Source organism: Trachypithecus francoisi, unplaced genomic scaffold (assembly GCF_009764315.1).
Source record: "Trachypithecus francoisi isolate TF-2019V2 unplaced genomic scaffold, Tfra_2.0 Lachesis_group5, whole genome shotgun sequence".
NCBI lineage: Eukaryota > Metazoa > Chordata > Mammalia > Primates > Cercopithecidae > Trachypithecus > Trachypithecus francoisi.
The window spans coordinates 96,400,858-96,472,946 of NW_022681470.1; the positions used below are offsets into that span (position 1 = coordinate 96,400,858).

At 39.7% G+C, this 72,089-nt stretch overlaps 1 protein-coding gene and 1 long non-coding RNA gene across 2 annotated transcripts; one reads left to right on the top strand and one right to left on the bottom strand.

Annotated features, from left to right (window-relative positions):
• Positions 1–15,634: 15,634 nt before the first annotated feature.
• LOC117074829 lies at positions 15,635–33,739 on the bottom strand. Its single transcript, XR_004433728.1, has 3 exons — positions 33,692–33,739; positions 18,367–18,466; positions 15,635–15,798 (listed from the first exon to the last, which is right to left on the bottom strand). It is a non-coding gene; the product is annotated as an uncharacterized LOC117074829 (long non-coding RNA).
• On the top strand, positions 23,410–44,352 carry FLG (filaggrin). Its single transcript, XM_033196711.1, is given in 30 exon segments — positions 23,410–23,454; positions 33,171–33,329; positions 33,905–35,380; positions 35,382–35,418; positions 35,421–36,296; positions 36,299–36,388; positions 36,391–36,744; positions 36,747–36,849; positions 36,851–37,074; positions 37,077–37,232; positions 37,235–37,681; positions 37,684–37,704; positions 37,707–38,228; positions 38,231–38,513; positions 38,515–38,612; positions 38,615–39,096; positions 39,099–39,165; positions 39,168–39,197; positions 39,200–39,340; positions 39,343–39,615; positions 39,618–39,638; positions 39,641–39,745; positions 39,748–40,105; positions 40,107–40,175; positions 40,177–40,412; positions 40,415–40,969; positions 40,972–41,139; positions 41,142–41,558; positions 41,561–41,743; positions 41,746–44,352. Coding segments are annotated over 29 exon segments (10,158 nt in total). The 5' UTR covers positions 23,410–23,454; positions 33,171–33,191; the 3' UTR covers positions 43,974–44,352.
• The last annotated feature ends 27,737 nt before the right edge of the window (positions 44,353–72,089 follow it).

Sequence of the window (72,089 nt, forward strand, 5' to 3'; positions counted from 1 at the left end):
TTGCCAGGTTAGGAAACCCATGATATTCCCATTATATTTCATTTGAAAAAAAAGTGAATTCCAATGTCACACAATCAATAGATGTCAACTGTTTAATCAGAAAAACACTGCATACCATATCCCATTCTAGGGCTTTTCCTACCATCTCATGTTGTCTTTTGGAAATAGAAAGGGAAATAGGTTAGTGTAGGTGTAGCTGAAGTTAAAGGAGGACTTAATATGATAGCCCATCTTTTTAAGTGTTATCAATGTTTTTTCTTATTTTTTAATATAGATACATTACATAAACATGCACCAGGTATGGCGGCTCAGAGGCCATGGCAGCAAGATTGCTTGAGGGCAGGAGTTTGAGACCAGTCTGGGCAATGAAGTGAGAACCTATCTCACTTCATTAAAAAAAAAAAAAAAATCAAAAAATTAGCTGGGTTTGGTGGACTGCACCTGTTGTCCCAGCTACTTGGGAGGCTGAGGTGGGAGAATCACTGGAGCCCAGAAGTTGAAGGCTGCAGAGAGCTATGACTGTGCCACTGCAGGCCAGCTTGGGCAACAGAGAAGCAGTCTCTAAATACAAACAAACAGACATGGAAGCCTGCTAGTAAAATAAGCCAATATATTACTGTAAGTGAATAAAATTGACATCAAAACTGTTCTCCTATTAATTATATGCATAAAAATTACTGACCACATCATTATTAGTTCATACCATGCATTCTTTCAACAAAAACACATGGCAAATTAAAAACATTTTAAAAATTGATTTTAATTATGAAATGATACAGAAATACATTCTTCCTTTGAAAAATTAGAATATTTGTAGATATATGCTACAGCCTCCTCTGACCTTCATCCCAAATCCAATAACTTATTTTCCCTAGCCGGGAATAATCACTGAGGAATAGGGTTTGATTCCTTCCAGACAACTTAAAGATATTTTTATAGACATGTATTGTACACACAGAAAACACCTAACTTTTAGTGTACATTTTTTTTTTTTTTTTTCTTTTTTTATTTTTTATTTATACTTTAAGTTCTAGGGTACATGTGCATAACGTTTTATCATGTATACTCCCCAATGCAATCCCTCCCCCTCCCCCTCCCCATGATAGGCCCCAGTGTGTGATGTTCCCCTTCCCGAGTCCAAGTGATCTCATTGTTCAGTTCCCACCTATGAGTGAGAACATGCGGTGTTTGGTTTTCTCTTCTTGTGATAGTTTGCTAAGAATGATGGTTTCCAGCTGCATCCATGTCCCTACAAAGGACAAACTCATCCTTTTGATGGCTGCATAGTATTCCATGGTGTATATGTGCCACATTTTCTTAATCCAGTCTGTCACAGATGGACATTTGGGTTGATTCCAAGTCTTTGCTATTGTGAATAGTGCCGCAATAAACATACGTGTGCATGTGTCTTTGTAGTAGAGTAATTTATAATCCTTTGGGTATATACCCAGTAGTGGGATGGCTGGGTCATATGGTACATCTAGTTCTAGATCCTTGAGGAATCGCCATACTGTTTTCCATAATGGTTGAACTAGTTTACAATCCCACCAACAGTGTAAAAGTGTTCCTATTTCTCCACATCCTCTCCAACATCTATTGTTTCCTGACTTCTTAATGATTGCCATTCTAACTGGTGTGAGATGGTATCTCATTGTGGTTTTGATTTGCATTTCTCTGATGGCGAGTGATGACGAGCATTTTTCATGTGTCTGTTGGCTGTATGGATGTCTTCTTTTGAGAAATGTCTGTTCATATCCTTTCCCCACTTTTTGATGGGTTGTTTGTTTTTTTCTTGTATATTTGTTGAGTTCTTTGTAGATTCTGGATATTAGCCCTTTGTCAGATGAGTAGGTTGCAAAAATTTTCTCCCATTCTGTAGGTTGCCTGTTCACTCTGATGGTAGTTTTTTTGCTGTGCAAAAGCTCTTTAGTTTAATGAGATCCCATTTGTCATTTTGGCTTTTGCTGCCGTTGCTTTTGGTGTTTTAGACATGAAGTCCTTGCCCATGCCTATGTCCTGAATGGTACTACCTAGATTTTCTTCTAGGGTTTTTATGGTATTAGGTCTAACATTTAAGTCTCTAATCCATCTTGAATTAATTTTCGTATAAGGGGTAAGGAAAGGATCCAGTTTCAGCTTTCTACTTATGGCTAGCCAATTTTCCCAGCACCATTTATTAAATAGGGAATCCTTTCCCATTTCTTGTTTTGTCAGGTTTGTCAAAGATCAGATGGCTGTAGATGTGTGGTATTATTTCTGAGGACTCTGTTCTGTTCCACTGGTCTATTTCTCTGTTGTGGTACCAGTACCATGCTGTTTGGTTACTGTAGCCTTGTAGTATAGTTTGAAGTCAGGTAGCGTGACGCCTCCAGCTTTGTCCTTTTGACCTAGGATTGTCTTGGCAATGCGGGCTCTTTTTGGTTCCATATGAACTTTAAAGCAGTTTTTTCCAATTCTGTGAAGAAACTCATTGGTAGCTTGATGGGGATGGCATTGAATCTATAAATCACCTTGGGCAGTATGGCCATTTTCACGATATTGATTCTTCCTATCCATGAGCATGGTATGTTCTTCCATTTGTTTGTGTCCTCTTTGATTTCACTGAGCAGTGGTTTGTAGTTCTCCTTGAAGAGGTCCTTTACATCCCTTGTAAGCTGGATTCCTAGGTATTTTATTCTCTTTGAAGCAATTGTGAATGGAAGTTCATTCCTGACTTGGCTCTCTGCTTGTCTGTTACTGGTGTATAAGAATGCTTGTGATTTTTGCACATTAATTTGTATCCTGAGACTTTGCTGAAGTTGCTTATCAGCTTAAGGAGATTTTGGGCTGAGACGATGGGTTTTTCTAAATATACAATCATGTCATCTGCAAACAGGGACAATTTGACTTCTTCTTTTCCTAACTGGATACCCTTGATTTCTTTCTCTTGCCTGATTGCCCTAGCCAGAACTTCCAACACTATGTTGAATAGGAGTGGTGAGAGAGGGCATCCCTGTCTTGTGCCAGTTTTCAAAGGAATTTTTCCAGTTTTTGCCCATTCAGTATGATATTAGCTGTGGGTTTGTCAAATAGCTCTTATTATTTTGAGGTACGTTCCATCAATACCGAATTTATTGAGCGTTTTTAGCATAAAGGGCTGTTGAATTTTGTCAAAAGCCTTTTCTGCATCTATTGAGATAATCATGTGGTTCTTGTCTTTGGTTCTGTTTATATGCTGGATTACGTTTATTGATTTGCGAATGTTGAACCAGCCTTGCATCCCAGGGATGAAGCCCACTTGATCATGGTGGATAAGCTTTTTGATGTGCTGCTGAATCCGGTTTGCCAGTATTTTATTGAGAATTTTTGCATCGATGTTCATCAGGGATATTGGTCTAAAATTCTCTTTTTTGTTGTGTCTCTGCCAGGCTTGGTATCAGGATGATGTTGGCCTCATAAAATGAGTTAGGGAGGATTCCCTCTTTTCTATTGATTGGAATAGTTTCAGAAGGAATGGTACCAGCTCCTCCTTGTACCTCTGGTAGAATTCAGCTGTGAATCCATCTGGTCCTGGACTTTTTTCGTGGGTAGGCTATTAATTGTTGCCTCAATTTCAGAGCCTGTTATTGGTCTATTCAGGGATTCAACTTCTTCCTGGTTCAGTCTTGGAGAGTGTAAGTGTCCAGGAAATTATCCATTTCTTCTAGATTTTCTAGTCGATTTGCGTAGAGGCATTTATAGTATTCTCTGATGGTTGTTTGTATTTCTGTGGGGTCGGTGGTGATATCCCCTTTATCATTTTTATTGCGTCTATTTGATTCCTCTCTCTTTTCTTCTTTATTAGTCTTGCTAGCGGTCTGTCAATTTTGTTGATCTTTTCAAAAAACCAACTCCTGGATTCATTGATTTTTTGGAGGGTTTTTTGTGACTCTATCTCCTTCAGTTCTGCTCTGATCTTAGTTATTTCTTGCCTTCTGCTAGCTTTGAATGTGTTTGCTCTTGCCTCTCTAGTTCTTTAATTGTGATGTTAAAGTGTCAATTTTAGATCTTTCCTGCTTTCTCTTGTGGGCATTTAGTGCTATAAATTTCCTCTACACACTGCTTTAAATGTGTCCCAGAGATTCTGGTATGTTGTATCTTTGTTCTCATTGGTTTCAAAGAACATCTTTATTTCTGCTTTCATTTCGTTATGTACCCAGTAGTCATTCAGGAGCAGGTTATTCAGTTTCCATGTAGTTGAGCGGTTTTGATTGAGTTTCTTAGTCCTGAGTTCTAGTTTGATTGCACTGTGGTCTGAGAGACAGTTTGTTATAATTTCTGTTCTTGTACATTTGCTGAGGAGTGCTTTACTTCCAATTATGTGGTCAATTTTGGAATAAGTGCGATGTGGTGCTGAGAAGAATGTATATTCTGTTGATTTGGGGTGGAGAGTTCTATAGATGTCTATTAGGTCCGCTTGGTGCAGAGATGAGTTCAATTCCTGGATATCCTTGTTAACTTTCTGTCTCGTTGATCTGTCTAATGTTGACAGTGGAGTGTTGAAATCTCCTTATTATTGTATGGGAGTCTAAGTCTCTTTGTAGGTCTCTAAGGACTTGCTTTATGAATCTGGGTGCTCCTGTATTGGGTGCATATATATTTAGGAGAGTTAGCTCTTCCTGTTGAATTGATCCCTTACCATTATGTAATGGCCTTCTTTGTCTCTTTGATCTTTGATGGTTTAAGTCTGTTTTATCAGAGACTAGGATTGCAACCCCTGCTTTTTTTTGTTCTCCATTTGCTTGGTAGATCTTTCTCCATCCCTTTATTTTGAGCCTATGTATGTCTCTGCATGTGAGATGGGTCTCCTGAATACAGCAGACTGATGGGTCTTGACTCTTTATCCAGTTTGCCAGTCTGTGTCTTTTAATTGGAGCATTTAGTCCATTTACATTTAAGGTTAATATTGTTATGTGTGAACTTGATCCTGTCATTATGATATTAACTGGTTATTTTGCTCATTAGTTGATGCAGTTTCTTCCTAGCCTCGATGGTCTTTACATTTTGGCATGTTTTTGCAATGGCTGGTACCGGTTGTTCCTTTCCATGTTTAGGGCTTCCTTCAGGGTCTCTTGTAAGGCAGGCCTGGTGGTGACAAAATCTCTAAGCATTTGCTTATCTGTAAAGGATTTTATTTCTCTTCACTGATGAAACTTAGTTTGGCTGGATATGAAATTCTGGGTTGAAAATTCTTTTCTTTAAGAACGTTGAATATTGGCCCCCACTCTCTTCTGGCTTGTAGAGTTTCTGCCGAGAGATCTGCTGTTAGTCTGATGGGCTTCCCTTTGTGGGTAACCCGACCTTTCTCTCTGGCTGCCCTTAAGATTTTTCCTTCATTTCAACTTTGGTGAATCTGGCAATTATGTGTCTTGGAGTTGCTCTTCTGGAGGAGTATCTTTGTGGCGTTCTCTGTATTTCCTGAATTTGAATGTTGGCCTGCCCTACTAGGTTGGGGAAGTTCTCCTGGATGATATCCTGAAGAGTGTTTTCCAACTTGGTTCCATTTTCCCCCTCACTTTCAGGCACCCCAATCAGACGTAGATTTGGTCTTTTTACATAATCCCATACTTCTTGCAGGCTTTGTTCATTTCTTTTTCTTCTTTTTCTTTTGGTTTCTCTCTCGCTTCATTTCATTCATTTGATCCTCAATCGCTGATACTCTTTCTTCCAGTTGATCGAGTCGGTTACTGAAGCTTGTGCATTTGTCACGTATTTCTCGTGTCATGGTTTTCATCTCTGTCATTTCGTTTATGATCTTCTCTGCATTAATTAGTCTAGCTGTCAATTCTTCCACTTTTTTTCAAGATTTTTAGTTTCTTTGCGCTGGGTACGTAATTCCTCCTTTAGCTCTGAGAAGTTTGATGGACTGAAGCCTTCTTCTCTCATCTCGTCAAAGTCATTCTCTGACCAGCTTTGATCCGTTGCTGGCGATGGGCTGCGCTCCTTTGCAGGGGGAGATGCGCTCTTATTTTTTGAATTTCCAGCTTTTCTGCCCTGCTTTTTCCCCATCTTTGTGGTTTTATCTGTCTCTGGTCTTTGATGATGGTGACGTACTGATGGGGTTTTGGTATAGGTGTCCTTCCTGTTTGATAGTTTTCCGTCTGACAGTCAGAAGGACTGTCTGTTGGTCTGTTGGAGATTGCTTGAGGTCCACTCCAGACCCTGTTTGCCTGGGTATCAGCAGCAGAGGTTGCCAAAGATAGAATATTGCTGAGCAGCGAGTGTACCTGTCTGATTCTTCCTTTGGAAGTTCCTCTCAGGGATGACTCCACCCTGTGAGGTGTGGGGTGTCAGACTGCCCCTAGTGGGGGATGTCTCCCAGCTAGGCTACTCAGGGGTCAGGGACCCACTGAGCAGGCAGTCTGTCCGTTCTCGGATCTCAACCTCCGCGTTGGGAGATCCACGGCTCTCCCCAAAGCTGTCAGACAGAGTCGTTCGCCTCTGCACCGCCCCCGCTGCTTTCCCTATTGGACCTCAGCTGTGGGCTGTCCCCAGAGGTGGAGTCTACAGAGACAGGCAGGTTTCCTTGAGCTGCTGTGAGCTCCACCCAGTTCGAGCTTCCCAGCGGCTTTGTTTACCTACTAAGCCTCAGCAATGGCGGGCAGCCCTCCCCCCCCTCGCTGCTGCCTTGCGGATAGATCGCGCAGACGGCTGTGTTAGCAGTGAGGGAGGCTCCGTGGGCGTGGGACCCTCCCGGCCAGGTGTGGGATATATTCTCCTGGTGTGCCTGTTTCCTTAAAGCGCAGTATTGGGGTGGGAGTTACGCGATTTTCCAGGTGTTATGTGTCTCAGTTCCCCTGGCTAGGAAAACGGATTTCCTTCCCCTTGCGCTTCCAGGTGAGGCGATGCCTCGCCCTGCTTCAGCTCACGCTGGTCAGGCTGCAGCAGCTGACCAGCACCGATTGTCCGGCACTCCCTAGAGAGATGACCCCAGTACCTCAGTTGAAAATGCAGAAATCACCGGTCTTCTGTGTTACTCGCGCTGGGAGTTGGAGACTGGAGCTGTTCCTATTCGGCCATCTTGCTCCGCCCCTTAGTGTACATTTTTAAGTGGTATGTCTAAGTGGGAATGCAGATATCTCTTCAACACCAATTTTAATTCCTTTGGCTATGCACCCAGAAGTGAAGTTGATGGATCATATTGTAATTCCATTTTTTTTTAAAAGACCCCCATAGTATTTTCCAAACTGGCTCAGACAACTGCTCATCTTAACATGCTGTATTTCACAATTTATTCAGATTTTCTTTTATATCCTTTTGTAAGTTTTTTTTTTTTTCCCTGTAAAGGTATTTCACTTTTTCATTAGGTTTATTCGGGGATTTATTTTTGCTGTTAATACAAATAGAATTTTTCTATCATGTTTTTGAATTGGTGATTTCTATTGTATAGGAAGTTATGAACTTAATCATTCTGATTGTATATTTGACTATCTTGCTGCACTCTTATTATCTTCGAATGTTTGTCAATTAATTTTGGGGGGTCAATTTTGTCTGAAACTGATGAGCAAATTTTCTTTCAACATTGATTCCACATTTCTTAATTATTCATTGCAGTAAGATACACATAACATAAAATTTATCATTTTAATCATTTTTGGTGTACAATTAAGTAGCATTAGTACATACATATTATTGTGTAACAATCATCACTTTCCATCTCCAGAAATTTTACATCTTCCCAAGCTGAAACTCTGTACCCATTCAACAATAATCCTCCATTATCCCTTTCCATCAGCAGCCATCATTCTCTTTTCTGTCTCAACGAATTTGATTACTCTAGGTTCCTTATCTAAGTGCAATAATACAACATTTGTCCTTTTGTGTCTGGCTTCTTTCGCTTGGCATAATTTCTTCAAGACTCACCTGTGTTATAGCATGTATTGGAATGTCATTCCTTTTTAAGGTTGGATAATATTTCATTGTATGCAAATACCACATTTTGTTTATCCATTAACAAAATGAACATTTAGGTTATTTCCACCTTTTAGTTATTGTCGATAATGCTGCTATAAACGTGGGTCAAAAAGTATCTGTCCAAGTCCATGCTTTCAATCGTTTTGGATAACTACCCAGAAGTGGAATTGTTACCTCATTTCTTATTTATTAGGATTATGTAAATATTAGTACTCATAGTAGGCATCCTTGTCTTCTTTCGGACTTCAATGGCATTGTTCTAATGTTTCAGTATTTGAAGTACAGTATAATGTTTGCTATAGATTTCTGTTAGATAGCCAATATCAGATTAAGAAAGTTCCCTTCTATTCCTAGTTTGCTGAAAACTTCTAATACAAATGAGTTTAAAATTTTATCAAATGTCTTGTTCAATCTACTGAAAGGATTATATGTTTTTTCCATTTATTTTTAAATTATATTGTTTGATTTTCAAAAGTTAAACTGATCTTGCAATCTTTTGGTAAACTGTATTTGGGAAATAAATTTGGGACATTCCTGGAATTGATATGCTAATATTTTATTAAGATATTTGCATTCTGTGTTCATAGGTGAAATTAATCTATAGTTTTATGTTCTTGGGCTTTCACTATCTGATTTTTGTACCAGATTATACTAACTTGATAAAGTTGGTTGAAAAATTTTCATTCTTTTCTGTGTACTGGAATAGTTCATGCAAAATGTGGATTTCTTAAAGGTTTGGTATATCTAGCTAAAACTAGTGGGCCTCCTGACTTTGGAGTCTGAAACAGTCTTTCATGGTTGAAAATAGAAAATCAGATATAGATTCCTTGGCAACTGACACTTTCTTACTAACTTATCCATTTTGTGTTGATTTCAACCTTACTGATACTTAGTTGTTCATAATACTCAACTTTTTCAGCTTTTTAGAGGGATAATTGACAATAATATTCTATTTTTAAATCATTAGTTTATCTGTAGTTATTTTTGTTACTTTTTACTGCTCTTTAACCCTTTACAAAAGGTTGCAAAATACGTTATGCCTTTAATTACCAAAATGCTTTACCTTTAATTCTATTTTAATCTGCCGTTAACTGTATCAGTGTTTACCTGCCATATCTTTTACATCCCTCTCTTTTAATCTTTACTTCGTCATTTGTTTTAGGTATGTTTTTAATAAACAATATACAGTCAAATATGGGTTGTTTGTTTGTTTATTCAATTGGAGTTTATCTGTTAATAGAAAAAATTAGCCAATCATTTTATCTTTAAGAAATCAAACAACCTATAGAAAAGGCAAAGTATGAAATAAGATGGTAGAAATACTATGTTAGTTAAATGAACATAATTAAAATAACATAATTTCAAAAATGTAAATAGCCAAAACTAACTAATGAAATGACAGAGACATTTATAGTTGATAAAAACTACAAAAAAGATTCAACATGTTGTCTACAAAATAAATGCTTAATAATTATATGCATATTATATATAATTACATATATAATCATTATATATAATGATTAATTCAGATTGATAACAGGATGCAAAAATTATTAAAAATCACGTAATATATCTTTAAAATTTGTCACATTAATATACTAAAAAATTAAAATAACATGTTCATCTCAACTAATGCAGGAAATACATTTGACAAATCTCAATACATATAAAAGATAAAAACTCATACAAGAAATAAATGGACATTTATTAAATTGGTAAGTGTTATATATCAAAAAATACAGTATATCTCATAATAAATGAAGAAATCTTAGAGGCATTCCCTTCAGAAACAAAATCAGGAGCAATATAATTATTAGTGTTTAACATAGTGGGGTGCCCTGCCCAAAGCTATAAGGAAAGAAAGAGAAATAAATACATCGGTTGAAAGAAAAAAGAAACAAATGACATTATTTGCAAATAAGATAATATGAGTCTCTAGCTAGAAAAAAGCACCTAATCAACGAAGTATTACAACTAATAAGATAATTCAGCAAGTTTATCAGAAATGATCAACTTACAAAAATTAAAAGAGCTCTTCTCTCCAACAATAACCAATTAAAAAATGTATTTAAAAACAAGATATCATTCAGAACAGCAACAAAAAATGTAAAATCACTAGAAAATAATGACAACATATAATACTTCCATGGAGAAAATTTTTAAATCTAATAAATGACATAGAAAATCATCTGAATAAATGGAGTGACATTCCATATCTTGGGTGGGATGACTTAATATTATAAACATGTTAATTCAAATTAATCTATAAATTCAATACAATCACAAATACTTCAAAATATTGGTGTTGAATTTCTTGAGAAGTTCAATAACCTCAAGTTTTTATGGAAGAATAAACATCCACGAACAGGTAAGTCAACATTTCAAGAAAAAGGCAAAGAGTGGGTACTTGCCTTTCCAAGTGTTAAGACATACTACATAGTCAAGTAATAACAACAATGTGATATTATTGCTATGACAAGCAGATCAATGAAACATGATAAGGAGCTTAGAAATTAAGTATGTTTATATGGGAACTTAACATATAGTAAAGTGGGTACCATATATCAACGGGAAAAGGACAGATTAATAGAACGAGTTGCAAACCTGGCTCATGCCATAGATAAAAACCAAATTGGATCTTCACCTAAAATCACATAGAAAGGTAGACTGCAAATGAAATAAATATCTGAATATGAAGCTTAAAACAACGAAGAGAAGAAAATATGCGAAAACATCTTAGTAATCTCAGCACAGGAAAGAACATTGTAGACAGAACTTTACATGCACACATAATACAAAAATAGTGATGACTTTTATTACATTATAATTAAAGATTTCTGTTCAGTGAAAGACACTATGAACAAAGTTAACAGACAGTTGACACATTGAAATTATTTGCAGTGTCTAAAAATAACAACGTACTAGTATCTAGAACATACAATGAACTTCTTAAAGTAAAAAAAAATTAACAGAAAAATGGGCAAAGTATTTGAACAGGCAATGTATAGAATAGGGTAATCAAAATGACTTACAAATATACATAAAGATGTTCAAACTCATGAATACGGGAAATCAAAGTAACAGTGAAATGGGCTGGAAAAAGTTACGAAACTAGATATTGCTAGGTGCTGGCTGGGATGCGGGCTTAGGAAATCTCATGTACTACTGGTAAGAAAGTAAAGCTGTTCTGGAGAGTTATCTGACAGTATCTAGTCAATATCAAGTATACACATAGCCTATCACCCAGAAATTCTACTTCTGTGTTTATGATCCCCAAAAATATCTCCCAGAGATCCATAATGGACATATGTAAGAGGATGCTCATCACAACATTATTTTTAGTGCTGAGGAATTAATTAGAAGCAATTTGAGTGTTCATCACCAGGGAAGCGCAGAGGTATACTGAGTAGACGCAAAACAACAGCACCATTAGAAGCAATGGACTAGACATACATACTGCAACATGGATACTAAATGAAAAAAAGATGAGATCTAACAAAAAATAGCACTTACATAAAAGTAAAGCTCTATGAACATAAAAGTAACAATACATACTTTATAAGCACCTGTACAAATTAAGAGATATACAGTAAACTCATTAGAATAATTATCTGGTGAGGGAGGAGGAGAGGACTGGGAATAAAGAATGGGGATGAAAGTTAACCAACTCTTCCACAGAAGAATCTGCATAGCTCAATAATTATAATGTGCCATGAAATAAGGAATATGATTAACTCAAATCTCTATACTTAGGATTTAAAAAAAATTGATATCCTGAGTGCTGATGGTCTCAAGTCAGCAAAAAGTCTGGGGCCAAAGTCTATGAATGGTTAATTTTGCAAGCTCACATAACTGTCCGCAACAATAGAACATCCTTGGTGAAAGAATAGGAGAGAATAAAAGGGCTGAGACCTAAGAACAAACAGATTCTGGATTTCTGACTTCAGAAGACAAAAGAAAAGGAAGACAAGGAAAATTGAATCATTTTCTAGAGGGGTGTTAATTTAAAAATTACACAATTTATAAATTTCAAAAGGAGAGCTATATTTCTTATAAAGGGTTACAGTCGCAAAGGTGACAGGCAAATTCTGACAAGCCTCTGACATGGACTCTGGCTGATGCTAGAAAGGCAGGTATTTTGAAGGAGGAGGGATTGGGATAGGAGTTTTATGCTGAATAGGTTGACTAAACATATTCAATGGGTTGCAGAAGGAGCCATGAATATTCGTGGTCCTCCTAATGCACACATACTGAATAAATGTACATGTTACAGCTGATCAGTGTTCTCTTTGGGGTGGAGACTTAACATTTAAATATATTATAATTAGGCTTTATAAGGTCTTTTCAGGACATAAAGGTACTCATGTATACAGCCTTTGAAAACTGGCCAGAATCCGTCCATGGTCTGTGGTCTTCTTATCAGGAAAAAGTTATTGAAATAGCCTCTTGTCTAATCAAAGCTGTAGCTATAGTTTGTGGAACAGGGGATGGGGTCAGTGTCTGGCAGTGAATACGCTACAAATTGTTTTCATATTGCTTACCTGGAGGCCAGTGCTTGTTTAGTTGCTGAAGAAAAAGAGAAACCTTATGGCATTTAGAACATAGTTTAGGCCGGGCGCGGTGGCTCAAGCCTGTAATCCCAGCACTTTGGGAGGCCGAGACGGGCGGATCACGAGGTCAGGAGATCGAGACCATCCTGGCTAACACGGTGAAACCCCGTCTCTACTAAAAAAAAAAAAAAAAAAAACTAGCCGGGCGAGGTGGCGGGCGCCTGTAGTCCCAGCTACTCGGGAGGCTGAGGCAGGAGAATGGCGTAAACCCGGGAGGCGGAGCTTGCAGTGAGCTGAGATCTGGCCACTGCACTCCAGCCTGGGCGACAGAGCGAGACTCCGTCTCAACAAAAAAAAAAAAAAAAAGAACATAGTTTATTCTTTAAGTGCAGAAGTGTGTGACTTAACTTTTGCCTGGCATGGTCTTAGCTCCTGTTTACAATTTGGTAACTTACTGCCACAAAGAGTCTGTTCTATCAGTCTTACGTTCTCTATTTTCACATCAATGCTGGCCAGTTGTGTCTAAACCTGCAAAAGGGAGGGGATATAAGAAGATATGTCTGACTTCCTGTTCCATCCTGGCTGGGAACTCAGTTTTTAAGATTTATCTAGAGTCCACTTGGCCAAGATTGGAGTGGGGAGGGTCTGTTCAGTCAGTTGAGGGCTTTAGGATTTATTTTTAGTTTACAGGAGGAACCATGCTCAGACTGTCAAGTAGTTTCCAATGCTGAGCAGGCCTAGGGTCACAGACACACACTCCTGTTTCCACAGAAATTCCTCAGGCAGGCCTCATGTACTTTTTTTTTTTTTTTTTTTTTTGAGACGGAGTCTCGCTCTGTCATCATGGCTGGAGTACAGCGGCGAGATATCAGCTCACTGCAAGCTCCGCCTCCCGGGTTCACGCCATTCTCCTGCCTCAGCCTCCTGAGTAGCTGGGACTACAGGCGCCCGCCACCACGCCCGGCTAATTTTTTGTATTTTTAGTAGAAACGGGGTTTCACCGTGTTAGCCAGAATGGTCTCCATCTCCTGACCTCGTGATCCACCCGCCTCGGCCTCCCAAAGTGCTGGGATTACAGGCGTGAGCCACCGCGCCTGGCCAGGCCTCATGTGCTTAACCAGGACCCTGCTCTTGCCCCCAAAAGAATTTATCCTTTTAAAAGTGTAATATTCCTCTTATCTGACTGTTCTACTACACAGTGGGGTAACCATAGTTAACAATATCATATACTATATTTCAAAATAGATATTTATAGAAGAGAGAATTTTGAATATTCTCACCATAAAGAAATGACAAATGTTTGAAGTGATTGATATGCTAATTACCCTGATTTGATCATTACATAATGTAAATATGTATAGAAACATCACTTAAATATGAACATGCACAATTATTACATGTTAATTAAAAACAAAATAAGACTTAGAAAGTATAATGTGATAATACTGGTTAAGGGATCTGATCTTTGATCTGAAGGAAAAGAGGAGACGTGAAAGAACTGAGGGGAGGGCTTGTTATTCCTCTTCCTCCCCTTTCTCTATTACCACCCTTTCATTAACATACCCCTGGTTATCTTGCTATGTTTTTTATATTTATTATGAATGCAGAACACAGCAAAAATTAAATAGTAATTATATCAGTTCTAATTCTGCTTGAAGTAATAGAACAACTCAAACCTTATTAAATGAAAGGGAGAATGTATTGGTTCATGTAACTGAAAAGTCTTGAAATGGGGATAGCAGGCTGTCCTCACTCCAAGGTTCAAAGGATATCATCAAGATTGGGTGAGTCTCTCAATCTCTCAGCCCTGCTTTTCTCTCTGTTTACTCCAATTTTGACACGTAGTCGTGAGATGGCTGTAGCAGCTCGGCCTACATTCTCCCCTGTTCAAATCTCAAGGTGCAGGGGCCAAGGGGTTGGGGGAAGAAGTGGAGGAGGAATGCTATCTCTTTACTGGTAGTTCCCACAATAGTCCTGAGATTCACCCTGCCTTAGACATCCCAGGTTACATGCTCACCCATCCCTGTCCACTAATATCCAAGCAACATTCTTCACCCTCGTAAGTCAAAGATAAACTCCTCCCTTCACCCTGACCACAAGGAGTAAGAATGGGCAATGGTTGGATTCCTAAATGAAAATCAGGGACTGTTGCCAGAAAAAAAAAAAAAAAAAGTGGAATGTATATAATGGAGGAAAACAATAAATGCACCTAGAGCAATTTTTGCTACTTTTCTGTAGTACTTGTATTCAACATTCAACATTCTCCTAAAGTTACTCTCCTAAAACAGATGAAAATCTTCTCCCCGATCTTCTAGAGTGAGTAAAGGAATCCAGATGATCACACTGAACCCTAAAGGACATTTCAAAACCTCCATAATCTCAGGGAGAGGGACTCAATTTTTAAAAAATCTTGGAAAAGAAAAAGGAAAAGTTGTATGTTTCTTGCTCTTCTCTCTTGATGGAAACAAATACACATGCAAAAATTCAATCACAATAAGTGTGTCACATATTTAGTTTACCAATTCTGTAAGACTTCATAGTTATATAAAACTAATAATTACCATATACTGAATACCTTGCTATCATGCTAGGCAAAGTGACATTGACATTTAATCTACTGAAGAACTATGAAAATGAGGTATTATTATCTTCACTTTGTAAATGGGGAAACAGACCCAGAAAGGTTAAGAAATTTGCTCAAAGTCACAGAGCTGGCAACTGGAGGAGCCAGTAGTCAAAGGCAAGTCTGTGAGGCATGTGAGATTGTGCTCTCAACACTATATCATGGATTTTGTGATCTTGGCTCTAATTAGGGAACCAATATGGTGGATATGGTGTTATTTGAATTTACACATTTTTTGTATCTTATATGAAAAGTTCCTAGAATTAAAACTTTCATGAAGAAAACAAAAAAATAGCTGAGGATTTCTAGATGCACACTGTAAAAAGAAATGCAAATATTAATAGTAATAGTGTTCTATGAATTAGTTTAAGCATATACATGAAATGGTGCTAGAGTACATGTTGCAAGAGTAACTAACTGATGGCCTGGTTAGAAAAATGATAGAATGAGGTAAAGAAAGAGGTAGATTCTGGGAAACATAGATTAAAATGATGACACAAAAAATGAGAACAAAAACTACCTTACCCTCTCAAGTATTGCCATAGAAGAGCAGCTAAGTCATCCCGAGCAAAGCTAAAGGCAAAAAACCTAGGCTCCAGACTAATACACTGGCTTGATAATCCACACTGTAAGATGTCACCAAAAGTTGTCTGATCCAACTGTGGGGACTTGGCTCCAAGTTGTCTGGATATCCTAAAATAACATAAATCACTCAAAACAAATGCTCTAAGAAATGGAGGAAGCCATACTTTAAGGAATGCTGATAAAATGAGTGGAAATGGTGGTGGTGTGCATCCACCTCTACCTCAACAAGGTCACCACTGATGTGAGAATCCATTAGGTTAACAAAAAAGAGCATCATTAGTCTCAAAAATTAACATTTGAGGGACTTTGGAGCCTTAGGTCTCAGTGATTCTTCTGGAAATACGGTAGTTTAGGGTCTTGAATAATTTTTTTACTTTTGTTATGAGCAAAAATTGTAAATAACATGTAAATACAACTCCAGAGTGGTTCTGATGTTCACCTTCTAAACTCATCTAGGTCTCAAACTACTTGATTATGCAACCCTTCTGCTCCTACAGTTAAACCACATATACTATTCTGGGCCCTCCCCTAACTACACCTGGGTAAGAGGAGTGTGGTGTAGTCTGGTGTTGTGCTTTACCAATAGTCATGGAGATTATCAATCAAACATCTGCCTAATCTACAGGGTGTAGGTGGTGAATTATGAAGAATGAGTAACCAGGAGACTTACAATGAGAGAATAAAGTCCAAGTTGATAAAAAGTTAGTGCTGGTAGACAGAGGGGTCTTGAGGTACTTGGTGAGGGTCCCCATCATCCATAAGTACTGATCTTCAGCAGGAGGAATTTAAGAATAGAAGTTACCTAAAGCTCACGAATTAGCATCAGTTCAACTATGCTGCTAATCTGATTTTGATCTTTCTCGGTTATGATAAAAGTCTCTGCCTGGTCATGATAGAAACCTTCTTTGTTCTTTAGTCTTCCTTACTTCCAAGTTTAAAGTCCTGGCCTAAAATATGAGCCTTAAGGTCCTGCTACCTAGTGACATGACATTGTTGATACCAACTCCCCATTATGCACTGCCCACTGAAATCTCCTATTCCTGCCTTCTCCATTATTGAGTTCAGTCCACCTGTCAGGCCCACTTCATTGGGTTGCCCTCCCTAACCTGCCCAACATCAGCTGCTTGCCGGGATGCTAATCTATTACCTCTTGTTCTTCACCTTCTCTCATCTTCTGCCTCCAATGCATCACCAAGATTTGCTTCTAAAACTTATCTTCTCTTCAATCCCACTGCCAATGCCTTAGTTTGAGACTTTACTATCTCTTTCTTCTTTTATATAAATTGCCTGTATCCAGCTTAATCCACCATCCATACTTCTAGTAGTTACATTTACTGAATGAAAATCTGCTCCTGGCAATTTTCCACTTAAAAACCCTTCCGTTGCCATCCAATATAAATAATATCTACATCACTTAGAAGCTTCCAAGCCTTCCAAGGCCTTTCCATATGATCTTTCAGGCCTGCCTCTCCCTGTTCTTTCCCATACAATCCAATAAATGCATTGTTTAAAGTTCAGCTCAAATAATACCTCCCCTTGACCTCTCTAAAAGAAAATAACTCGCTTCCTCAAGAAAAGCTATTTACTAATACCTAAGGTATTCCGAAAGGTATTTACAAATGCCTTTATTATAACACATATCATATTGTTTATATGTATGCTTTCTTTATTAGATTATAAACTCTTGGATGACAAGGAGCATGCCTTCTTCACTTACAGTTCTGTGACAAGCATGGTGACTGGCAAGTAGTCACTGGCAAGAAATGTTTCTTGAATGAATAAATGATCCCTAAATACTGTGACCTATCTCTTAGTCTGAATTTCCCTCAGTTACCTGCAGAAATTTTCCTTCTGTAATATTCTTGTCTATCTCTCTGTCTGTCTGTCTGTCTATCTATTCTATATATCTCTAATATCCCTATATACAAAGGAAACAGGTGAGAAGGGAGAGTAGAAACTTATTCCAAGTTCCGGTCCCTCCTGATCTACATTCTCCTGTAATTATTGGCCTATGTTAGACCATGTCTGAACAGAAAATCCTGGTGAAGCCCTTGGCATGAATAGCTATCATGTCTCTGTTCTGGCTTGCTCCTGGATTTTTTTTTCCAGTTTCATGATGCTGCATCACTCTGTCACCAGTCCTCACTGTTCGTTTCTATGGAACATGAAATGGTGAATGGTCTATCCTTCACTGCTGATACTAGTCATTGCTGAAATAGCCACCCTAAAGATCTCACCATCTCTCTGTTTATAACCATTTAAGAGTCAAGTCATGAAGGTTTTCTCCCTTAACTATATGGGATGATAAGTTGTTTTATTTATTATTTTTTGTTATTACTTTTGTCCTTAATTGTTAGAGAATACTTTCATACCACACAGTTACTACAGAAATGCCCCTCCCTTCACACCTTAGAATGCCTCTGGCCATCTCTGTAGTTGTACTTGAGAGGTTTAATAAAGCACTATAAGTTTGGGGAAAATTAGCTTTGATATAAGCACTTCCTGGAGAATATTTCTTCACTATACAAAAAACTCATATTTGATCGTTGTTTTCTCTATATCTGTCTATCTCTCTCACATACATTCTGAGTGTGTGTGTGTGTGACCAGTGACTTCTGCATCTGTAGTAGCTGGAATAACATGTGTCACATACACCTCCCCACCACACACACATACCTCTGTCACAGGCTTCCTTCAATTCTATTCTCAATATCCAACCTTGCCGGTCATCCTGATTTCCTCTTCTACAAATCTCAAAGAAACTGTTAATGAGTACCTGAGAATGAAAATGTTGGGCATATAAAAAAACAGAAAGACAATCCACATTGGCATAAAATGGCTTGCTTGTATCTGGAAAAGCCTTATTATCGCTCACACTCATTCCTTCTACATCCTTTATCTCCTTCTCTCTGTCTTTCTGTCTCTCTCTCATTCTGTCTCTAACACACACACACACACACACCACACACACACACACATACAGAGAGAGACAGAGAGAAAGAGAGGGAGAGACAGAAAGAGAGAGAGAGGCCGGGCGCGGTGGCTCAAGCCTGTAATCCTAGCACTTTGGGAGGCCGAGACGGGCGGATCACGAGGTCAGGAGATCGAGACCATCCTGACTAACACGGTGAAACCCCGTCTCTACTAAAAACTACAAAAAACTAGCCGGGCGAGGTGGCGGCGCCTGTAGTCCCAGCTACTCGGGAGGCTGAGGCAGGAAAATGGCGTGAACCGGGAGGCGGAGCTTGCAGTGAGCTGAGATCCGGCCACAGCACTCCAGCCTGGGTGACAGCGCGAGACTCCGTCTCAAAAAAAAAAAAAAAAAAAAAAGAAAGAGAGAGAGAGAGAGACTGGCTATAAAGAAAGCAGCGTCTGAGGGCATCAATGGTAATTTGAACATTTTGTTTGCTTGGGATCAAGATTCCTTTCCATCACCATTGTCCTGGTAAAAACAAGCTGCAAGTGGAAATGTTTTAGCCAGATACTGCTCCACCACTGTATGGCTAATGAAGCAGGAATATCAGCTTCAAGTATGCCACGGAATTCAAGAGAATATTCAACCTGGAAAAATTCTAAGCCCAAACAGCACCTCCCAAAAGATGACTACAGCTCCTGTAGGAAATCATTTAACCACAAATTCCAACTCCCCTTCACTCCTACAGCCTAAGTCACACATCTCAAAGGGCTGATCCTTGAATTGTGACAATCTGACCCACATCAGCAGCCCAGAGGCCAGATGGCAACACAATGCCTTTCCAGCCTACTGGGTAGGAAAAGGGAGGGACAACCAATTGAATGATTATAATTGAAATCCTGTAATTTATTATTTGTCAATAACTCCTGCCATGGGGGAGTTCTCTTCACTCCTTAGCAAATGCTGGCAGCCACAATATGTAACTACAGACACCTAAAACACCTCTGAAAGCATTTATGTGGCAACAATGATACGGATAATAAGATCTCTCTAGAGATACAGAAGACATGCCACATCACAGAGTTCACTATTCAACAACCAAGAATTTTAAAGACTTAGGGGGGAAAATTCCTGTGCGATTCTGAGGGTAAAAAGCTAGCATGCAAGTGGGATCAGGCAGACTGGCAGAAAGTGGGGCATGAAAACCCAAGAACTATCCTCCTGTTTGCAGCATAATGTGTAGTTCAAAATTCTGTTACCCCTGCAGTTATTAAACTGCCCAGATCAAATAACTATCTGAACTGAGCTGAACTGAGTCAAGCAAAGAAATTTACTTCAATCATAGAATAGTAGCTCTCAGGTTGAAAGGGGCATCTATCAGACATCTATCCAATGTTCCTCTACCTAACTCCCACCCCAATTATCCCTTTCTCATATTCATCTCCCTGTAATTGATGCACACTGGTGCAACCTGATGCAACATAAAGAGATTTTGGAGTGAAAAGCCCTGAGTTGGAGCCTGGGCCTTGACTTTTTAATTTACCAGCCGTGCAACATTGGATCTTCTAGTCTTCAGCTACAATGTGAGCAGATTAAACCAGTTGATGCCAAGATTCCATCCACTTCAAAATTCTCTAGGCAATAATAGGGAACTCACTATCTCCAAAAATAATTATTTGCATGTTTGAACAATTCTATTAAAAAGTCCTTACTTTATATAAAGCCAAAACATGGTTTCTTATAGTTTCTAAATATTTATCTGAGTTCTACCTGCCTTGAGATTCTATAGTCCAAGTATAATCCCTCTTCTGTACAACAGCCACTCATATAGTCAAAGGCGGATATTGCATCTTCCAGCCATCCATCCATCCATCCCACTGAGTTGTTTGCCACTCATCTAGACAATCATTCTATCTACTTTACTCAGAACACATAGCAATTTGTCCATATCCTTATTGAAAAATGGTCCTCAGAACTGAACAAAGAGCTACAGAAATAGTCTGATAAATGCTGAGCGAAGTGCATCACCACCTATTTTGTTCCAGCTAATGTGTTTCTTTTAATGCAGTCTAATATCGCATTACCTTTTTGGCTATGGCATCACTCTGCCACTGCCACAATACTGCTTCTTTTACTCATGTCTTCTACCCTATCCTTGTAAAGTGTAATTTGGAACTGGAGTCAGAATTTTACTTTTTCAATAATATTCATTTATCAGATTTCAGCCATTGGTGCAACACGGTAAAATATTCTTGAAACCTCAGTCTATCCTAAAAATATTTGCCATCTATCCAAATTTTCACCCAAGTTATTGATAAAATACAATGAGCATAACATGGTCAGGAAAAATGTCCTAGAGAAGACCACTAAACACTGCCCTCCATATTGACATAATTCTGCAAGATTTGGGGTCTTCTGGACATTAAAAGGTCATATCCAAGATTGTCTCATTCTTGACGCTCTCTCGACTCTACCTTCTTCACTCACTCATAGTCTGTGGTCTAGTCTTTCTGCTGTCCTGCAATGATTTCCACAGTTAAGTTTATCCAAGACGTGGGTACTATGAAAGAAATCACTGTTTAAAACATTAAAAATATAAATAAGGCTAACAAAAAAGGATAAAATTCACACCCAGAACAATATGCCATGGTGGAAATAATGTGGGAGTTGGAGTCTGAATAACCTCAGATTAAATCCTAGTTCTGTAACTTACTTGCTTGGTGACCTTGGGTGCCTTATCAGTATCAATTCCCTCATCTCTAAAATAGAGGAATAATAATGACCTCAAAGTGTTGTCCTGATGATTAAAATTAATACATGCAAAATCTTAGCACATTCCTAGCACATAATGAGTATACAATATAGATTACTATCATTATTACATCACGGTAGAGACAAAAATGCAACAACTACTGGCAAAAAAAAATTAAACCCAAGAAGAAAAAAGGAGAAAATGAATATCTGTGTTCTATAGGTGTTAACTGATACTCCACAAAAGAAAGAATCAATGGTCTAATAAAGTTAAGAATGAGGACATTAACAACAGTTTTAAAAACTCAGGCATATTTTTATCTCTTTGACTCTGAACAAGATAGGCACACCCTTGCATCTCTTATTTGATCATGTCCCAGGCATTGCTATAGGGCCCAAGGACACAAAGGATGACTCAGACCCAGTCAATGCTAGGGTGAGAAGAAACACAGGATTCAAGGCACCAGGGGGCAGGGGGCACATATATTAATAAGTAATTAATATACATATCACCAGTGCTATTGAGAGGTAAATACAGAGTATGTGAGGGAACGCTGATAAATCTGGAGATGTCAGGTAAGACTTTATGCAGGAGTTGGTAATTTTGAAGAATCTTAAAAGATAAAGAGAAGTTAAGGTTGAGGGTCTCTCAAGTTAAAGTAGTGGAGGATAGCATGCAAAGATTTTAAACAGTAGTGGACCAATAGGGATTCATCCAAGAAATATTGCTCACTCTAGAGTGACTTTTCCATGAGACACAGGTAATAAGAGGGACAACTGAAAAGAAAGATTCATGCCTATTGTAAAGGGGCATGTATGTCAAGTAAAGAAATTTGGAATTCTGCAGGCAGGAAGACACCAGCACAGCAAATGACATAAGATGGTAAGATGAATTAGCCAGCTTAACAGTAGAAAGAGAGGCTAGTTACGACACTTTTTTTTTTCTTTACCAATACCCAGTTGAAAGATGGTCAGGTCCAGAACTAAAATTATAGCACTGTAGGTGGAGAATAGGCCTACATAACAAAATATAAGTCTGAATAGAATTGATATGATGTGACATGGGCACGAGGGATTAAGGAAAAGGAGAAATGAAAATGACTGTGTCTAGCTTGAGACACCCAGTGTGTGGGGGCATCATTACCAATATATGAACTTCTGGAGGACAGTATATTTTGGTAGGAGGCAAAATGTAAGTTTAGTTTTCAACACTGGATTGAGATAACCATGGGACATCCATATGGAGATGCAATCTGCTCAACATAACAGTGTGTATATCATAAGACAGACCATGGATAGGAGTTCCCTGTATATTTGTGGCAATAAATGAGAAAATTCATTGTTTAAGTAGGAAGAGTATGTAGAACATGTTTCTGATGCCACGATGTAATAACCTTGAAAACAAAGTAAAATTACACTAATGAGTCTTGCCTAATAAACTCATGCTCCTAGTGATCACCACTTCTAACTCTATTGTTCATATTCTTGTTCTGCTTTGAAAAATTAAAATTAAATTTGCCTATCCTCTACTGAACATAATTTCTAGAAGATAGCATTCATCTCATGGCAAGTTCCTTCAGTACCCAAAGATGGAATTCATAGATTAAAAAAGAACATATATGTAGATGCTTGTGATGTTTTCCTATCACAAATTGAATTTCAAGTTCTTACAAATGTATTAATATGTCCTACTCTTCTAGAGACAAGGATCAGGAAATTTATTTATCAATAGATATTTGTCAAGCACCTGCCAAGCCAAAGTGGGGTTACAAAAAAGTAGGTGTGGGCCCTGCATACAAAAAACCTGTTTTGGCCAAAGGGACCCTTCCATAAAATTTCCAATATGTAAACCTAAATGTGGAACTTGCTAAAACAAGTACAGATGAGTACGTGAGGAAGCTGGGAAGTAAACACATGTTGCTGGAGAAATAGAGGTGGAGATATGGGTGGATCTAGATTTGGTTAGGAATGAATCAGACCTTCCCACAGAGGGTGGCTCCTCCCTGCATGCAGCCTGCTATAAAAGGGCCATTATCTCAGCCTTCAATACCCAGCAGGTTCCTTCAGGCTACATTCTATTTGGTCTTTTGGTGAACAAGGTAAGAAGGAATACATTTAATTTTGCCTACTTACTATTAACCAAGGCGGAAATCTGAATGTATGTGTACTGTAAGGCAAAAGGTTCTGGAAGTTTAGGGTTTTTCTCTTTCTTTTTAGTGGCACTGTCACTAAAAGCTTTATTTCTAGGTAGAAGGAAAACGAGGGCATAAATTTGCTTTCCGTGGAGCTACTCAATACTCTATATTGTTAGATTGTCCATTTATTCATTTATTTAACAAATATGTATTAACTACCTTCTATTTGGTCTTGGCTCTGACTATGCAGCAGTGAGCTACATAAACTTCCTAGCAGCTTACCTTTAGTAGGGGGAAACATTCAGTAAACAATAAATGAATAAGATAATTTCAAATAGTGATAAGAACAATGAAGAAAATAAGAGTGATGTAGTAGAGCAGGGGTGTCCCATCTTTTGGCTTCCCTGGGTCACACTGGAAGAAGAATTGTCTTGGGCCACACATAAAACACACTAACACTAATAATAGCTGATGAGCTTTAAAAAAAAACTCATAATGTTTTAAGAAGGTTTACAAATTTGTGTTGGGCCACATTCAAAGCTGTCCTGGGCCACAGATTGGACAAGCTTGTAGTAAAGTGATGGGTGGGAGGAGGAGAGTGCTTTAAATTAGATGGCCAGGGGAAGACTCTCCAGGGAGTTATCTTTGAGTTGAGATCTTAAACACAAAAGAAACTAGCCAAGGCAAAGGACAAGATTCTAGGCAAGAGTAAACTTGTTCCAAGGAGCAAAAAGAAGCTAGTGTGCCTTAGAGCATACATAATTAAAAAGAGGACCAGTGGTATATGGTGATGTCAGAGAGCTAGATAGGGGTAGGCCATGTAAAGAGGGGCACAGTAGAATTAAAACAGTACATATTAGATTTTAACATGTGCTTAAAGGGGTATTAAGCAGGAGGAGTAAGATAATCTATGTTTTTAAAAGACCACTCTGGGCTGCTATGTGGAAAACAAGATTATAGGAAGGCAAGAGCAGGAACAGGGAGAGACTGCTGTCTTTTATGTGAAAGATGATGGAAATAACAGAAATAACGAGAAATAACTGTTTGCTCATAGCAAAATCTAGAAGTTATCCACGATTCCTGTTTTCTCATCACACTGATTCATCACCACATCCAGTCAACTCTGCCTACAAACATGCCAAATCTATCCATTTATCCCCCCTCTGCCATTATCAACCTAGTTCAGGCTACCTTTATCTCCCAACACTGCCTATTATGTTATCTGAAAATACAACAATTTATTTATCCATTTTTCTATGGATAGATATTTGGGTCTCTTCCATTTTAAAGGGTATTATAAATAATAGGGCTATGCACTTTTGTGTGTATGCACTTTTGTGTATATTACTTTTGGTTACACATATGTACATATTTCAGTTGGGAATATTCCTAAGAGTAGATCACTAGGACTTAGATACTGTCAAACAATTTTCCAAAGTGTTTCTGTCAGCTTATGCTGCCTTTAGCAGTATATAAAAAAAAATCTCAATTCTCCACATTCTCACCAATATTTGGTATTGTCAAGGATTTTTTTCTGTCTGATCTTTTTAGTCACTTTGGTGGGTGTATTGTGGTCTCACACATTATTTCAATTTGCATTTCCTTGGTGCATAACAAGGTTGAGAACTTTTGATATGTTTATTGTCCATTTGGATATCCTTTTCTGTAAAGTTCCTAAGGTAGAGATTCATTTTTCCATTGGCTTAACTGTAATTTTTTCTATTGATTTATAGGAGCTATTTTTATATTCAGGACAGATTCCTTTATTGGTTAAATGTGTTTTGTGTATCCTCCCACTGTGTGGCTTGTCCTTCTCTCTTTTAATGGTATCTTTAAAAGAATAAACATTCCTACTTTCAATGCAGTACAATTTATCAGTCTTTTTCTTAGTAATTAGTACTTTTTGAATTTTATTTGAGTATTTCCCCACCCCAAGGTCCTGAAAATATTCTCCAATGTTATCTTCCCTTATCTCTTACATGTAAAATCTACCCGCAAACTAATTTTTTTCCCATTTGAAAATTCAATTAACACAGCACCATTTATTCAAAAGACTATTCTTTCTCTACTGACCTACACTACCATCTTTGCCATTAACCAAATGTCCAGAGTGATATAAGACTGACTTTGTGCTATTATCTTTTATCATTCCATTTGTTTAGCCTTGCACCATGCCATATTGTCTTCCTTTATAACACATCTTGCTATCTGGTATGTCTTCCAACTTAGTCTTCTTCAAGATGGTCTTACCTAATCTTGGCCCTCTACATTTTCATATAAATTTTAGAAATCACCTTATTAATCTTTATTTTTAAAAAAACTTCAGATATTCAGAATGGGATTTCATTGCATCTATAAATGAATTTGAGGAGATTTGATATCTTAATGCTATTGAGACTTTCAATTCATAAACAAGCTATATAGTCTTCCATTTATTAAAATCTTTAGTTTATCTCAACATTTATAATTTTCTGAGTTTAGCTCTTTCATGTTTTCATTAGATTTATTCCTAAAAATTTCCTGACTTTTTATGCTTTTATGAATAGTATCCTTTCTTATTTCATTTTCTCAGCATTTATAATCTCAACATTTATAATATTCTGAGTACAGTCATTTCATACCTTTAATTAGATTTATTCCTAAAATTTTCCTGATTTTTTATGCTTTTGTAAACAGCATCCTTTCTTATTTCATTTTCTAAGTGTTCATTGCAGTTATATAGAAATATAATTGATTTTTATATACTTATAACCAGAAGCATGTTTAGTTTATTTATTCTAATAGTTTAGTTATACATTCTTTTGGATTTTCCACACACAAAAGTTATTCTGTGAGTAATAACAGCTTTATTACTTCTTTTCCAATTACTCTGCTTTTAATTCCTTTTCCTAATGTATTGCTCTAGTTAGGACTTTTAGTACAATGTCAAAGAGGATGGTACTATACATAGTATATATCAATAGGATGATACAGGCATACTAGTCTCATTCCCAAACTTGGAGATGAAAGCTTTCATTTCACCATTAAATATAATTTTTGCTATGACATTTTTCAAAGACAATCAATCTTTTATTTATTAATCAGAATTAATGTTGGATTCTATCAATTTTTCATCTATTGAGAGGTTCATATAATTTTCCCCATTATTCTATTTTAGTACTTAATTGGTTGGTTTGCAAATGTTAATCCAAATATGAATTTTGGAATAAAATGTAGTTAGGAATAACGTATATTCTTTTTATATACCACTGAATTCAGTCTACTATTATTTTCTTTCAGAGTTTTGCATCTATATGAAAGGAATTGTCCTGAAAATTTTGATTCTTATATCGTTGTCAGGTTATGGTACTGAGGCCAGTTTAGATTAATAAAACGGGTGTTCCCTCTTTTTCATTTCACTGAAATAATCTATGTGATGTTACAGTTATTTCTTTCTTTCACCTCGGATAGAATTCAGTAAAGCCATCTGACCTGCGGTTCTTCCCCTACTGAAAATGAATGCATTTAAGATTCAATTTCTTTAATAAACATAGGACTATTTAGGTTTTCTATTTATTGTTGGTTCAGTTTTGTTAACAAGTGTTTTTCTAGAAACACTTCTTCTATGTCATCTAAATTTTCAAATTAACTGGTATAATGTTTTATATAATATGCTCTTGTCATCTATCTAATGTCCAAAACCTCGAGAGCAATGTCCCCTTTTACTTTCCTGACACTGGTACTTATGCCTGTACTCTTTTTTTCTTTATTAATCTTGCTGGGGTTATCAGTTTTATTAGATTTTTCAAAGGCTGAATCTTGGCACTGTTGATTCTCTAAATTTTCTTTCTATTTTATTAATTTTAGTTATCTTTATTATTTCCTTCATTATACTTTCTTTGGGCTTAATTTGTTCTTTTTAAAACTTCTTGAGATACATGCTTAGGTAATTAATTTTTCAGTCTTTTATATATATATATACACACACAACTGTATGCTGCTTATAAGATTCACACATAAAAAATGATAACAGTGATTGAAAATGAAAGGATGGAGAGATATCATTTATATATGTGTGTGTATATATATGAGTGTATATGTGTATATATGTGTGTGTGTATATATATATAGGCTATAAATATCTATTAGGCATAGAATTAATGTATTCCACAAGTTATGCTATTTCATATTTTTCTCATTTTCATTTAGTTCAAAATATTTTCTAATTTTGCATTGTAATTTATTCAATGACCCATTGATTATTTAGAAGTTATTGCTTAATTTTCAAACACTTTAAGATTTTTCCAGTTATCTTCCTATTATTTAACTCTTGTTTCATTCCACTGTGTTAGAGAACAAACTATGTGATTTCAACCCTTTAAAATTTATTGAAACTTGCTTTACGGCCCAGTATATGGTCAATTTCAAAAGAATGGGTATTCTGCAGTTGTTAGGTATAGTGTTTAATGTATGTTGATGTTTTATTAATATTTTGTAGAAATATTCTATATTCTTACATATTTTTTACTTGTTCTATCAGTTGCTGAGAGAGGTGTATTTAAAAAGCCCACTATGATTGTAGACTGCCTATTTCTCCTTATACTTGTCAATTTTTATTTACATATTTTGAGGCTTCCTGGAGAATTATCTTTTACTATTATAAAATTTCCTTCTAGCAATATTTTTTGCCTAAATTCTACTTGACAGATATTATTATAATAACAACAGCTTTCTTTTAGAGTTTGAATGGTATCTCTTTCTTCCATCCTTTCAATTACAATCACTTTAATCACATTTTATGTGTGTCTCTTATAAGCAGCAGCATACAGTTTTTTTTTAATCCACTCTGACAGTCTTGTCTCTTAAGTAACATATTTACTCTATTTATATTCAGTGTTATTATGGAACTATTTGGTTTACATCTCTACCATATTACTACTTGGTTTCTACTGTCTCACTTGTTTTATATTTCTTTTTCTATTCTTGAATTTTTTGGATTAAGTAAATATCTACCAGTTAATTATCTTTACACAAAAGCTTATTAATTATACACTCTTATTATCTGCATGCTTGCCCTAAAAATTATAACATGCATCCTTGATTTGTTAGAGTGTATTATTAAGAAAAACATACTTTAACCCCTACCCAAATAATACAAGTATCCTACAATACTTAACTCCATTTTCTCACTGCCTTATCTGGGATTGTTATGTATTTAATTTTATTTATCTTAAATCCTGAAAGCTTACTATTATTATTTTATGCAATCAATATCTAGCTATATTTTTCCACACATATGCTCTTTCCATTGTTCTTATTCTTTCTTGCTCCTCTGTGCTTCCAACTAGAATTATCCTTTAATATTTCCTTTACAGCAGTTCTCTGGTGATTAGCTCTGCTGTTCTTTGCTTGAAAATATCTTTATATGTTTCCTTTTTGGCGGACATTTTCACTGTTAACATATAACTTATTTTTCTTCAGAAAGATGAATATAACATTTCATTGTCTTTTAGCTCCCATTGTTTCTTTTGAAAAGATAGATATCAATCTTATTGTTGCTCCTTTGAAGGTAATACAATTCCTCATTGCCTCAAATGTTCAGCAGTTTTATTATTATATGTCTTGCTTTGGTTTTCTTTTATATCTCCTGCTTGGAGTTTGTAATATCCTTTTGAACCTGTGCCTTGATATTTTTCATCAGTTTTAGAAAATTTTGTCTCTTAATTCCCAAAACACTGTATTTCCCTCTAAATCCAAATGTAAGCCCCAATAAATTGTCACAATCTTGACAGCTGTGTGATACCTTCAAACACATACACCACACACACACACACACACACACACACATTTTCTAGTTGTATTCAGAGTTAGTCTGAAACAAACTAATAAACAATTGCACAAAGCAATCTTTAAAAATCAAACCATATTAGATCACTCTCTTACCAAAAAATATCTAGTCTCATCACACCTAAAATAAAATGCACAAATGTCACCTTATTTAGAAGAGCATCATTATCTGACCCCTGTCTGTATCTCTGACTTTATGTTGTATTACTCCTGATTTGTCCGCAATTTTCTGAGTTGGTCTTTTTCTATATCTCTAACATGCCAAGTTGATTTTCATCTTGGAATCTTTGCACTGTTCCCTTTGCTAAAATTCTCCAATTAATTAACAAGGCTACTTCCTTCTTATTTTTCCATTTTAAGCTCAAATGTCCCCTCTACCACAAAACCTCCTTTCCTTAAAGTACCCCCAAATATTCTGTATAATATCACTCTTATTTTAACTATGTACATATCACTTATCAATATCTAATTGTTGAATTCATTTATTGTTTATTGTCTTCACAAAAGTAGGCGGGCATCTCAACTATCTTGTAACCTACTATATCTCCAAAGCATGAAACAGTGCCTAACTCTTTAGTAGCTGTTTAGTATTTGCTAAATAAATGAAGGAATGAATGAATGAATGTAAGCTCAGAGAAAAGGTTATGCCTAGAGGTATCAATTTTGAAGTCATCAGATAGATGGTATCTGAAATCATGGGATCCAATGAGATTGCCTCAGAAAGGTGTGTGTTTTTTTTTTTTTTTTTAAAAGAAGGTCTAAGACACAGCCACAGATATTTCCAACCTTTTGAGATTGAGCAGAAGAGAGGTTAGTATAGAATACTGAGAGAGAGCAGCATTCAATGGGTAAGAGGAATTATCAGAAGAATATGGTGTCATGAGATCCAAGAAACAAAAAGACTCCACTAAGAAAGGAATGGTTAATTCTATTTCACCTACCAAGATATGAAATAAGATGCTAATGATGAGGTGATGATGGAGAAAGTCCACTGTATTCAACAACTTGGAGATCACAGATGATTTGATACGAAGAATTTTCAGTAGAGCTTTGGTGATAGAAAATTGAGAGAAGCAGGTTAAAAAGAAAGTGGGTGGTAAACGTTTTAAGAGAGAAAGCAGAGAAAACTTCTCCAAGACTCCTGTGAAATGAAGCAGTTAATTAGGCTAGTAAGATGTTCGGAGAAATGTTGGGGGAGGGGGTAACAATGGTGCAAGGGAAAGGTTTTAAGATGGAAGATACTCCAGTATATTTCTGTGGTGATAAAAATAAACTACTAGAGAAGGCAACAGAGTGAAGGTAGGGAAAAGTGACTAATTTTATGGATATTTTAAAAGCAGAATCAATAAAACATGTTGATGGAATAGATATTGGATGTAAGAAAAGGAGAATCAGAACTAATTTTCAGGTTTGTGACTTGGGCCATCAGGAAGACAGGAATCACTGATGAGGATAAAAGGTGTGGGACATTTGTTAGGGTAAAGCAGTTGAAAATCAAGACTTCTGTTTTGAACATAAAAAATTTAAGATCTCTACAAGACTCAAGTAAGAATATCAGATAGGCATTTAGACATACACATCTCAAGTTTAGGGGACAGTCGGTGACTGGCGGCATAAACTTGTGAGCTGTCAACTTATTTAAAAAGTTATATAGAACTAGATGAGATGACCCAAGGGAGTATAATAGAGAAAAGAAGCTAAGGAGTGAATCATTGGGCATACAACATTAGGAGCTGAATGAGGAGGCTAAGAAAAAAGTGGCCACTGATGTTGGAGGAGAAACTTGAGAGTGCGGGGTCTCTAAAGAAGGATGCAGCCAGTTGCATCAAATGCTGCTGATATGTCAAGTAATATGTAAAATAAACATGGATACATGGATTTGGAAATATGAACGATATTTTTACTTAGTGAGAGTTTTCATACTTTTTTTAGAAAGAAAAATACTTTGAGTAAAGGAAAACAAGAATGAGGAAGTAAAGACAGAATGTACAGGCATATGTTTTGAGGAATTTTGCTATAAAAGGGAACAGATAAATCAGATGGTACCTAAAGGTAGATGTGAGATTGGGGGTGGGGTGGAGATGGGAAGTTAAGTATTAGATAGATATTTCAGCACGAATATATACTGAAGGGAATGATCCAGTAGACAAAGAAGAATTAATGATGCATATGAGAAAGTAGGCAACTGCAAAAGCAAAGTGTTTGGGTAGGCAAGAGAGAATGGGGCTCAGTGCCAAAGTAAAGGACAGGAGGAGCACAGACAGTTTATTCACCCTGAATTCAGTGAAGGCAAGGTACATGGATAGAAATGTAGCAGGTTTGGAGATCAGATATTAGGAGAATGAGGAAACTCTTTTCCAATGGCTTCCAAGTTCTCAGGAATCAAAATCAAGGACATCAGAGACAAAGGAAAGGAAGAAGTTGTTGAAGCTTTGGCCAGTGGGTATAAGAAAGAGTGGGACAAGTGGATGTATCCAAGGAGCAATCAGGGAGATTAACCATAATGTCTAACCAAGGTAAAAAAGGAAGTGAGTACATAAAGCAGTAAATAGAGAGGTTAAAGAATTATTGACATCAGGGTAGAAGAGGAGGTCAAAGAGTGAGATCCTTGAGACAGAGATTTTGCATATGTTGCAAGTAAAGATAAGTTCAGGGAATAGAATATCATCATAAATAAGACTGGCTGAAAATAATCATAAATTTTAAAAGGGTTTTATAAGAAGCATATAGCTGTCATTTTTTAAATTCAGTCTTTACAATCTATATTTTAACTGGCAAGATCTGGTCTATTTTACATATGTTATAATTAATAATAATAAAATTACTTATAATTCTACTAATTTATTTTACACTTTCTGTTTACCCTTCTTTTCCTGTGCTTCTTATTTTCTTCTTTCCTGGCTTCTGTTGAATTATTAAAGTTTCTTAATTCCTCTTTTCATCTCTAATGGTTTAGAAATTATGAATTCTGTTCTTTTATTAAATACCCATAAACTTACCAAAATACATATATGACTTAACCACAGCAAAATTCATTAATATCTAATTCCTCTTACCAAACAACCCAAGGTCCAAAAATGTTTTAGTTCTGACTGCTACAGTAATCTCCTTCACATTGTTTTCTACAGTATTTTAGTTTCACCTGGTTTTGTAAGTCCTAATAAAGTTATAATTCTTTATAATACATACTTAGATTTATTGACATGCTTACTAATTTCTTCACCAATGAGATAAAGTGAACATTCCTTAAATGGCAAAATGAAACCCAGTCAGAAAAACCTTTCTCTTTAAATATTGAAGAGCTATTAAATCCATCCTATACAATTAAATATTATAAACTTCATGAAATGTTAAAAAAAATGAAAATTTGAATGAATGTTCATTGAGTATCTTGTCATATGGCTAACTGGCTTTCAGAGAATTGTATCTTAGCAAATTAATCATTTATTAAGATAGCTTTTAGGGAAGTAATTTTCAGTAAATTTATATGAGTAAATTTTACTGCTTAAAACCAGTCAGCATTTCTAAATTCTTGTTATTAGCAATGGCAAGATCAGCAAGAGGGATGATCTTACCTAGAGCACACTAAGGTCTGTGAGACTGCTAAGTCCAGCTGTAAGTGGGCACAAGGCAAAAAAAAAAAAAAATGGGCAATTTTATTTAAGTAAGTAAAACTCTATTCATTTGCTTTACGTAGATGGTAGAGAAAAGTTTCTCATGGCCATCTTCCATTCTTGAAGATGAATTACTTAGAGGAAAATGTAGGTTTAAAATGTGGAAAATGATTGTAATAATTAATATAACCTAGAAAAAAAGACGTACAAAAAAAGTACATTTTCATTTCTTCTTTCTAGGTTCACATTTATTGCCAAAAGATGTCTACTCTCCTGGAAAACATCTTTGCCATAATTAATCTTTTCAAGCAATATTCAAAAAAAGATAAAAACATTGACACATTGAGCAAAAAAGAGCTGAAGGAACTTCTGGAAAAGGAGTTTTGGCTAATCCTGAAGGTAAGAGTGTCTGAGAAGACCAAAGGATACAGCATTTGTGTTTCTCATCAATAATCTAAGCAAGGGTTATTTTGAGCTCTTTGTGAACTATTTCATTTAAAATAGGAACAGAGTTAATTTTGTCTCAAAAGAGATAGATTTTATTTTCTTCCCCTATACCTGGATGTACATTATAAACACACAGACACACTCAGAGAAAAAAATATATAAATATTTAAAAATTAATGTAAATTAGTTCTTAGTATTTGGTATTTATAATATTCCACCAAACGTCAACATTATAACGGGGTATTTATTAAATAAAATTAAGTAATGAATTATATATACTTCTGACTTTTAAAATAAGAAAAAGGGTCACTTACCCCATCATATCTTGACACCTTACTAGTCTTTACATCTTTGTTCACATACAACACCTGAGTGATGATGAGATGAAAAAGTCTTAAAAAAACAAAAAGATTTTGTCACACTATTTGATACTCAAAGATCATAGTGCCTAAATTAATTTTGAATTAATTGGCTGATAATGTGATTCTCTCTGATGCGGTCTCCCTCTGTGATTTCCCTCTGTACAGAATCCAGATGACCCAGATACGGTTGAGGTATTCATGGATCACCTGGATATAGACCACAACAAGAAAATTGACTTCACTGAGTTTCTTCTGATGGTATTCAAGTTGGCGCAAGCATACTATGAGTCTACCAGAAAACAGAATTTACCAATATCAGGACACAAGCACAGAAAGCACAGTCATCATGATAAACATGAGGATAATAAAGAGGAAGAAGACAAAGAAAAGAGAAAGAGACCCTTAAGTCTGGAAAGAAGAAACAATAGAAAAGGGAATACGGGAAGATCCAAGAGCCCAAGAGAAACAGGGGGAAAAAGGCATGAATCTAGTTCTGAGAAAAAGGAAAGAAAAGGATATTCACCTACACATAGAGAAGAAGAATATGGACAAAACCATCATAAGTCAAGTAAAAAAGAGAAAAACAAGGCTGAAATAACTAGATTAGAACACAATGGGAAGAGGATAAGTGAAAGACCAGAAGAGAAAGAAGAAAAAGAGGACGGACAATTTGACTATGAAAATACAGGAAGAATGGCTGAAAAATGGACAGAATCAGGCCATATTGCCATATATTACGCAATTCAGGATGAAGCCGATGACACCACTGATAATATATTGGAAGAAAACAGAAGATATGAGACATTAAGGTCACATGATGATGAATCCTCACATCGAGTGAACAGGTCACGACATGCAAATACAAGCCAGGTATCATTGATAGAGTCGAGAAGAAGAACGGGCCAGGGATCCAGTGTTAGCCAGGACAGTGAAATTGAGGGACACTCAGAAGACTCTGAGAGGCAGTCCGGATTGGCTTCCAGAAATCATCATGAATCTGTTAAGGAGCAGTCAAGGGATGGCTCCAGACACCATGGGTCCCATCAGGAAGACAGAGCCGGTCACCGGAACTCTGCAGACAGTTCCAGACAATCAGGCAGTCGTCACGCAGAGACTTCCTCACGTGGACAGGCTGTGGCATCCCAGGAACAGGAAAGATCAAGTACAGGAGAAAGACACGGATCCCGCCACCAGCAGTCAGCAGACAGCTCCAGACACTCAGGAACTGGGCGTGGACAAGCTTCATCTGCAGTCAGTGACCGTGGACACCAGGGACCAAGCGGTAGTCAGGTCAGTGATAGTGAGGGACATTCAGAAGACTCAGACACACAGTCAGTGTCAGGCCACGGACAGGCAGGGCCCCATCCGCACAGCCACCAAGAGTCTGCACGTGGCCGGTCAGGGGAAAGGTCTGGACGTTCAGGGTCTTTCCTCTACCAGGTGAGCACTCATGAACAGTCTGGGTCCACACATGGACGGACTGGGCACAGCACTGGTGGCAGACAAGGGTCCCGCAATGGGCAGGCACGAGACAGCTCCAGGCACTCAGCATCCCATGAGGGTCAGGACACCATTCATAGACACCCGGGATCAAGCAGAGGAGGAAGGCAGGGATCCCACCATGAGCAATCGGTAGAACAGCTCTGGACACTCAGGGTCCCATCACAGCCACACCACATCCCAGGAAGGTCTGATGCCTCCCGTGGGCAGTCAGGGTCAAGAAGTGCAAGCAGACAAACACGTCACGAGGAACAATCAGGAGATGGATCCAGGCACTCAGGGTCACGTCACCACGGGGCTTCGACTCAGGCCGACAGCTCTAGACACTCACAGTCCGGCCAGGGACAATCAGTGGGGTTCAGGACAAGCACGCGCCGGGGATCCAGTGTTAGTCAGGACAGTGACAGTGAGGGATACTCAGAAGACTCTGAGAGGCAGTCTGAGTCTGCTTCCAGAAACCACCATGGATCTGTTCGGGAGCAGTCAACAGATGGATCCAGACATCCCGGGTCCCATCACGAAGACAGAGCCGGTCACGGGCACTCTGCAGACAGCTCCAGACAATCAGGCACTCGTCACGCGGAGTCTTCCTCTCGTGGACAGGCTGCATCATCCCATGAACAGGCAAGATCAAGTCCAGGAGAAAGACACGGATCCCGCCACCAGCAGTCAGCAGACAGCTCCAGACACTCAGGAACTGGGCGTGGACAAGCTTCATCTGCAGTCAGTGACCGTGGACACCAGGGACCAAGCGGTAGTCAGGTCAGTGATAGTGAGGGACATTCAGAAGACTCAGACACACAGTCAGTGTCAGGCCACGGACAGGCTGGGCCCCATCCGCACAGCCACCAAGAGTCTGCACGTGGCCGGTCAGGGGAAAGGTCTGGACGTTCAGGGTCTTTCCTCTACCAGGTGAGCACTCATGAACAGTCTGAGTCCACCCATGGACGGACTGGGCACAGCACTGGTGGCAGACAAGGGTCCCGCAATGGGCAGGCACGAGACAGCTCCAGGCACTCAGCATCCCATGAGGGTCAGGACACCATTCATAGACACCCGGATCAAGCAGAGGAGGAAGGCAGGGATCCCACCATGAGCAATCGGTAGACAGCTCTGGACACTCAGGGTCCCATCACAGCCACACCACATCCCAGGAAGGTCTGATGCCTCCCGTGGGCAGTCAGGGTCAAGAAGTGCAAGCAGACAAACACGTCACGAGGAACAATCAGGAGATGGATCCAGGCACTCAGGGTCACGTCACCACGAGGCTTCGACTCAGGCCGACAGCTCTAGACACTCACAGTCCGGCCAGGGACAATCAGTGGGGTTCAGGACAAGCACGCGCCGGGGATCCAGTGTTAGTCAGGACAGTGACAGTGAGGGATACTCAGAAGACTCTGAGAGGCAGTCTGAGTCTGCTTCCAGAAACCACCATGGATCTGTTCGGGAGCAGTCAACAGATGGATCCAGACATCCCGGGTCCCATCACGAAGACAGAGCCGGTCACGGCACTCTGCAGACAGCTCCAGACAATCAGGCACTCGTCACGCGGAGTCTTCCTCTCGTGGACAGGCTGCATCATCCCATGAACAGGCAAGATCAAGTCCAGGAAAGACACGGATCCCGCCACCAGCAGTCAGCAGACAGCTCCAGACACTCAGGAACTGGGCGTGGACAAGCTTCATCTGCAGTCAGTGACCGTGGACACCAGGGACCAAGCGGTAGTCAGGTCAGTGATAGTGAGGGACATTCAGAAGACTCAGACACACAGTCATTGTCAGGCCACGGACAGGCTGGGCCCCATCCGCACAGCCACCAAGAGTCTGCACGTGGCCGTCAGGGGAAAGGTCTGGACGTTCAGGGTCTTTCCTCTACCAGGTGAGCACTCATGAACAGTCTGAGTCCACCCATGGACGGACTGGGCACAGCACTGGTGGCAGACAAGGGTCCCGCAATGGGCAGGCACGAGACAGCTCCAGGCACTCAGCATCCCATGAGGTCAGGACACCATTCATAGACACCCGGGATCAAGCAGAGGAGGAAGGCAGGGATCCCACCATGAGCAATCGGTAGACAGCTCTGGACACTCAGGGTCCCATCACAGCCACACCACATCCCAGGGAAGGTCTGATGCCTCCCGTGGGCAGTCAGGGTCAAGAAGTGCAAGCAGACAAACACGTCACGAGGAACAATCAGGAGATGGATCCAGGCACTCAGGGTCACGTCACCACGAGGCTTCGACTCAGGCCGACAGCTCTAGACACTCACAGTCCGGCCAGGGACAATCAGTGGGGTTCAGGACAAGCACGCGCCGGGGATCCAGTGTTAGTCAGGACAGTGACAGTGAGGGATACTCAGAAGACTCTGAGAGGCAGTCTGAGTCTGCTTCCAGAAACCACCATGGATCTGTTCGGGAGCAGTCAACAGATGGATCCAGACATCCGGGTCCCATCACGAAGACAGAGCCGTCACGGGCACTCTGCAGACAGCTCCAGACAATCAGGCACTCGTCACGCGGAGTCTTCCTCTCGTGGACAGGCTGCATCATCCCATGAACAGGCAAGATCAAGTCCAGGAGAAAGACACGGATCCCGCCACCAGCAGTCAGCAGACAGCTCCAGACACTCAGGAACTGGGCGTGGACAAGCTTCATCTGCAGTCAGTGACCGTGGACACCAGGGACCAAGCGGTAGTCAGGTCAGTGATAGTGAGGGACATTCAGAAGACTCAGACACACAGTCAGTGTCAGGCCACGGACAGGCTGGGCCCCATCCGCACAGCCACCAAGAGTCTGCACGTGGCCGGTCAGGGGAAAGGTCTGGACGTTCAGGGTCTTTCCTCTACCAGGTGAGCACTCATGAACAGTCTGAGTCCACCCATGGACGGACTGGGCACAGCACTGGTGGCAGACAAGGGTCCCGCAATGGGCAGGCACGAGACAGCTCCAGGCACTCAGCATCCCATGAGGGTCAGGACACCATTCATAGACACCCGGATCAAGCAGAGGAGGAAGGCAGGGATCCCACCATGAGCAATCGGTAGACAGCTCTGGACACTCAGGGTCCCATCACAGCCACACCACATCCCAGGGAAGGTCTGATGCCTCCCGTGGGCAGTCAGGGTCAAGAAGTGCAAGCAGACAAACACGTCGCGAGGAACAATCAGGAGATGGATCCAGGCACTCAGGGTCACGTCACCACGAGGCTTCGACTCAGGCCGACAGCTCTAGACACTCACAGTCCGGCCAGGGACAATCAGTGGGGTTCAGGACAAGCACGCCGGGGATCCAGTGTTAGTCAGGACAGTGACAGTGAGGGATACTCAGAAGACTCTGAGAGGCAGTCTGAGTCTGCTTCCAGAAACCACCATGGATCTGTTCGGAGCAGTCAACAGATGGATCCAGACATCCCGGGTCCCATCACGAAGACAGAGCCGGTCACGGGCACTCTGCAGACAGCTCCAGACAATCAGGCACTCGTCACGCGGAGTCTTCCTCTCGTGGACAGGCTGCATCATCCCATGAACAGGCAAGATCAAGTCCAGGAGAAAGACACGGATCCCGCCACCAGCAGTCAGCAGACAGCTCCAGACACTCAGGAACTGGGCGTGGACAAGCTTCATCTGCAGTCAGTGACCGTGGACACCAGGGACCAAGCGGTAGTCAGGTCAGTGATAGTGAGGGACATTCAGAAGACTCAGACACACAGTCAGTGTCAGGCCACGGACAGGCTGGGCCCCATCCGCACAGCCACCAAGAGTCTGCACGTGGCCGGTCAGGGGAAAGGTCTGGACGTTCAGGGTCTTTCCTCTACCAGGTGAGCACTCATGAACAGTCTGAGTCCACACCATGGACGGACTGCACAGCACTGGTGGCAGACAAGGGTCCCGCAATGGGCAGGCACGAGACAGCTCCAGGCACTCAGCATCCATGAGGGTCAGGACACCATTCATAGACACCCGGATCAAGCAGAGGAGGAAGGCAGGGATCCCACCATGAGCAATCGGTAGACAGCTCTGGACACTCAGGGTCCCATCACAGCCACACCACATCCCAGGGAAGGTCTGATGCCTCCCGTGGGCAGTCAGGGTCAAGAAGTGCAAGCAGACAACACGTCACGAGGAACAATCAGGAGATGGATCCAGGCACTCAGGGTCACGTCACCACGAGGCTTCGACTCAGGCCGACAGCTCTAGACACTCACAGTCCGGCCAGGGACAATCAGTGGGGTTCAGGACAAGCACGCGCCGGGGATCCAGTGTTAGTCAGGACAGTGACAGTGAGGGATACTCAGAAGACTCTGAGAGGCAGTCTGAGTCTGCTTCCAGAAACCACCATGGATCTGTTCGGGAGCAGTCAACAGATGGATCCAGACATCCCGGTCCCATCACGAAGACAGAGCCGTCACGGGCACTCTGCAGACAGCTCCAGACAATCAGGCACTCGTCACGCGGAGTCTTCCTCTCGTGGACAGGCTGCATCATCCCATGAACAGGCAAGATCAAGTCCAGAGAAAGACACGGATCCCGCCACCAGCAGTCAGCAGACAGCTCCAGACACTCAGGAACTGGGCGTGGACAAGCTTCATCTGCAGTCAGTGACCGTGGACACCAGGGACCAAGCGGTAGTCAGGTCAGTGATAGTGAGGGACATTCAGAAGACTCAGACACACAGTCAGTGTCAGGCCACGGACAGGCTGGGCCCCATCCGCACAGCCACCAAGAGTCTGCACGTGGCCGGTCAGGGGAAAGGTCTGGACGTTCAGGGTCTTTCCTCTACCAGGTGAGCACTCATGAACAGTCTGAGTCCACCCATGGACGGACTGGGCACAGCACTGGTGGCAGACAAGGGTCCCGCAATGGGCAGGCACGACAGCTCCAGGCACTCAGCATCCCATGAGGGTCAGGACACCATTCATAGACACCGGGATCAAGCAGAGGAGGAGGCAGGGATCCCACCATGAGCAATCGGTAGACAGCTCTGGACACTCAGGGTCCCATCACAGCCACACCACATCCCAGGGAAGGTCTGATGCCTCCCGTGGGCAGTCAGGGTCAAGAAGTGCAAGCAGACAAACACGTCACGAGGAACAATCAGGAGATGGATCCAGGCACTCAGGGTCACGTCACCACGAGGCTTCGACTCAGGCCGACAGCTCTAGACACTCACAGTCCGGCAGGGACAATCAGTGGGGTTCAGGACAAGCACGCGCCGGGGATCCAGTGTTAGTCAGGACAGTGACAGTGAGGGATACTCAGAAGACTCTGAGAGGCAGTCTGAGTCTGCTTCCAGAAACCACCATGGATCTGTTCGGGAGCAGTCAACAGATGGATCCAGACATCCCGGGTCCCATCACGAAGACAGAGCCGGTCACGGGCACTCTGCAGACAGCTCCAGACAATCAGGCACTCGTCACGCGGAGTCTTCCTCTCGTGGACAGGCTGCATCATCCCATGAACAGGCAAGATCAAGTCCAGGAGAAAGACACGGATCCCGCCACCAGCAGTCAGCAGACAGCTCCAGACACTCAGGAACTGGGCGTGGACAAGCTTCATCTGCAGTCAGTGACCGTGGACACCAGGGACCAAGCGGTAGTCAGGTCAGTGATAGTGAGGGACATTCAGAAGACTCAGACACACAGTCAGTGTCAGGCCACGGACAGGCTGGGCCCCATCCGCACAGCCACCAAGAGTCTGCACGTGGCCGGTCAGGGGAAAGGTCTGGACGTTCAGGTCTTTCCTCTACCAGGTGAGCACTCATGAACAGTCTGAGTCCACCCATGGACGGACTGGGCACAGCACTGGTGGCAGACAAGGGTCCCGCAATGGGCAGGCACGAGACAGCTCCAGGCACTCAGCATCCCATGAGGGTCAGGACACCATTCATAGACACCCGGGATCAAGCAGGGAGGAAGGCAGGGATCCCACCATGAGCAATCGGTAGACAGCTCTGGACACTCAGGGTCCCATCACAGCCACACCACATCCCAGGGAAGGTCTGATGCCTCCCGTGGGCAGTCAGGGTCAAGAAGTGCAAGCAGACAAACACGTCACGAGGAACAATCAGGAGATGGATCCAGGCACTCAGGGTCACGTCACCACGAGGCTTCGACTCAGGCCGACAGCTCTAGACACTCACAGTCCGGCCAGGGACAATCAGTGGGGTTCAGGACAAGCACGCGCCGGGGATCCAGTGTTAGTCAGGACAGTGACAGTGAGGGATACTCAGAAGACTCTGAGAGGCAGTCTGAGTCTGCTTCCAGAAACCACCATGGATCTGTTCGGGAGCAGTCAACAGATGGATCCAGACATCCCGGGTCCCATCACGAGACAGAGCCGGTCACGGGCACTCTGCAGACAGCTCCAGACAATCAGGCACTCGTCACGCGGAGTCTTCCTCTCGTGGACAGGCTGCATCATCCCATGAACAGGCAAGATCAAGTCCAGGAGAAAGACACGGATCCCGCCACCAGCAGTCAGCAGACAGCTCCAGACACTCAGGAACTGGCGTGGACAAGCTTCATCTGCAGTCAGTGACCGTGGACACCAGGGACCAAGCGGTAGTCAGGTCAGTGATAGTGAGGGACATTCAGAAGACTCAGACACACAGTCAGTGTCAGGCCACGGACAGGCTGGGCCCCATCCGCACAGCCACCAAGAGTCTGCACGTGGCCGGTCAGGGGAAAGGTCTGGACGTTCAGGGTCTTTCCTCTACCAGGTGAGCACTCATGAACAGTCTGAGTCCACCCATGGACGGACTGGGCACAGCACTGGTGGCAGACAAGGGTCCCGCAATGGGCAGGCACGAGACAGCTCCAGGCACTCAGCATCCCATGAGGGTCAGGACACCATTCATAGACACCCGGGATCAAGCAGAGGAGGAAGGCAGGGATCCCACCATGAGCAATCGGTAGACAGCTCTGGACACTCAGGGTCCCATCACAGCCACACCACATCCCAGGGAAGGTCTGATGCCTCCCGTGGGCAGTCAGGGTCAAGAAGTGCAAGCAGACAAACACGTCGCGAGGAACAATCAGGAGATGGATCCAGGCACTCAGGGTCACGTCACCACGAGGCTTCGACTCAGGCCGACAGCTCTAGACACTCACAGTCCGGCCAGGGACAATCAGTGGGGTTCAGGACAAGCACGCGCCGGGGATCCAGTGTTAGTCAGGACAGTGACAGTGAGGGATACTCAGAAGACTCTGAGAGGCAGTCTGAGTTTGCTTCCATAAACCACCATGGATCTGTTCGGGAGCAGTCAAGACATGGATCCAGACATCCCGGGTCCCATCACGAAGACAGAGCTGGTCACGGGCACTCTGCAGACAGCTCCAGACAATCAGGCACTCGTCACGCGGAGACTTCCTCTCGTGGACAGGCTGCATCATCCCATGAACAGGCAAGATCAAGTCCAGGAGAAAGACACGGATTCCGCCACCAGCAGTCAGCAGACAGATCCAGACAATCAGGAACTGGGCGTGGACAAGCTTCATCTGCCGTCACTGACCATGGATATGAGGGACCAAGAGGTAGTCAGGTCAGTGATAGTGAGGGACATTCAGAAGACTCAGACACACAGTCAGTGTCAGGCCACGGACAGGCTGGGCCCCATACACACAGCCACCAAAAGTCTGCACGTGACTGGTCAGGGGAAAGGTCTGGACGTTCAGGGTCTTTCCTCTACCAAATGAGCACTCATGAACAGTCTGAGTCCACTCATGGACGGACTGGGCCTAGCACTGGTGGAAGACAAGTGTCCCGCAATGAGCAGGCACGAGACAGCTCCAGGCACTCAGTGTCCCATGACGTTCAGGATACCATTCATGGACACACAGGGTCTAGCAGAGGAGGAAGGCAGGGATTCCACCACGAGCAATCGGTAGACAGCTGTGGACACTCAGGGTCCCATCACAGCCACACCACATCCCAAGGAAGGTCTGATGCCTCCCATAGGCAGTCAGGATCAAGAAGTGGAAGCAGACAAACACGTCATGAGGAACAATCAGGAGATGGATACAGGCACTCAGGGTCGGGTCACCACGAGGCTTCCAATCGGGCCGGCAGCTCTAGACACTCACAGTCCAGCCAGGGACAATCAGGGGGGTTCAGGACAAGCACGCGCTGGGGATCCAGTGTTAGCCAGGACAGTGCCAGTGAGGGAGACTCAGAAGACTCTGAGAGGCAGTCTGAGTCTGCTTCCAGAAACCCTCATGGATCTGTTCGGGAGCAGTCAAGAGATGTATCCAGACACCCCAGATCCTATTATCATGATACAGCCAATCATGTTCAATCTTCCTCTGTACATTCAGACACTAGTACCAGTAAAGAACATGGTCACTTTGGTAGTCTTTCACAAGATTCTGAATATCGTTCAGGAATACAGTCACGTGGCAGTCCTCACAGTTCTAGTTCTTATAATTATCACTCTGAGGGCACCGAAAGGGAAAGAGGTCAATCAGGTTTAGTTTGGAGACATGGCAGCTATGGTAGTGCAGATTATGATTATGGTGAATCCAGGTTTAGACCCTCTCAGCATGGAAGTGTTAGTTACAATTCCAATCCTGTGGTTTTCAAGGAAAGATCTGATATCCGAAAAGCAAGTGCATTTGGTGAAGATCATCCAAGGTATTATGCGACATATATTAATAGGCAACCAGGTTTATATGGCCATTCTAGTGATATATCAAAACAACTGGGATTTAGTCAGTCACAGAGATACTATTACTATGAGTAAGAAATTAATGGCAAAGGCATTAATCCACGAATAGAAGAATGAAGCAAGATCACTTTCAATCAAGAAACTTCATAATACTTTCAGGGAAGTTATCTTTTCCTGTCAATCTGCTTAAAATATGCTACAGTATTTCATTAGTTTGGTTGTGGTTTATTTTTATTGTGTAGTAATCTTTAAACTCTATATTTCAGAAATATTAAATAGGAGAAATCAATATCATGGAGAGCTATCTTTACAAAACTAGGAGTATTTGGCCGGGTGCGGAGGCTCACACCTGTAATCCCAGCACTTTGGGAGGCCAAGGCGGGTGGATCACGACGTCAGGAGATCAAGACCATCCCGGCTAACACGGTGAAACCCCGTCTCTACTAAAAGTACAAAAAATTAGCCGGGCATGGTGGCAGGTGCCTGTAGTCCCAGCTACTCGGGAGGCTGAGGCAGAAGAATGGTGTGAACTCGGGAGGCAGAGCTTGCAGTGAGCGGAGATCACACCACTGCACTCCAGCCTGGGCTTCAGAGCGAGACTCCATCTCAAAAAAGAAGAAGGAAAAGAAAACTAGGAGTATTTTAGGAGATTGGGGTTCAAGTAATGTTTTATGTTTTTGAAAGTTTAAATTTTAGATACTTTCTGAATTTCTAAATTAATCTTTTCCTGAAATATCGAAGGAGCCAAAAATATAAAACAATTCTGTATACCAAAGTGGCTGTATCAACATCAGGGCTAGCACATCTTTCTCTATTATCCTTCTATTGGAATTCTATTACTCTGTATTCAAAAAAATCATCTTGGATATAATTAGTATTTTATAAACTGCATCTAAATTAAAAATAAACTATTGATCATATAATATTGTTTGTCTCTTGTATGCTTATTTGTCATAAACCCAAATTACATACTTCCCCATGGCCAGAATTAGATGTCTTCTATATCACTGGAAAGCTATATGAACATAGAGCAGATAGAGTACATTCAAAATAACAAGTAATAAATAATGAAAGACAAAATTTAACCAAGGCCTATATTTTTCTCCAACATAATCACTGTCCCACAATCACATTCAGGAAAACAAAAAACACACTTTGTTCAATCATGACAATCACTATTATTAATATGGAATTATCAACTTAGGTGGTGATTAAGCCATGTCAAAGGAAGATCAGGAAACAGGAATTACTGACCATAGATCCTTCTTCCAAAGACACTAGAAAATGCTTTGCAATGGAGACTAGTTGGAGCAGAGAAGTTGTGCTGATATATCCTGACAAAGGAAAAAGAATTAAAAAGAAGTGCCCTCCTGGCCTGGAAGGAAAATATTTGTATCTTTATAATTTAAGCAAGTAGATGAAAAGGCTGAAAAAAGAATAGTAAAAATATGAATGAAGTTCTACCATTAGAAGGAATATGCTTCTGTAAGAATCATACCCGAATTTTCATTCCCATAATATCACACTAGAAGTGATATGTAGGCCAGTGGTCACATTTTGCAGATGAGTCTATAACGCAAATAATCCACACCAAAGTAGCACTTAGATCTCAAGTCTCCAAGTCTGTATTTAGTGGTTTTACAAAAGCACTTCCAAAAAGCTACCTTTATTGAACTTACACTTCAGTAAACCAAGATAAAGTAAAATTGTCAAAATTACAATAATACCCAATAGGTGCAGGGATTGAATGAAAAGCAACAAACAAACTCATTTTTCTAGTTAGCCTCAAACAGTATGTCTATATTTGTTCTCCACAAGCCACTCGAAGATGGTATTTCCTTCCATCTTTGAAAGCAGGAAAGTGTCATGCTTTCCTGCTTGAAGTGCTTCCCCAAATGCCCCTACAAAGCTGCAAACTCCATAAGATACCATACCTTCAGGCCTCATTGAACTTCCACAGACATACACAGAGAGAATGCCTTTGTCCATTTGTCTGATACACTTTGCCATCTTGCCCCCAGTCTCACAACCAGCTTATGTGGCTACCTCCTGTAGCTCCTGTCTAAAGGAACCAGGCATAACTAACAGGCTAAGAAAAAAATATATAATGAGAAAACAGTGCAGACCTAGTCTAACTATGGGAGAGGTACTGATAGAAGGACACACAGACCTTAAAATAGTTTTAGCCAGACGTTTAGACAGCTAAATTCTCAAGTTTTCTGAAGAACCCATAAACAACTGAAACTTTTCTTTTGTATCCCTGCCCACTCAAGGATAAAATTACCAGACACTCCTTTTTGTTCTTTGAGAGAAAATCAGTTTACCCAAAAAGATGCCAACAAGATTCACTTGAAACATCAAGCTTTCTCTGTCCTCTCTCCTTCCTTTATAAAATTTGTTTTTTTACCTTTTTCCTTAACTTGGTTGACCAATTCTCTCACATATAAATCAACAATTTTCCTGCAAGATAACTACATGTTTCTAAGTTTTTCTTTGGGAAAATATTTTTTAAAAATTCTGTGGGAACATAGTAGGTATACATATATTTATGGGATACATGAGACATTTTGATACAGGCATACAATGTATGATAATCGTATCAAAATAGTCAGGTATCCATCACCTCAAGCATTAATCATTTGTGTTACATGCAATCCAATTATACAATTTTACTTATTTTTAAATGTACAATAAAATTACTGTTGACTGCAGTTGCCCTGTTGTGCTATCAAATACTAAATCTTATTCACTGTATTTAACTATATGTTTGTGCCCATTAACCATCTCCACTTACCCTCTACCTTCCATTACCCTTCCAAGCCTTTGGTAACCATCATTCTACTTTCTATCTCCATGAGTTCAATTGTTTTAATTTTTAGATCTCACAAATGAATGAGAACACGTGAAGATTATCTTTCTCTGCTTGACATACTTTACTTAATATGATGTCCTCCAGTTCCATCCATGTTGCTGCAAATGACACGATCTCATTCTTTTCTATAACTCCATGTGTGTAGGTACATTTTCTTTATCCATTCATCTCTTAATGGACACTTAGGTTGCTTCCAAATTTGGCTACTGTGAATACTGCTGCAATAAACATTGGAGTGCAGATATCTCTTCAATATACTGACTGACTTTCTTTTGGGTATGTACCTAGCAGTGGGATTGCTGGATCATGTAGTAGCTCTATTTTTAGGTTTTTGAAAAACTTTCATGCTGTTCTCCACAGTAGCTGTAATTTACATTCCTACCAAGAGTGTACTACTGTTCCCTTTTCTCTACATCCTTGCCTTCTGTTTGTTATTTCCTGCTTTTGGATAAAAGCTATTTTGACTCAGTGAGATGATATCTCATTATATTTTTGATTTGCATTTCTAAGATGAACAATGATAGTAAGCACCTTTTCATATACTTGTTTGCCATTTGTATGTCTTCTTTTGACAAATGCCTGTTCAGATCTCTTGCCCTTACACACCTACCAACAGCATACTACTGTTCCCTTTTCTCTATATCCTTGCCTTTTGTTATTTCCTGCTTTTGGATAAAAGCTATTTTAACTCAGATGATATCTTGTTGTATTTTTGATTTGCATTTGATTTGCATCTGATGATCAATGATGGTAAGCACCTTTTCATATACCTGTTTGTCATTTGTATGTCTTCTTTTGAGAAATGCCTGTTCAGATCTTTTGCCCATATTTTAATTGGATTATTAGATTTTTTTCCTATTGAATTGTCTAAACTACTTACATAGTCTAGTTATGAATCCCTTATCAGATGGAGAGTTTGCAAATATTTTCTCCCATTCTGTGGTTTGTCTCTCCACTTTGTTGATTGTTTCCTTTGTGGTGCAGAAGCTTTTTAACTTGATGTGGATCCCATTTGTCCACTTTTGCTTTGGTTGCTTGTGCTTAGGATGTTACTTGAGAAATCTTTGCCCAGAAATCTTTCAAAATGTCCTAGGTGGTTTCCCCAATGTGTTCTTTTAGTAGTTTCATAATTGTAGGTCTTAGATTTAAGTATTTAATACATTTTTTATTTTTGCATATGGTGAGAGGTGAGGGTCTAATTTTATTCTTCTCCATATGGGTATCCAATTTTCTTAGCACCATTTATTGAAGACACTCTCCTTTCCCCAGTGTATGTTCTTGGCACCTTTGTTAAAAGTGAGTTACATATGTATACTTGTGCCATGTTGGTGTGCTGCACCCATCAACTCGTCAGCACCCATCAATTCATCATTTATATCATGTATAACTCCCAATGCAATCCCTCCCCCCTGCCTCCTCCCCATGATAGGCCCCAGTGTGTGATGTTCCCCTTCCCGAGTCCAAGTGATCTCATTGTTCAGTTCCCACCTATGAGTGAGAACATGCGGTGTTTGGTTTTCTGTTCTTGTGATAGTTTGCTAAGAATGATGGACATGTACCCTAGAACTTAAAGTATAATAAATAAATAAATAAATAAGTGAGTTCACTGTGGATATATAACTTTATTTCTGAATTCTCTCTTCTGTTCTATTGATCTATGTTGTAGCTTTTATGCCAGTACCATACTGAGTCAGGTAACGCGACTCTTCCAGTTTTGTTCTTTCTGTTCAGGATAACTTTGTCTATTCTGGGTCTCGTGTGGTTCCACATAAATTTTAGAATTATTTTTCCTATTTCCGTGAAGAATGTCATTGGTATTTTGATAGAGATTACACTGAATTTGTAGATTGCTTTGGGTGGTATGGACATTTTAACAATATTTATTCTTCCAATCTATAAACGTAAAGTATATTTCCATTTGTGTCCTCTTCCATTCTTGCATTAATGTTTTATAGTTTCACTGTAGGGATCTTTCACTTCTTTGATTAAGTTTATTTCTAGGTATTTTATTTTATTTGCAATTTTGTGTGTGTGTGTGTGTGTCTGTGTGTGTGTGTGTGTGTGTGTGTGTGACAAAGTCTCTGTTGCTAAGGCTGGAGTGCTGTGGCGCAATCTCAGCTCACTGCAACCTCCACCTCCTGAGTTCAAGTAGTTCTCTTACCTCAGCCTCCAGAGTAGCTGGGAATACAGGCACATGCCACTACACTCAGCTAAGTTTTGTATTTTTAGTAGATGGCATTTCGCCATTTTGTCCAGGCTAGTCTCGAACTCCTGGCCTCAGGTGATCTGCCCAACTCAGCCTCCCAAAGTGCTCGGATTACAGGCATGAGCCACCATGCCTGGCCTTATTTGTAACTATTATAAATAAAATTACTTTTTTATTATACTTTAAGTTCCGAGGTACATGTGCAGAACGTGGGGGTTTGTTACATAGGTATAAATGTGCCATGGTGGTTCGCTGCACCCATCAACCTGTCATCTATGTTTTAAGCCCCGCATGCATTAGGTATTTCTCCTAATGCTATCTCTCCTTGTTCCCCTCCCCCAACTCCCTGACAGGTCCCAATGTGTGATGTTCCCCTCCCTGTGTTCATGTGTTCTCATTGTTCAACTCCCACTTATGAGTGAGAAAATGTGGTGTTTGGCTTTCTGTTCCTGTGTTAGTTTGCTGAGAATGATGGTTTCCAGCTCCATCCATGTCCCTACAAAGGACATAAACTCATTCTTTTTTATGGCTGCATAGTATTCTATGGTATATATGTGTCACATTTTCTTTATCCAGTCTATCATTGATGGGCATTTGGGTGGGTCCCAAGTCTTTGCTATTGTAAATAGTACTGCAATAAACATACATGTGCATGTGTCTTTATAGTAGAATAATTTATAATCTTTTGGGTGTATACCCAGTAACGGGATTGCTGGATCAAATGACATTTGGGCCTGTTGGGGGATGGGGGGACAGGGAGGGATAGCATTAGGAGAAATACCTAATGCATGCAGGGCTTAAAACATAGATGACAGGTTGATGGGTGCAGCAAAACACCATGGCACATGTATACCTACGTAAGAAACCCCCACATTCTGCACATGTACCCTAAAACTTAAAGTATAATAAAAAATATTTCTAGTTCTAGATCCTTGAGGAATCGCCACACTGTCTTCCACAATGGTTGAATTAATTTACACTACCACCAACAGTGTAAAAGTGTTCCCATTTCTCCACATCCTCTCCAGCTTCTGTTGTTTCCTGACTTTTCAATGATCGCCATTCTAACTGGCATGAGATGGTATCTCATTGTGGTTTTGATTTGCATTTCTCTGATGGCGAGTGATGATGAGCATTTTTTCATGTGTCTGTTGGCTGCATAAATGTCTTCTTTTGAGAAGTGTCTGTTCATATCCTTTGCCCACTTTTTGATGAGGTTGTTCATTTTTTTCTTGTAAATTTCTTTAAGTTTCTTGTAGATTCCGGATATTAGACCTTTGTCCGATGGGTAGGTTGCAAAATTTTTCTCTGATTCTGTAAATTGCCTGTTCACTCTGATAGTTTCTTTTGCCGTGAAGAAGTGCCTTAGTTTAATTAGATCCTATTTGTCAATTTTGGCTTTTGTTGCAATTGCTTTTGGTCTTTTTGTCATGAAGTCTTTGCCCATGCCTATGTCCTGAATAGTATTGCCTAAGTTTTCTTCTAGGGTTTTTATGGCTTTAGGTCTAACATTTAAGTCTTTAATCCTTCTTGAGCTAATTTTTGTATACAGTGTAAGGAAGGGGTCCAGTTTCAGTTTTCTGCATATGGCTAGCCAATTTTCCCAACACCACTTATTAAATAGGGAGTCCTTTTGCCATTAATTGTTTTTGTCAGGTTTGTCGAAGATCAGATGGTTGCAGGTGTGTGGTGTTATTTCTGAGGCCTCTGTTCTGTTCTATTGGTCTATAGATCTGTTTTGGTACCAGTGCCATGCTGTTTTGGTTACTGTAGCACTGTAGTATAGTTTGAAGTCAGGTAGTGTGACACTTCCAGCTTTCTTCTTTTTGCTTAGGATTGTCTTGGCTATATGGTCTCTTTTTGGTTCCATATGAAATTTAAAGTCGTTTTTTCTAATTTCTGTGAAGAAAGTCAATGGTAGCTTGATAGGGATGGCATTAAATCTATAAATTACTTTGGGCAGTATGGCCATTTTCACAAAATTGATTCTTCCTATCCAAGAATATGGAATGTTTTTCCATTTGTTTGTGTCCTCTCTTATTTCCTTGAGCAGTGGTTTGTAGTTCTCCTTGAAGAGGTCCTTCACATCCTTTGTAAGTTGGATTCCAAGGTATTTTATTCCCTTTGTAGCAATTGTGAATTGGAGTTCACTCATGACTTGGCTTTCTGTTTGTCTACAATGGGTGTGTAAGAATCCTTGTGATTTTCTGCACATTGATTTTGTAACCTGAGACTTTGCTGAAGTTGCTTATCAGCTTATGGAGTCTTGGGCTGAGACGATGCGGTTTTCTAAATATACAATCATGTCATCGGAAAACAGAGACAATTTGACTTCCTCTCTTTCTATTTGCATACCCTTTATTTCTTACTCTTGCCCGATTTCTCTGGCCAGAACTTCCAATACTATGTTGAATAGGAGTGGTGAGAGAGGGCATCATTGTCTTGTGCTGGTTTTCAAAGGGAATGCTTCCAGCTTTTGTCCATTCAGTATGATATTGGTTATAGGCTTGTCATAAATAGCTCTTTTACTTTGAGACATGTTCCATCAATACCTAGTTTATTGAGTGTTTTATAGCATGAGGGGGCATTGAGTTTTATCCAAGGCCTTTTCTACATCTATTGAGAGAATCATGTGGTTTTCTTCATTGGTTCTGTTTATGTGACAGATTACGTTTATTGATCTGTGTATGTTGAACCAGTCTTGTATCCCAGGGATGAAGCAGACATGCTTGTGGTAGATAAGCTTTTTGATGTGCTGCTGGATTCAATTTACCAGTATTTTATTGAGGGTTTTTGCAACAATATTCATCAGGAATATTGGCCTGAAATTTTCTTTTTCTTTTTCTTTTTTCTTTTTCTTTTTTTTTTTTTTTTTGCCAGGTTTTGGTATCAGGATGATGCTGGCCTCATAAGATGAGTTATGGAGGAGTCCCTTTTTTCTATTGCTTGGAATAGTTTTAGAAGGAATGGTACCAGCTCCTCTGTACTTCTGGTAGAATTTGGCTGTGAATCTGTCTGGGCCTGGGCTTTTTTTTGGATGGTAGACTATTAATTACTTCCTCAATTTCAGAACTTGTTGGTCTATTCAAGGATTCAACTTCTTGCGGCTTTAGTCTTGGAAGGGGAGAATGTGTCCAGGAATTTATCAATTTCTTCTAGGTTTGCTAATTTATTTGCGTAGAAGTATTTATAGTATTCTCTGATAGCAGATTGTATTTCTGTGGGATCAGTGGTAATATCCCCTTCATCATTTTTTATTGTGTCCATTTGATTCTTCTCTCTTTTCTTTTTTATTATTCTGGCTAGCAGTCTATCAATTTTGTTGGTCTTTTCGAAAAAACACCTCCTGGATTCATTGATTTTTGAAGGGTTTTTATGTCTCTATCTCCTTCAGTTCTGCTCTGATCTTAGTTATATCTTGTCTTCTGTTAGCTTTTGAATTTACTCTTGCTTCTCTAGTTTTTTTAATTGTGACATTAGGGTGTCGATTTTAGATCTTTCCCACTTTCTGATGGGCATTTAGTGCTATAAATTTCCCTCTAAACACTGTTTTAAATGTGTCCTAGAGATTCTGGTACTTTGTGTCTTTGTTCTCCTTGGTTTCAAATAATTTATTTATTTATGCCTTAATTTCATTATTTAGCCAGTACTTATTCAGGAGCAGGTTGTTCAGTTTCCATGTAGTTGTGCAGTTTGGGTGAGTTTGTTAATCCTGAGTTCTAATTTGATTGCACTGTAGTCTGAAAGACTGTTCATTATGATTTCTGTTCTTTTGCATTTGCTAAGGAGTGTTTTACTTCCAATTATGTGGTCAATTTTAGAATAACTGCTATGTGGTGCTGAGAAGAATGTATATTCCATTGGTTTGGGGTGGAGAGTTCTTTAGATGTCTATTGGGTCCACTTGGTCCAGAACTGAGTTCAAGTCCTGAATATCTGTGTTAATTTTCTGTCTCATTGATCAATCTAATATTGACAGTGGGGTGTTAAAGTCTCCCACTATTATTATGTGAAAGTCTAAGTCTCTTTGTAGGTCTCTAAGAACTTGCTTTATGAATCTGGGTACTCCTGTATTGGGTGCACATATATTTAGGATAGTTAGTTCTTCTTGTTGCATTGATCCTTTTACCATCACGTAATGCCCTTCTTTGTCTTTTCTGATCTTTGTTGGTTTAAAGTCTGTTTTATCCGAGACTAGGATTGCAACCCCTGCTTTCCATTTGCTTGGTAAATATTCCTCTATCCCTTTATGTTGAGCCTATGTGTGTCTTTGCATGTGAGATGCATCTCCTGAATACAGCATACCAATGGGTCTTGACTGTTCATCCAACTTGTCAGTCTGTATCACATATATATATATATATATATATGCATGTATATATAAAGTACATATATAAAGTGTGTGTGTGTATATATACATACACTTTAAGTTCTGGGATACATGTGCAGAATGTGCAGGTTTGTTACACAGGTATCAGTCTGTGTCTTTTAACTGGGGCAATTAGCCCATTTACATTTAAGGTAAATATTGTTATGTGTGAATTTGATCCTGTCATCATGATGCTAGCATTATTTTGCACATTAGTTGTTTACAGCTAGCCAGTTATGCCAGCACCATTTATTGAATAGGGACATCTTTCCCCATTGCTTGTTTTTGTTGACTTTGTCAGAGATCAAATGGTTGTAGGTATGTGGCATTATTTCTGGGCTCTCTATTCTGCTTCATTGGCCTATGTGTCTATTTTTGTATCAGCACTATGCTATTTTGATAGCCTTGTAATATAGTTTGAAGTTGGGTATGTGATGTCTCCACCTTTATTCTTCTTTTTTTTTTTTTTTTTTTTTGAGACGGAGTCTCGCTCTATCGCCCAGGCTGGAGTGCAGTGGCCGGATCTCAGCTCACTGCAAGCTCCGCCTCCTGGGTTTACGCCATTCTCCTGCCTCAGCCTCCCGAGTAGCTGGGACTACAGGCGCCCGCCATCTCGCCCAGCTAGTTTTTTGTATTTTTTAGTAGAGACAGGGTTTCACGGTGTTAGCCAGGATGGTTTCGATCTCCTGACCTCGTGATCCACCCGTCTCGGCCTCCCAAAGTGCTGGGATTACAGGCTTGAGCCACCGCGCCTGGCCTCCACCTTTATTCATTTTGCTTAGCATTGCCTTTCCTATTTGGGCTCTTTCTTCGGTTCCATAGAATACTTAAAATAGTTTTTTTTTTAATTCTGTGAAGAATGTCTTTGGAAGTTTGATAGTAATAACACTGAATCTATAAATTGCTTTGGGTAGTAGAGCCATTTTCTATCCATAAGCATAGAATGTTTTTCCATTTGTGTCTTCTCTGATTTCTTTTAGCAGTGTTTTATAATTCTCATTGTAGAGATCTTTTACCTCCCTTGTTAGCCATATTCCTGGGTATCTTATTCTTTTTCTGGCTAATGTGAATGGGATTGCATTCTTGATTTGGCTCTCAGCATGCATGCTGTTAATGTATAGAAATGTTACTGATTTATGTACATTGATTTTGTATGCTCAAACTTTATTGAAGTAGTTTATCAGATCTAGAAGTTTTTGCACAGAGACTGTGAGGTTTTGGGGGTATAACATCATATCATCTTCAAACAGAGATACTTTCACTTCCTCTCGTCCTATTAGAATGTCTTTTATTTCTTTCTCTTGCATAACTGTTCTGGTTAGGACTTCCCATACTGTGTTGAATAGGAGTGGTGAGAGTGGCATACTTGTCTTGTTCCAGTTCTCAAGAAGAATGTTTCTAGCTTTTGCCTGTTCAGTATTATATTGATTGTGGGTTTGTCATAGGTGGTTCTTTATTATTTTGAGGTATCTTCCTTCAATGCCTAGTTTGATTCAAGTTTTATCATGAAGGGATGTTAAGTGTTATTGAAAGCCTTTTCTGCATCTATTTTGATAATCACGTGGTTTTTATTTTTAGTTTTGCTCATGTGATGAATCACATTTATTGGTTTGTGTATGTTAAAACAACCTTTCATACCAGGGATAAAGTCTACTTGATTGTAGGGGATTAGCTTTTTGATGTGCTGCTAAATTTGGTTTGCTAGTGTTTTGTTGAAAATTTTCACATCTATTAGCATCAAGTATATTGGCCTGAAGTTTTCTTTTGTTGTTGTTGTGCCTCTGCCAGGTTTTGGTATCAGGATGATTCTGGCCTCATAGAATGAGTAAGGGAGGAGTCCTCCTCTTCAATTTTTTTGGAACAGTTTCAGTAGGAATTATACCAACTCTTCTTTATACCTCTGGTAGAATTCGATCTAGTCCTGGGCTTTTTTCTTGTTGGTAGGCTTTTTAATACTGATTCCATTTTGGAACTTATCATTGGTTTGTCCAGGAATTCCAGTTTTTCTTCTTGGTTCAATCTTGGGAGGTTATATATTTCCAGGAAATTATCCATTTCTTCTAGATTTTCTACTTTGTATACAGGTGTTCACAGTAGTCTCTGGAGGTTTTTTGTATTTCCGTGGGGGCAGTGGTAATGCCCCTTTTATCATTTCTGATTGTGTTTATTTGGATCTTCTCTATTTTTTTCTTTATCAGTCTGACTGTCTATCAATTTTGCTTATTCTTTCAGTGAAACAGCTCCAGAATTTATGGCTCTTTTGTATCATTTTTTACATCTCAATTTCCTTCAGTTCAGCTCTGATTTTGGTTATTTCTTGTCTTCTGCTAGCATTGATGTTGGTTTGCTCTTGTTTTTCTTTCCTCAAGGTGCAATGTTAGTTTATTAATTTGAGATCTTTCTAACTTTTTGATGTGGGTGTTTAGCACTATAATCTTCCCTCTAAACACTGCTTTGGCTGTGTCCCAGAGATTCTGGTATGCTCTACCTTTATTCTCATTAGTTTCAAAGAATTTCTTGATTTCTGCCTTAATTTTATTATTTACCCAAATGTCATTCAAGAGCAGATTGTTTCATTTCCATATAATTGCATAGTTTTGAGCAATTTTCATAGTACTGACTTCTATTCTTATTGTGCTGTGATTTGAGAGTGTGCTTGGTATGTTTTCATTTTTTAAGAAATTTGCTGAGGATTGTTTTATGGCCATTTGTGTAGTTGGTTTTAGAGTATGTGTCATGTGCAAATGAGAAGAATGTATGTTCTGTTGGTTTTAGGTGGAGAGTTTTGTAGATGTCTATTAGGCCTATTTTTGCCAAGTGTCAGTTTAAGACCCAAATATCTTTTTTATTCATATTTTTATATTTTTCTTTGCTTTGTTTTATTTTATTTTATTTGTTTATACCTTCAACCAACTCACACCACCAAATATCTTTGTTAGTTTTCTGCCTCAATTATCTGTTTAATAATGTCATTGGGGTGTTGAAGTTTCCCACTATCATTGTGTGGTTATCTAATTAACTTTGTAGGTCTCTAGGAACTTGCTTTATGAATCTGAGTGCTCCTGTATTGGCTGTATACATATTTAGGATAGTCAGGACTTCTTGTTGAATTAAACCCTTTACCAATATATAATGCCCTTCTTTGTCTTTTTTTGATAGTTGGTTTAAAGTCTGTTTTGCCTGAAATTTGAATAGGAAACCTTGCTTTTCTTCTGTTTTCCACTTGCTTTTGATTTTTCTCCATCCCTTTACTTTGAGCTTATGAATGAACATTACATATGAGATGGCTCTATTGAAGAAAACATACAGTTAGGTCTTGCTTCTTTATCCAACTTGCCATCCTGTGCTTTTTAATTGGAACATTTAGCCATTTACACTGAAGGTTAATACTGATATGTGCGGATTTGATCCTATCATCATATTAGCTGGTTGTTACACAGACTTGATTGTGTGGTTGCTTCATAGTGTCAGTGGTCTATGTAGTTAAGTATATTTTTGTGGTGGCCAGTAATGGTCTTTCCTTTCCATATATAGCACTCCCTTAAGGACCTCTTTTAAGACAGATCTGGTGGTTACAAATTTCTATGGTATTTGCTTGTCTGAAAGGGATCTTATTTCTCCTACACTTCTAAGGCTTACTTTGGCTGGATATTAAAATCTTGATTGGAATTGGCTTTCTTTAATAATGCTGAATATAGGTCATCAATATATTCTGATGTAGAGTTTCTGCTGAAACATACACCTTAGGCTGATGGGGTTCCCTTTGTGGGTTGCCTGCCCATTCTCTTAGCTGCCTTTAACACTTTTTCTTTCATTTCTATCTAGGAGAATCTAATGACTGTTTATTTTGAGGATGGTCATCTTGTGTAGTATCTCACAGAGGTTCTCTGCATTTCCTGAATTTGAATGTCAGCTTCTCTAGTGAGGTTGGAGAAATTCTTGTCAATGACATCCTCAATATGTTTTCCAAGTTGCTTGCTTTCTCTCCCTCTCTTTCAGGTTTGCCAATGAATCATAGACTTGGTCTCTTTACATCATTCCATATTTCTCAGATGTTTGGTTCATTTGTCTTTATTCTTTTCTCTTTACTTTTGTCTGACTCAGTTATTTTGGAGAACCAGTATTTCAGCTTTGAAATTCTTTCCTCTGCTTGGTTGATTCTGCTGATAATACTTGTGACTGCATTATAATTTTTTTCCATAAGTTATTGGGATATAGGTGATATTTGATTACATGAGTAAGTTCTTTAGTGGTGATTTGTGAGATTTTGGTGCACCCAAAGCAGTAAACACTGCACCATATTTGTAGTCTTTTATCCCTTGCCCCCCTCACACTCTTCCCTGCAAGTCCCCAAAATCCATTGTATCATTCTTATGTCTTTGCATCCTCATAGCTTAGCTCCCACATATCAATGAGAACATACAATGTTTGGTTTTCCATTCCTGCATTGCTTCACTTACAGTAATAGTCTGTCTCAACCAGGTAACTGCAAATGCTGTTAATTCATTCGTTTTTATGACTGAGTAGTATTCAATCATATATATACATACCACAGTTTCTTTATCCACTCATTGATGGGCATTTGGGTTGGCTCCACGATTTTACAATTGTGAATTGTGCTGGTACAAACATGCATGTGCAAGTGTCTTTTTCAAATGACTTCTTTTCCCCTGGATAGATGCCCAGTGGTGGGATTGCTGGATCAAATAGTAGTTCTACTTTTAGTTCTTTAAGGTATCTCCACACTCTTTTTCATAGTGGCTGCTCTAGTTTACCTTCCCACCAGCAGTGTAGAAGTGTTCCCTGTTCACCACATCTATCGTTCACGCCAACATCTACTGTTGTTGTTTTTTTTTTTTCTATTTTTTTATTACGGCCATTCTTGCAGGAGTAAGGTGGTATCACATTGTGGTTTTGATTTGCATTTCCCTGATCATTAGTGATGTTGAGTTTTTTTAATATGTTTATTGGCAATTTGTATATCTTCTTTTGATAATTTTCCATTCATGTCCTTAGTCCACTTTTTGATGTGATTTTTTTTCTTACTGATTTATTTGAGTTCATTGCAGATTCTGGATATTAGTCCTTTGTCAGATGTACAGATTGTGAAGATTTTCTCCCACACTGTGGATTGTCTTTTTACTCTGCTGACGTTCCTTTTATCATGCAAAAGCTCTTTAGTTTAATTAGGTACCAAGTATTTATCTTTGTTTTTATTGCATTTATTTTTGGCTTCTTGGTCATGAAATCCTTGTCTAAGACAATGTCTAGAAGGGTTTTTCCAATGTTATCTTCTAGAATGTTTATAGTTTCAGGTCTTACGTTTAAGTCTTTAATCCATCCTGAGTTGAGTTTTGTATAAAGTGAGAGATGAGGATCCAGTTTCATTCTCCTACATATGGCTAGCCAATTATGCCAGCACCATTCACTGAAAAGGGTGTCCTTTTCCCACTTTATGTTTTTATTTGTTTTGTCAAAGATCAGTTGGCTGTAAGTATTTGGGTTGATTTCTGGGTTCTCTATTCTGTTCCATTGGTCTATATGCCTATTTGTATACCAGTACCATGCTATTTCAGTGACCATGGCCTTACAGTACAGTTTGAAATCAGGTAGTGTGATGCCTCCAGATTGGTTCTTTTTGCTTAGTCTTGCTTTAGCTATGTGGGCTCTTTTTTGGTTCCATATGAATTTTAGATTTGTTTTTTCTAATTATATGAAGAATGATGGTGATATTTGATGGGGATTGCATTGAATTTGTAGACTGCTTTTGGCAGTATGGTCATTTTCACAATATTGATTCTACCCATCCATGAGCATGGGATGTGTTTCCATTTGTTTGTGTCATCTATGATTTCTTTCAGCAGTGTTTTGTAGTTTTCCTTGTAGAGCTCTTTTGACTCCTTGGTTAGGTATATTCCTAAGTATTATATTTTTCTGAAGCTATTGTAAAACGAGTTGAGTTCATTATTTTGTTCTCCACCTGGCCACGGTTGGTGTATAGAAGAGCTACTGATTTGCATACATTAATCTTGTATCTGGAAACTTTGCTGAATTCTTTTATCAGTTCTAGGAACATTCTGGAGGAGTCTTTAGGGTTTTCAAGGTAAATGATCATATCATCAGCAGTGACAGTTTGTCTTCCTCTTTATTGATTTGGATGCCCTTTATTTCTTTCTCTTATCTGATTGCTCTGGCTAGGACTTCCAGTACTATGTTGAAGAAGAGTGGTGAGAGTGGGCATACTTGTCTTGTTCCAGTTCTCAGCAGGAATGCTTTCAACTTTTCCCCATTCAGTATTACGTTGGCTGTGGGTCTGTCATAGATGGTTTTTACTACATTAAGGTATATCCCTTGTATGTCTATTGTGCTCAGAGCTTTAATCATAAAACGATGTTGGATTTTGTTGAATGTTTTTTCTCCATCTATTGAGATGATCATGTGATTTTTTTAAAAATTCTGTTTATGTGGTGTATCACATTTATTGACTTGCGTATACTAAACCACCCCTGAATCCCTGGTATGAAACCCACTTATCATGGTGGATTACCTTTTTTATATGTTGTTGGATTCAGTTAACCAGTATTTTGTTAAGGATTTTAGCATCTATGTTCATCAAGGATATCAGTCTATAGTTTTCTTTTTTGGTTGTGTCCCTTCCTGTTATTGGCATTAGGGTGATGCTGCCTTCTTAGAATGATTTAGGGAGGGTTCCTTCTTTCTTGTCTATTTCTTTAAGCTATCTATTTCTCTATCTTGTGGAATAGTGTCAAAAGTATTGGTAGCAATTATTCTTTGAATGTCAGGTAGAATTCTGCTGTGAATCCATCCGGTCCTGGACTTTTTTTTTGGTGGTAATTTTTAAACTACCATTTCAATCTCACTGCTTGTTATTGGTCTGCTCAGGGTATCTAATTCTTCCAGATTTAAGTTAGGAGGGTTGTGTTTTTCCAGGAATTTACCCATCTCTTCTAGGTTTTCTAGTTTATGTGCATAAAGGTGCTCATAATAGCCTTGAATGATCTTTTGTATTTCAGTGGTGTCAGTTGTAATATCTCCCGTTTTGTTTGTTAGTGAAGTTATTTGGATTTTCTCTCTTCTTTTCTTGGTTAATCTTGCTAATGGTCTCTCAATTTTATTTATCTTTCAAAGAGCCAGCTTTTTGTTTCATTTACCTTTTGCATTTTTTTGTTCATTTGTGTCAATTTCATTTAGTTCTACTCTGATCTTTGTTATTTCCTTTCTTCTTCTGGGTTTGGGTTTGGTTTGTTCTTGTTTCTCTAGTTCTTTGAGGTGTGACCTTAGATTGTCTGTGCTCTTTCAGACTTTTTGATGCAGGCATTTAGGGCTATGAACTTTCCTCTTAGGACCGCCTTTGCTGTATCCCAGAGGTTTTGATAGGTTGTGTCATTATTGTCATTCAGTTTGAAAAATTTTTTAATTTCCATCTTAATTTTGTTTTTGACCCAATGCTCATTCAGAAGCAGGTTATTTAATTTCCATGTATTTGCATGGTTCTGAAGGTTCCTTTTGGAGATGACTTCCAGTTTTATTCCACTGTGGTCTGAGAGCATGCTTGATATAATTTCAATTTTTTAAAATTTATTGAGGCTCATGTTATGACCTATCATATGGTCTATCTTGGAGAAAGTTCCATGCACTGTTGAATAGAATGTGTATTCTGTGGTTGTTGGATGAAATGTTCTGTATGTATCTGTTAATTCCATTTATTCCAAGGTATAGTTGAAACCCAATGTTTCTTTGTTGACTTTCTGTTTTAATGACCTCTCTAGTGCTGTCAGTGGAATATTGAAATCCCTCACTATTATTGTGTTACTGTCTCTCATTTCTTAGGCCCATTAGTAATAGTTTTATAAATTTGGGAGCTTCAGTGTTAGGTGCATATATGTTTAGTACTGTGATATTTTCCTGTTGGACAAGGCCTTTTGCCATATACTGTCCCTCTTTGTCTCTTTTAACTGCTGTTGCTTTAAAGTTTGTTTTGTCTGATATAAGAATAGTGACCCTTGCTCTCTTTTGGTCTCCATTTGCATGAAATGCCTTTTTCTACCCCTTTACTTTAGGTTCATGTGAGTCCTTATGTGTTAGCTGTGTCTCCCGAAGGCTGCAGATAGTTGGTTGGTGAGTTCTTATCCATTCTGCAGTTCTGTATCTTTTAAGTGGAGCATTTAGGCCATTTACATTCAATGTTATTATTGAAATGTGAGGTACCATTGCATTCATAAAGCTCTTTGTTGCCTGTGAACTTTGGGGTTTTTTTGTTTGCTTTTTTGCTTTTCCTTTTTATCTTGTATATTTGTTTTACAGGTCCTGTGTGATTTATGGTTTAAAGAGGTTCTATTTTGATGGGTTTCCAGGATTCATTTCAAGATTTACAGCTCCTTTCAGCAGTTCTTGTGGTGGTGGCTTGGCAATGGCGAATTCTCTGAAAACGACTGTATCTTCCCTTCATATATGATGCTTAGTTTCACTGGATACACAATTCTTGACTGATAATTGTTTTGTTTGAGGAGGCTGAAGATAGGGCCCCAATCCCTTCTAGCTTTTAGGGTTTCTTCTGAGAAATCTGCTATTAATCTGATAGGTTTTCCTTTACAGGTTACCTGGTGCTTTTGTCTCACAGATCCTGATTCTTTCATTTGTCTTAACTTTGGATAATCTGACGACAATCTGTGTAGGTGAAGATCTTTTTGCAATGAATTTCCCAGGTGTTCTTTGTGCTTCTTGTATTTGGATGTCTACCTCTGTAGCTAGGCCAGGGAATTTTTCCTCGATTATTCCCCTAAATATGTTTTCCAAGTTTTAGAATTCTCTTCTTCCTCAGGAACACCAATTATTCTTAGGTTTGGTCATTTAACATAATCCCAGACTTCTTAGAGGTTCTGTTCATACTCTCTTATTCTTTTTTCTTTGTCTTTGTTGGATTGGGTTAAATTGAAGATCTTGTCTTCAAGCTCTGAATTTCTTTCTTCTAATTGTTAAATTCTATTGCTGAGACTTCCCAAAGTATTTCACATTTTTTAAATTTTGTCCAATGTTTCCTGGATATTGGATTGTTTTTTATTTAAGCTATCTAATTAAATAAGTATTTCTCCTTTCACTTCTTGTATCATTTTTTGGATTTCCTTGCATTGCACTTCACCTTTCTCTGGTCCCTCCCTGATTAGCTTAGTAACTAATCTCCTGAATTCTTTTTCAGGTAAATCAGGAATTTCTTCTTGGTTTGGATCTATTGCTGGTGAACTACTGTGATTTTTCTTGGGGGGGGGGTGTTGAAGAGCCTTGTTTTGTTATATTACCAGAATTGGTTTTCTGGTTCCTTCTCATTTGGGTAGGCTCTGTCAGAGGAAAGGTCTAAGGCTAAAGGCTGTTGTTCAGATTATTTTGTCCCATGGGGTGTTCCCTCAATATACTACTCTCCCCCTTTTCCTATGGATATGGCTTCCTGTGAGCCAAACTGCAGTGATATTGTCTCTCTTCTGGGTCTAGCCACCCAGTGAGTCTACCCACCTCCTGGCTGGTATTGGTGGTTGTCTGCACAGAGTCCTGTGATGTGAAGTGTCTATGGGTCTCTCAGTGTGGTTACCAGCAACTGTTCCATTGGAGGTGGCAGAGGGTGCAATGGACTCTGTGATGGTCCTTAGCATCAGTATTTTAATACTCTATTTTTGTGCTGGATGGCCTCCTTCCAGGAGGTGGTGCTTTCCAGAAAGCATCAGCTATAGTAGCATGGAAAGGAACGGGCGGTGGGCAAGGCCCTAGAACTCGCAAGATTTATATGCCTTTTGTCTTCTGCTACCTGGGTGGATAGGGAAGAACCATCAGGTTGGGTGCAGGGCTAGGCATGCCTGAGCTCAGAATCTCCTTGGGTGGGCCTTGCTGTGGCTGCTGTCAAGGGTTGGGGTGAGATTCCCAGGTCACTAGAGTTGCGTACCTAGGATTATGGCTGCCTCTGCTGAGTCATGCAGGTTGTCAGCGAAGTCGGGGAAGGCCGGCAGTCACAGGCCTCACCCAGCTCCCACACAATCTAAAAGGCTGGTCTCACTCCCACTGTGCCCTCCCCAACAGCCCTGAGTCTGTTTCCAGGTGGAAGGCAAGAGGGGCTTGAAAACTTGCCCAAGGCTATCTGCTTCACAGGTGCAAAAGAAAAGGGCTTTAATTCTTCCCCAACTGGTGAAGTCCGCATGCCAGATTTGTGCCCTCACCTGAATTCTGGCCAGGAAACTTCTTGACCGGTTCAAATTGTTACAAAGTTTGGCTAGCGAATTCCGTCTCCCTGTGGAGTTTTACCCCCTGCTCCTCTGGCCACCCTCCCAATGGATCCTGGTGGTGCCAAGCAGAAATGGGTTGCTTGGGGACCCAGTGAGCTCCCAGGGCCTTCCTAATGCTTCCTCTACCCCTGTATTTTGCTCAGCTCTCTTAACTTGACTCAGCTTCAGGTAAAGTCAGAAACTTCTCCCACAAACAGACTTTCAGTTTCTCTAGTTGGGGTGTGGGTTTGGGAGAGGAAGGTCTCCCTTTCCCACTTCCACAGTTGGGGCACTCACAGTATTTGGGATATCTTCCAGGTTCCTCAGGAGCAGTCCACTTCCTTCAGAGGGTCTGTGGGTCCTCTCAGGATTGGTGGCTTATTATTTCAGTCAATCTGGAGCTAAAATTCACAGTGCAAGCCTCCAGGTGCTGCTCTGTCTGGAGCTACGATCTAGTCCTGCCTCCCATCCACCATGATCCTCCACACTCCTGTATTATGATATTCTTAAAGTAAGTTTTCCAGCTCCATCAGATCAGTTTGATTCTTTTTTAAAATGGCCATTTTGTCTTTTATATGGTGTATTATTTTATTGCATTCCTTAGATTCCTTAGATTGTGTTTCCATTTTTTCTTGAATATTGATGATCTTCATTCCTATGTATATTCTGAATTGTATTTCTGTCACTTCAGTCATTTCAGCCTGGGCTAAGAACCATTGCTGGGGAACTAGTGCAGTCATCTGGAGGTAGAAAGACACTCTGACTTTTTGAGTTGCCAGAGTTATTGCACTGGTTCTTTCTCATCTGTGTGTGCTGATGTTCCTTCCATCTTTGAAGTTGTCCTTCGGATTTTTGGGGGGGAGGTATCTTCTTTGATAACCTTGTGGGTTTGATTGTGGTATAAGGTGAGTTCAGTTGACTGGGTTCATTTCTGGAAAATTTTAGAAAGCTGAGGCTCAGCTCAGCACTCCTAGTCTATGTGCTGTAACTCTGGTGTGGTAGTGCCAGGCCCCCAACTTTGTAAAATTCAGTAGCCATCAGGGCCTGGGCTTTTCATTGCTGGAAGGCTTTTTATTACAGCTTCAATCTTATTACTTGTCATTTATTTATTCAGGTTTTTTATTTATTCATGGGTCAATTTTGACAGGTTGTATACATCTAGGAATTTATCCATTTCTCATACCTTTTCTGATTTATTGGCACATAGTTGTTCATAGTAGTCTTTCATGTTCCTTGAATTTCCACAGAATCAGTTGCAATATCTTCTTTTTCATCTCTGATTTTATTTATTTAGGTCATCTTTCTTTTTTCTTATTTATTCTGGCTATGTCAACTTTGTCAATCTTTTCAAAAAATCCACTTTTCATTGTGTCGATCTTTCATACTTTTTTTTTCTTTGCATCAACTGCATTCATTTTTGCTCTAATCTTTATTATCTCTTTTCTTGCTACTACCATAGCTAGCACCTATGAGCCTGGACACTGGCCCACTTAGCCCACTGCAGCTAATGCTAACACCAGCATGGATTACGTGGGTTCTAGAGGGCTATCCCACCAATGCTACTGCTATTACCCATGCTATGCTTGCTGCTCAGGGGCTAGAGAACCCGCCTATCCCCCAGGCCACTGTTGCCATTTCCAGAACCCAAGAAAGCCACTTGGAGGCCCAGGAATCAGTCTAACCTAACCCACTAACTGTGATGCCAGCATAGGTCATTCTGAGGCCCAAAGATAGGCATATTCATCCCAATAATGAGCTCCAAAAACTGGCTTCACTAGTATCCCAGTCTCCAGCAAAACTACATCACAGCCTCCAGTAACAACCACACTCTGAGCTACTGAGGATATCACAGATACCACTGATTCTGTTTACAGCCAAAGAAATTAGAAAGAGACTACACTACTACATGCACCCAGAATGAAAACCAAAGTGCCCTACATAGCCAACACCACAGATATATCTACAGGAAAATATCTTCCCCTACAAAAGCAAATTTAAAAATTAAAAGAAGTGACTGTTATACCAAAAGTACAGATATCAATGTAAGGACACAGGAAACATGACACCTCAAAAGGATCACAATAATTCTCCAGCAGCAGATCTCAATTTAAAAAGAAATTCATAAAATCTCAGAAGAATAATTCAAAATATCAATACTAAAGAAGCTCAATGAGATACAAGAGAATACTGAAAAATAATACAAGGAAATAAGAAAAAATAACTCAGGATATGAATGGGAAATTTCCCAAAGAGATAGGTAAGATGAAAAGAACCACATACAAATTCTGGAACAGAAGAATTCATTGACTGAAGTATAAAATGCATTCAAGTGCTTTAACAATAAACTATATAAAGCAGAATAATCTTAGAATCTGAAGATGATCTTTTGAAATAAGTAGGTCAGATAAAAATGAAGAAAAAAGAATAAGAAAGAATGAGCAGGGCCGGCACAGTGGCTCATGCCTGTAATCCCAGCACTTTGGGAGACCGAGGCGGGCGGATCACAAGGTCAGGAATTCGAGACCAGCCTGATCAATATGGTGAAATCCCATCTCTACTAAAAATACAAAAACTAGCTGGGCACAGTGGTGGGTGCCTGTAGTCCCAGCTACTTGGGAGGCTGAGACAGGAGAATCACTTGAACACAGGAGGTGGAGGTTTCAGTGAGCTGAGATCATGCCACTGCACTCCAGCCTGGGTGACACAGTGAGACTCCATCTCAAAAAAAAAAAAAAAAGACACCAAATCTGTAAATTTCAGGTTTCCTAAAAGGCAAAATGAAAACAAAAGGGTTGGAAAATCTATTTAATGCAATAACAGCTGAAAACTTCCCAAGTCTAACAAGAGATTTAGACAGCCAGATACAGGATTCTCAAAGATCCCAAAATAGATACATTTTTTTTTAATACTTTAAGTTCTAGGGTACATGTGCACAACATGCAGGTTTGTTACATATGTATACATGTGCCATGTTGGTGTGCTGCACCCATTAACTCGTCATTTATATTAGGTATATCTCCTAGTGCTAACCCTCCCCCCACCACCAAAATAGGACCCGGTGTGTGATGTTCCCCTTCCTGTGTCTAAGTGGTCTCATTGTCCAGTTCCCACCTACGAGTGAGGACATGCGTTATTTGGTTTTCTATTCTTGCGACAGTTTGCTGAGAATGATGGTTTCCAGCTGCATCCATGTCCCTACAAAGGACAAGAACTCATCCTTCTTTATGGCTGCATAGTATTCTGTGGTGTATATGTGCCACATTTTCTTAATCAAATCTGTCACTGATAGATATTTGGGTTGATTACAAGTCTTTGCTATTGTGAATAGTGCCGCAATAAACATACATGTGCATGTGTCTTTATAGCAGCATGACTTACAATCCTTTGGGTATATCTCCAGTAATAGGATGGCTGGGTCAAACAGTATTTCTAGTTCTGGATCCCTGAGAAATTGCCACTGTTTTCTGCAATGGTTGAACTAGTGTACAGTCCAACCAACAGTGTAAAAGTGTTCCCATTTCTCCACATTCTCTCCAGCACCTGTTGTTTCCTGATTTTTTTTTTTTTTTTTTTTTTTTTTTTTTTTTTTTTTTGAGATGGAGTCTTGCTCTGTCGCCTGGGCTGGAGTGCAGTGGCCGGATCTCAGCTCACTGCAAGCTCCGCCTTCCGGGTTTACGCCATTCTCCTGCCTCAGCCTCCCGAGTAGCTGGGACTACAGGCGCCAGCCACCTCGCCTGGCTACCTTTTTGTATTTTTTAGTAGAGACGGGGTTTCACCATGTTAGCCAGGATGGTCTCAAACTCTTGACCTCATGATCCGCCCGTCTCGGCCTCCCAAAGTGCTGGGATTACAGGCTTGAGCCACCACGCCTGACCTGTTTCCTGATTTTTTAATGATTGCCATTCTAACTGGTGTGAGATGGTATCTCATTGTGGTTTTGATTTGCATTTCTCTGATGGCCAGTGATGATGAGCATTTTTTCAAGTGTCTGTTGGTTGTATGAATGTCTTGTTTTGAGAAGTGTCTGTTCATATCCTTTGTCCACTATTTGATGGGGTTGTTTGTTTTTTTTTCTTGTAAATTTGATTGAGTTTTTTATAGGTTCTGGATATTAGCCCTTTGTCAGATGAGTAGATTGCAAAACTTTTCTCCCATTCTATAGGTTGCCTATTTACTCTGATGGTAGTTTCTTTTGCTGTGCAGAAGCTCTTTAGTTTAATTAGATTCCATTTGTCAATTTTGGCTTTTGTTGCCGTTGTTTTTGGTGGTTTAGACATGAAGTCCTTGCCCATGCCTATGTCCTGAATGGTATTCCTTAGGTTTTCTTCTAGGGTTTTTATGGTTTTAGGTCTAACATTCTAATCCATCTTGAATTAATTTTCGTATAAGGAGTAAGGAAAGGATCCAGTTTCAGCTATCTACTTATGGCTAGCCAATTTTCACAGCACCATTTATTAAATAAGGAATCCTTTCCCCATTTCTTGTTTTTGTCAGGTTTGTCAAAGATCAGATGGCTGTAGATGTGTGGTATTATTTCTGAGGGCTCTGTTCTGTTCCATTGGTTTATATCTCTGTTTTGGTACCAGTACCATGCTGTTTTGGTTACTGTAGCCTTGTAGTATCGTTTGAAGTCAGGTAGTGTGATGCCTCCAGCTTTGTTCTTTTGGCTTAGGATTGACTCGGCAATGCAGGGTCTTTTTTTGGTCCATACGAACTTTAAAGCAATTTTTTCTAATTCTGTGAAGAAAGTCATTGGTAGCTTAATAGGGATGGCATTGAATCTATAAATTACCTTGGGCAGTATGGCTATTTTCACAATATTGATTCTTCCTATCCATGAGCATGGTATGTTCTTCCATTTGTTTGTGTCCTCTTTGATTTCACTGAGCAGTGGTTTGTAGTTCTCCTTGAAGAGGTCCTTTACATCGCTTGTAAGTTGGATTCCTAGGTATTTTATTCTCTTTGAAGCTATTGTGAATGGGAGTTCATTCATGATTTGGCTCTCTGTTTGTCTGTTACTGGTGCATCTTGAGACTTTGCTGAAGTTGCTTATCAGCTTAAGATTTTGGGCTGAGATGATGGGGTTTTCTAAATATACAATCATGTCATCTGCAAACAGTGACAATTTGACTTCTTCTTTTCCTAACTGAATACGCTTTATTTCTTTCTCTTGCCTGATTGTCCTAGCCAGAACTTCCAACACTATGTTGAATAGGAGTGGTGAGAGAGGGCTTCCCTGTCTGGTGCCAGTTTTCAAAGGGAATGCTTCCAGTTTTTGTCCATTCAATATGATATTGGCTGTGGGTTTGTCATAAATAGCTCTTATTATTTTGAGACACATTCCATCAATACGAAATTTATTGAGAGTTTTCAGCATGAAGGGCTGTTGAATTTTGTCAAAGGCCTTTTCTGCATCTATTGAGATAATCATGTGTTTTTTGTCTTTGGTTCCGTTTATATGCTGGATTATGTTTATTGATTTGCGTATGTTGAACCAGCCTTGCATCCTAGGGATGAAGCCCACTTGATCATGGTGGATAAGCTTTTTGATGTGCTGCTGGATTTGGTTTCAGTATTTTATTGAGGATTTTTGCATCAATGTTCATCAGGGATATTGGTCTAAAATTCTCTTTTTTTGTTGTTTCTCTGCCAGGCTTTGGTATCAGGATGATATTGGCCATGTAAAATAAGTTAGGAAGGATTCCTTCGTTTTCTGTTGATTTGAATAGTTTCAGAAGAAAGGTACCAACTCCTCCTTGTACCTCTGGTAGAATTCAGCTGTGAATCCGTCTGGTCCTGGACTTTTTTTGGTTGGTAGGCTATTAATTATTGCCTCAATTTCAGAGCCTGCTATTGGTATATTCAGGGATTCAACTTCTTCCTGGTTTTGTCTTCGGAGAGTGTAAGTGTCCAGGAAATTATCCATTTCTTCTAGGTTTTCTAGTTTATTTGCGTAGAGGTGTTTATAGTATTCTCTGATGGTAGTTTGTATTTCTATGTGGTCAGTGGTGATATCCCCCTTTATCATTTTTTATTGTGTCTATTTGATTCTTCTCTCTTTTCTTCTTTATTAGTCTTGCTAGTCGGTCTATCAATTTTGTTAATCTTTTCAAAAAACTAGCTCCTGGATTCATGGATTTTTTTAGGGTTTTTTTGTGTCTCTATCTCCTTCAGTTCTGCTCTGATCTTAGTTATTTCTTGCCTTCTGCTAGCTTTTGAATGTGTTTGCTCTTGCTTCTCTAGTTCTTTTAATTGTGATGTTAGGGTGTCAATTTTAGATCTTTCCTGCTTTCTCTTCTGGGCATTTAGTGCTATAAATTTCCCTCTACACACTGCTTTACATGTGTCCCAGAGATTCTGGTATGTTGTATCTTTGTTCTCACTGGTTTCAAAGAACATCTTATTTCTGCCTTCATTTCAATATGTACCCAGTAGTCATTCAGGAGCAGGTTGTTCAGTTTTCATGTAGTTGAGTGGTTTTGATTGAGTTTCTTAGTCCTGAGTTCTAGTTTGATTGCACTGTGGTCTGAGAGACAGTTTGTTATAATTTCTGTTCTTTTACATTTGCTGAGGAGTGCTTTACTTCCAACTATGTGGTCAATTTTGGAATAAGTGCAATGTGGTGCTGAGAAGAATGTATATTCTGTTGATTTGGGGTGGAGAATTCTGTAGATCTCTATTAGGTCCACTTGGTGCAGAGTTGAGTTCAATTCCTGGATATCCTTGTTAACTTTCTGTCTAATTGATCTGTCTAATGTTGACAGTAGGGTGTTAAAGTCTCCCATTATTATTGTATGGGAGTCTAAGTCTCTTTGTAAGTCTCTAGGTACTTGCTTTATGAATCTGGGTGCTCCTGTACTGGGTGAATATATATTTAGGATAGTTAGCTCTTCCTGATAAGTTGATCCCTTTACCATTATGTAATGGCTTTCTTTGTCTCTTTTGATCTTTGATGGTTTAAAGTCTGTTTTATAAGAGACTAGGATTGCAACCCCTGCTTTTTTGTTTTGTTTTGTTTTGTTTTCCATTTGCTTGGTAGATCTTCCTCCATCCCTTCATTTTGAGCCTATGTGTGTCTCTGCATGTGAGATGGGTCTCCTGAATACAGCAAACTGATGGGTCTTGACTCTTTATCCAATTTGCCAGTCTGTGTCTTTTAATTGGACCATTTAGTCCATTTACATTTAAAGTTAATATTGTTATGTGTGAACTTAATCCTGTCATTATGATATTAGCTGGTTGTTTTGCTCGTTAGTTGATGCAGTTTCTTCCTAGCATCGATGGACTTTACATTTTGATATGTTTTTGCAATGGCTGGTATCGGTTGTTCCTTTCCATATTTAGTGCTTCCTTCAGGATCTCTTGTAGGGCAGGCCTGGTGGTGACAAAATCTCTAAGCATTTGCTTGTCTGTAAAGGATTTTATTTCTCCTTCTCTTATGAAATTTAGTTGGGCTGGATATGAAATTCTGGGTTTAAAATTCTTTTCTTTAAGAATGTTGAATATTGGCCCCCACTCTCTTCTGGCTTGGAGAGTTTCTGCCAAGAGATCTGCTGTTAGTCTGATGGGCTTCCCTTTATGTGTAACCCGACCTTTCTCTCTGGCTGTCCTTAACATTTTTTCCTTCATTTCAACTTTGGTGAATCTGACAATTATGTGTCTTGGGGTTGCTCTTCTTGAGGAGTATCTTTGTGGCATTCTCTGTATTTCCTGAATTTGAATGTTGGCCTGCCTTACTAAGTTGAGGAAGTTCTCCTGGATGATATCCTGCAGAGTGTTTTCCAACTTGGTTCCATTTTCCCCGTCACTTTCAGGCACACCAATCAGATGGAGATTTGGTCTTTTCACATAATCCCATATTTCTTGGAGGCTTTGTTCATTTCTTTTTACTCTTTTTTCTCTACACTTCTCTTCTCACTTCATTTCATTCATTTAATCATCAATCGCTGATACTCTTTCTTCCAGCTGATCGAGTCAACTGGATTCCTTTGGCTAGGAAAAGGAATTCCCTTCCCCCTTGCACTTCCCAGGTGAGGTGATGCCTCGTCCTGCTTCAGCTCTCGCTGGTCAGGCTGCACCCGTGGACCAGCGCCAACTGTCCGACACGCCCCAGTGAGATGAACCCCGTACCTCAGTTGAAAATGCAGAAATCACCCATCTTCTGTGTCGCTCATGCTGGGAGCTGGAGGCTGGAGCTGTTCCTATTCGCCATCTTGGGCACACCCTCATAGATACAATTTTTTAAAAGAATTGTAGGGAACCGCAGCACATTATAAACTGTCAAAAGTCAAAGATATAGAGAAAATTCTAAAAACAGCATAAGATAAATGTTTAATCACTTATCTAAAAAAGAAATCAGACTAACAGCAGAGTTCTCAGTAGAAACCGTATAGGCCAGGAGACAATTCAATGCTATATTCAAAGTGCTGAAAGAAAAAAAAAAAAACTCCCAACCAAGGATGCTAAACAAAGAAAAG